The following is a 72,089-nucleotide window of genomic DNA, read 5'->3' on the forward strand; positions in this document are numbered from 1 at the left end:
ATGAGAGTAAAAGCACAAAGGGTGATGCCGTGCATTTGTTGATTTCTGATTCTTTGTTGATATCCGAGTTATGTTGTTTCTTTAATTACTTGTTATTTAATTTACTTCGAGGTTATAGATTCCCTTACCCTATTTGCCTTGTGATTGTTGTTTGGGTGAGGAAGAGAGTAAAGCACAAAGGGAGATGCCATGCAAATTGTTGACTTTGATTCTTGTTAATATTCTGGCTTTGTTGCTTCTTTCTGTTATTGAGGATTTCTAATTGAAACTGTTATCTCCCTACAACATGTTTCCCCCTCCCACATTGTCTGGTTATGTCTGTATCTCTTTTTCGTTGTACATATATGTATATGAACTGCATAGGTTTATTTGGGGTCTGGTCCTAGCCTCATCACTACTTCGCCGAGGTTAGGCTGGACACTTACCAGCACATGAGGTCGGTTGTGCTGATACTACACTCTATGCTCTTTTGCACAGATCCAGGTCTTGGACAGTAGCAGTAGCGCGAGAGCTAGCCTTCAGTCCAGTGAGACACCGAGGTAGCCTTACAGGCATTCGCAGGCCCGGTGTCTCCTCTATCTTTTATTTTAGTCTGTTATCTCATGTATTCGAGACAAACGGTTTCTATTTTTCTTTCAAACGGTTGTATTTAGTACTCTTAGAAGTTCGTGAGTAATGTGACATCAGTCCTTGTGTAAAAGCATATCTTGATTCTCGCATTATTGTTCAGTTTCTTTAAATTTAAGTCTTCCGCATATTTATTTAATTCTGTTGCTTTCATGCTATCACTGAAATTGTTAAAAGAAGTAATTGTTAATGAAGTAAGCAGTTAAGGATTGGCTTGCCTAGATCTCATTAGTAGGCGTCATCACGACTCCCGAGGGTGGAAAATACGGGTCGTGACAAGTTGGTATCAGAGCTCTAGGTTACATAGGTCTCACAACTCACGGATGAGCTCAGTAGAGTCTGAGGGATTGGTACGGAGACGTCTGTATTTATCCCCAGAGGCTACCGAGTTAGGAAAACTTCACATTTGTTCTTTCTTGTCGTGCGGTTCTGTTTCCCCAATACTGATTGAATTTCTACTTCGTTCTTTCGCAGATGGCGAGAACACGTGCTTCCTTATCTACCACTCAGCAGCCCGAGCCCGCAGCAGCAGCTTCCACTAGGGGCAGAGGGCGAGGCCGAGGTTGTGCTAGAGGCCGAGGTAGGGGCAGAGCTCAGCCCCGAGCAGTAGCACCAGTGGCGGAGCCTCAGGTTGATTTTGAGGAGGAGGTTCCGGCCCCAGCAGCTCCGGTGGGCCCAGCTCAGGTCCTAGAGGGGTTCATTGCCACCCCAGTTCTTTAGGACGCTCTGGTCCGATTGGTGGGCCTCATGGAGAGTGTCACCCGAGCAGGTTTGCTTCCTGTAGCACCAACCACTTCTCAGGCTGGAGAAGAGGCTCAAACTCCTGCTACATGCACTCCAGAGCAGGTAGCTCCCCATATTTAGACTCCAGCAGTTCAGCCAGTTGGAGTAGTTCAGCCGGGTGCCATAGCTCAGACTGGCGATGGAGCGGCTATGTCCACCGATGCTTTGTGGAGACTGAATAGGTTCACCAAGCTCTTCACATCTACTTTTAGCGGTGCATCTACTGAGGATCCCCAGGATTATCTAGACAGCTGCCATGAGGTTCTCAGGAACATGGGTATTGTTGAGACCAATGGGGTTGATTTTGCTACATTTCGCTTGTCTGGATCTGCCAAGACTTGGTGGAGGGATTATTACTTAGCGAGACCTGCCGGATCGCCATCTTTGACTTGGGAGTAGTTTACAGTGTTGTTTCTGGAGAAGTTTCTCCCTGTTACTCAGAGAGAGGCCTATCGGAGGCAGTTTGAGCGCCTCCAGCAGGGTTTTATAACTGTTACCCAGTATGAGACCAGGTTCTTCGATTTGGCTCACCATGCTCTCATCATACTTCCCACCGAGAGAGAGGGGGTGCAAAGGTTTATTAATGGTCTTACTCAGCCGATTCGTCTTCAAATGACCAAGGAGCCCGAGAGCGAGATCACATTTTAGGAGGCGGCCAATGTGGCCCGTAGAGTTGAGATGGTTCTGTCACAAGGAGGTGGTCATGGGTCGGATAAGAGGCCCCGTCATTCAGGCAGATTCAGTGGTACCTCGTATGGAGGTAGAGATTCACATGGTAGAGGCCATCCTCCAAGGCCCTTTCAGTCAGTTCTCCATGTATCACATGGTACTTTAGGTGGTCATGGTTCTCAAACGCATTATTCGGATCAGCAACCTTACAGTGCACCACCAGCTCCCATCAGTGCACCACCGCTTCAGAGTTTCCGAGGTGGTCATTCAGGTCGACAGGGCCAGCAGTCAAGGGCTTGTTACACATATGGGTCACATTGCCAGGTTTTGCCTTCGAGCACCGGGTAGCTCTCAGCATCATGGTTCTCGTGCTATGGCACAGGCACCAGGTGTTCCACAGCCCTCCCAACCAGTTAGTGATGGGGGTAGAGGTGCTAGAGGTGGAGGTAGAGGTCCTAGAGGTGGAGCTCAGGCCGCCAGAGGTTCGTGAGTTTCCTAAGGTTCGTGATCCCAGTGTTGAAATATGGTAAGGAAATATAGTAAAAGCACGAAGGGTGATGTCGTGCATATTTTTATTATATGATTGTTTTAGTGAGGACGAGAGTAAAAGCACGAAGGGTAATGCTGTGCATTTGTTGATTTCTGATTCTTTGTTGATATCCGAGTTATGTTGTTTCTTTCATTACTTGTTGTTATTTGATTTACTTCGAGGTTATAGATTCCCTTACCCTATTTGCCTTTTGATTGTTGTTTGGGTGAGGAAGAGCGTAAAGCACGAAGGGTGATGCCGTGTATTGTTTTGGTGACGAGAATAAAAGCACAAAGGGTGATGTCGTGTAAATTGTTGACTTTTGATTCTTGTTGATATTCTGGCTTTGTTGCTTCTTTCTGTTATTGAGGATTTATAATTGAAACTGTTATCTCCCTACATCATGTTTCCCCATCCCACATTGTCTGGTTATGTCTGTATCTCTTTCCCGTTGTACATATATGTATATGAACTGTACAAGTTTATTTGGGGTCTGGTCCTAGCCTCGTCACTACTTCGCCGAGGTTAGGCTAGACACTTACCAGCACATGGGGTCGGTTATGCTGATACTACACTCTGTGCTTTTTTGCACAGAACCAGGTCTTAGACATCAGCAGTAGCGCGAGATCCAGCCTTCAGTTCAGTGAGACACCGAGGTAGCCTTGCAGGCGTTCGCAGGCCCGTCGTCTCCTCTATCTTTTATTTTAGTCTGTTATCTCATGTATTCGAGACAAACAGTTTCTATTTTTCTTTCAAACGATTGTATTTAGTACTCTTAGAAGTTCGTGAGTAATGTGACACCAATTCTTGGGTAGAGCCATATGTTGATTCTCGCATTATTGTTCAGTTTCTTTAAATTTAAGTCTTCCGCATATTTATTTAATTCCGTTTCTTTCATGCTATCACTAAAATTGTTAAAAGAAGTAATTGTTAATGAAGTAAGCAGTTAAGGATTGGCTTGCCTAACTCTCATTAGTAGGCGCCATCATGACTCCCGAGGGTAGGAAATCCGGGGCGTGACAGTCGAGGTTCCAGCTATGCTTCAGTCATTGAGATCACAATTGGCAGGGTTGGTAGAGAACATGGGAAAACACCGTGAATACCTTACTAGAGTCAGCCTTCTAGATGCAGACGCGCATTACAGGATTCTCATTCCAAGTTCGAGGTGTCCTTGCAAGGTATAGTACAGAGTTTAGATTCGACAGGATTGACGGGTCCATCTGGAGCTTCATCAGACCCGTCCCATCTAGGACCGTCGCATTTAGGAGCCGCTTAAGGAGCCATTTTATTTATGTGCTTTGAGATTGTTTTATGTTGTCTTTTACTTTCGTGTTCTGTCTAGGAATACTAAGTCCTTTAGGTAGTGTCAGAGTCTGTCGTAGTGTAATTGAGTATGTCGAGTCTTTCATTATCGTACTTCCCCTTGTGTATTTGGAATTCGAAAAGTTTTTAAATGAAAAATCCAAAAGATTTTTATTTTACTTTTCACCGCTTTTCCAGAACTATGCTTGGTCTTATTCATGAGGGACATGATACGTAGGCAACCTATATCGGGTTTGATCAAATTATTTTTAAAAGAAAAAAGAGAGTGACAAGCCAAAAAAAGAGTGGGAAGAAAATAATAAGAGGTGCTAGAAAAGAAAGAGAAGAAGGGATTGAAATGAGCAAATTGGGATGATGCCATATGAATCTGCGACCCTCAAAGCCATTTTAGAACCGCTAATTGTTGCTAGGTGCATTGCACGTAACGTGATATTATTATCCGATAAATGACCTAACGCTAACATGGTGGTTTTGTGTTGTTTTCCTTTATTATCTTTATTCCAATTTCAGGAAGGTGGTTAGTTTGTTGGCATCCTTGCAAGCCATCCATACAAGACTAGGTCAAAGCGCCAAACAGTCATGGCTAGCAAAGAAACAGACACAAGAGTTGTAGACCCACCAAGGGAGATTGTTGAGTCAGAATCAGAACTGAAAGAGGAGGTCCGAAGGTTGAAGCATCATATGGCGGAAATGTATCAGGCCTGGATTAAGGGACACCCTCCACCCTCATTCCCTACCAACTACACTGAAAACCCTGCTTCCATTCCACCACTCTCCCAATCCCAGATGCCCAATACCATTGATCTTTCCCCCATAACACGCACCGGGCGTTACCCCTTACCACAACTACCCCGGCACTTCGGCCCAAAATTTTCATGCTCCACCAGCCAAAACAACCTCGTACCCTACTTCGACATCTGCTCCTATTTTTGTACTCCCTCCACAAGCTACCCTCCACCAATCCTCTAGTGAGCCTACATTACTAGCTTCAGATAACCAATACTATGCCCCAGAACCTACCTTCAAAGTTCCAGATCCTTACTCTTACACTCCCCACTTTGAGCCTCATGTTGAAACTGAGAAACCACTCAAGAATGCGGAGCAAGAGGAGATATTTAGGAAGGTAACGAGTCTGGAGCAATCATTGAGAAATATTCAAGGGTTAGGAAGCTAGGTAAGTGTAGCTTATAAGGATTTATGTTTGTTCCCTGATGTCCAACTATCTTCCGGGTTCAAGATTCCCAGGTTTGACTTGTATGACGGACATGGGGATCCTGTAGCTCATTTGAGGGTCTATTGCAGTAACATGAGAGGCGTCGGGGGAAAAGATGAATTATTGATGACGTATTTTAGCCAAAGTCTGAGTGGGGCAGCTTTAGAATGGTACACCCGCCAGGACACCAGTAGGTGGTACACATGGGATGATATGCCTCAGGCCTTTGCCCGACAGTTTCAATACAATATAGACATTATCCCAAATCGCCTATCTCTAACAAAGTGGAAAAGAGGCCCAGTGAAAGCTTTAGAGATATGGGTTCCGACTGAGGGAGCAAGCTGCACAAGTCAATCCTCCGATGGAAAAAGATGAGATGGTTGAATACTTTCTTCAAGCCCTGGAGCCTACTTACTTTGGCCATTTGATCTCTGCCATTGGTAAACCTTTCAATGACGTGGTAAAGATGGGAGAAATGGCGGAAGAGGTGCTTAAGTCGAGCAAGATCATGAGCTACCCTTCTATAAAAACAACCACACAAGCAATCCAGAGTGGTACCGACAATTTGTTAGGCAAGAAGAAGAAGGAAGATGTTGCTATGGTTGTCTCCGGACCATGGCATGGCTAAAGAGGTTCACCTCATCAGTACAACCAACCTCGATCCTAACCTCTAGCCTACATCCAAGCTCCATATAATTCACCCCAGCATTATTTCCCACCATCAGACCCCCAATACTCAGCTAGACCACCCAAATACCATGTCCAACATGCATTGTCATATGCTTAACCCCCTCCTTATCTGCAATGGCGTGCTCCAGCTCCAAAAAATACTTATCCACCCCCACAACCCTACCGAAACCCTACTGGTCCAAATTTCCAACCTAGGCCGGAGTATAAGACGGAAAAGCACCAGCGAAAACAAACTTTCACCCCGCTTGGGGAGTCCTATGCTAGTCTGTTTCAAAGGTTAAGGCAGTTGGACGTCTTGAGGCCAATTGAGTCGAAGATACAAAATCCCCCTTCAAAGAACCTTGATTATTCCCTCAGATGCGCATATTGTTCTGATGCTCCAGGGCATGACATAGAGAAGTGCTGGCAATTGAAAAGGGCGATCCAGGAGCTCATTGATAAAAACCAAATTGTAGTCCAAAGCCCAGACACGCCGAACATCAACTAAAACCCTTTGCCAGCCCATGCAGAGACGCATATGATTGAAATAGTTCATAAGGATGGGGAGCCCGGGAAGTCTTCAATGTCCATCATGATGATTCAGGCCAATGAAAGCAATTTGGTCAAGGTTCCAGACTCTACCAAAGCAACGTCCTTGGCAGTAGAGAGGGTGATAGAGAAACTGAGCTCGTTCAACTTGAAGCCACCGGTGTTGGTCGTGAAAGGGCTTTCAGAGGATATTGGGGCAAGCCAGGAAAGTCCAAAAATGGTAGTGCCAGGGATCCCGAGTAAGCCTGTCATAGTTGTGAAAGGGGCTCCTATTACCCCTATTGTCATAAACCAGTAATCCAGCTACCAGTGGTGGATACCAAAGTTGTTCCGTTGAACTGCAAGCAGGTGATAGTGACATACAAAGGAAAAGAGGTAGAGTAAGAAGTTAATGAAACCGGAGGGTTGACTCGTTCCGGGAGATGCTTTACCCCAGAAGAATTGAGGAAAGCCAAGTCGTTCAAAGATATCCAAATTCCAGTGAAGAAGCCAGTCACCGGAGAAGAGGCGGAAGAGTTCCTGAGAAAAATGATGGTGTAGGACTATTCCATTGTGGAGTAGTTAAGGAAATCACCGGCTTAGATTTCCATTTTATCTTTGCTGATACATTCAGATGAACACCGCAGGGCCCTCATGAAGATTTTGAATGAGGCTCATGTTCCTGATAAGATCACGGTGAACCATTTGGAGAAGATTGCTAACAAAATCTTTGAGGCAAACAAGATCACTTTCTCGGATGACGTACTTCCTCTAGAGGGTATAGAACACAACCGAGCTCTTTATCTCACAGTGAAGTGCGAGGATTCAGTGGTCTCGAGGGTATTGGTTGATAACGGTTCCAGCGTAAATATTTTCCCACTCTCCACTCTACAAAAGTTGAAAATCGGTACAGAAAGGATCCACAGGAACAATATATGTGTTCGAGGTTTTAACGGAGGGGGAAAGGATTATGTTGGCGATATAATGCTTGAACTGACAATAGGTCCAGTTGAATTCACTATGGAGTTCCAAGTGCTAGATGTAGCTGTTTCCTACAATCTGTTGTTGGGCAAGCCCTGGATATATGCTGCTAAAGCAGTCCCATCTTCTCTGCACTAAATGGTGAAGTTCAAATGGGACATGCATGAAATAGTTGTGCACGGTGATGAGGACTTATCAGCTTGTAATGACACAATTATTCCGTTTATTGAGGCTGAAGATGATAAGGGACCTTGGGTCTATCAAGCTTTTGAAACAATGTTTGTTGAGAAGATTCCTAAAGGAAAATGCATTCCAGGTCCTAAGTTACCCTCCGCGTCTGTCATAGTAGCAAATTATATGTTGAAGAATGGTTTTGTGCCGGGCAAGGGTCTAGGCTCATCTCTATAGGGTAGTGTGCATCTAGTGCGCCCCAGTGGAAATCTTGGTACATTTGGTTTAGGATTCATGCCCACAGAAAAGGACGTGAAAAGGGTTAAAAATCTGAAACAAAAGGTGTGGTCACCCCCCAATCCTGTCCCACACATCTCCAAGTCTTTTGTCCTCATCAGTGCCAAAACCTGTGGTCAGATGTTGATGAAGAGCTGATCAAGAGGTTCTAGGGTCTATTCGATGAGGTCAATATGGTAGAAGTTGGTGAAGGTTCTAGTAAAGTAGATGTGCAGCTCGTTGGGCCAAATGTGAAGCTTAACAATTGGGAAGCTACTCCTCTCCCCATCATGAATGAGTTTTGGTAGTTTTCTTTGTTTTCCTTTCTGTTATCTGGGTTATTCTAGGGTTGTAATCCAAATTTTTAGTTTTTGCTTGTTTTTATGTTCAAACCTTTCTATCCTTTTATTTTCAGTGAAATGCAATTTCCCATTTTCCATTATTCCTAATAGTGTTTCATTTTGTTTTTCTTTTGTACAGTTCTTTTTATGTTGGTTGCAATGACATGACATGCATGAGGAATTTTCAGCCAAGTCTTAAAATCCAATCTAATTCTAAAATAATAATCCAAGAAGTAGAATATAATGATGAAACAAAATATGATGAAGAAGAAGCATTTGAGGAAATCAGTAAAGAGATAAAACAATTTGAAGAAAAACCAAAGGCTTTGCAGGTATAACCTCAAGCTCAATCCACCAAAATGTGCATTTGGTGTCCCATCTGGGAAACTGCTGGGATTCATGGTCAGTCGATGCGGTATTGAGTTGGAACCGTTGAAAATCAAAGCCATTCAAGAGCTACCACCACCCAAGAACAAAATAGAGGTGATGAGCCTGCTTGGAAGGTTAAATTACATCATCAGGTTTATTGCGCAGCTCACGACAACCTGTGAGCCCATCTTTAAGCTGTTGAAGAAGAATGTTGCAGCCAAGTGGACTGGTGAGTGTCAAGAAGCATTTGATAAGATTAAGAGTTACCTGTCGAACCCACCTATGCTGGTCCCACCAGAGCCTGAGAGACCTTTAATTCTCTATTTGACAATCCTAGATAATTCTTTTGGCTGTGTATTGGGTCAACATGACATCACGGGAAAGAAGGAGCAAGCAATCTATTATCTCAGTAAGAAGTTCACCCCATATGAGGTTAAGTACACTCTTCTTGAGAGGACATGTTGCACCCTGACTTGGGTGGCACAAAAGTTGAAACATTATCTTTCGTCCTACACTACTTACCTCATTTCTCGTATGGATCATCTAAAGTATATTTTTCAGAAGCCTATGCCCACAGGAAGACTTGCAAAGTGGTAGATTTTACTCACAGAGTTTGACATCATCTATGTGACTCGGACCACGATGAAAGCCCAAGCCTTGGCCGATTATTTGGCCAAGAACCCGGTGGATGAAGAATATGAGCCACTGAAGACTTATTTTCTTGATGAAGAAGTGATGCATGTTGACGAAGTGGACCATGATGAAAATCCAGGTTGGAAACTATTCTTTGATGGAGCTGCTAACATGAAGATATCGGAATAGGAGCTATACTCATCTCTGAAACAGGGCAACACTACCCTGTAACAGCCCAACTTCAATTTTATTGCACCAACAACATGGTTGAGTATGAAGCATGCATTCTGGGTTTGAGGTTAGTTGTAGACATGGGAGTCCAGGAAATACTGGTTCTAGGATATTCAGATTTGCTGGTTTACCAGATTCAAAGAGAATGAGAGACTCGGGATTTGAAGCTCATACCATATCGACAGTGTCTACATGATCTTTCTCAATGGTTCAAGTCGGTAGAATTTAGACATATTCCCAGGATTTATAATGAGATTGTCGACGCCTTGGCTACTTTGGCGTCAATGTTACATCATCTAGACAAGTCTTATGTCGAACCCGTGCATATCCAAGTTCGTGATCAACATGCTTATTATCATATGGTTGAAGAGGAAATCGATGGTGAACCTTGGTTCCATGATATCAAGCAATACATCAAGTCGGGGGTATATCTAGTACTTGCCACGGGTGATCACAAGAGAACCATTCGACGTCTGGCTAATGGATTTTTCTTAAGTGTGGGAATCTTGTACAAGAGGACTCCAGATTTAGGATTGCTGAGTTGCATAGACGCTAAAGAAGCTTCAACTATCATGGCTGAAGTGCATTCTAGAGTTTGCGGGTCGCATATGAATGGGTATGTCTTGGCAAAGAAGATACTTCGAGCAGGTTATTATTGGCTCACCACGGAATGAGATTGCATCAGCTTTGTTCGCAAAGGTCATCAATGCCAGGTGCACGGTGATTTGATTCATTCCCCGCCATCGGAGTTGCATACAATGTCTACACCTTGGCCATTTGTTGTTTGGGGCATGGATGTCATTGGACAAATTGAGCCAGCAGCATCAAACAGGCACAGGTTTATTCTGGTGGACATTGATTACTTTACCGAATGGGTCAAAACTGTAACTTTCAAGTCTGTGACCAAGAAAGGAGTGGTGGATTTGTTCATTCAAATATCATTTGTCGGTTTGGAGTTCCCAAGGTAATCATCACAAACAATGTTGCCAACCTCAACAGTCATTTGATGAAAAAGGTATGCCAATAGTTCAAGATTATGCATCAAAACTCCACTCCGTACCTCCCCAAGGCGAACAGAGCTATTGAGGCTGCTAACAAGAACATAAAGAAGATACTCTGTAAGATGGTGCAAGGTTCTAGGCAATGGCATGAAAAGTTGCCTTTTGCCTAACTGGGTTATCGCACTACTGTTCGCACTTTAGTAGGTGCAACTCCTTATTTACTGGTATATGGAACTGAGTCAATTATACCTACGGAAGATTCCATCCCTTCAGATCGTTGCAGAAGCTGAAATCGATGATGATGAGTGAGTCAAAACCCGGCTAGAGTAGTTGAGTTTGATTGATGAGAAAAGATTGGCTTCAGTATGTCATGTTCAATTGTATCAGAAGAGAATGGCAAGCATACAACAAAAAGGTGTGTCCTCGAAAATTCAAAGTAGGCTAGATGGTATTGAAATGCATCCTTCCTCATCAGGTGGAAGCTAAAGGCAAGTTCTCCCCAAACTGGCAGGAGCCATTCATTGTGACAAGAGTGTTGCCCAGTGGTGCTTTGTATTTAACAGACATAGAAGACAAATGTGTAGATATGGCTATCAATTATGATGCAGTTAAGAGGTACTATGTATGATTTCTTTGCTTACCTTCAATTGTATTTTGTACTTGACATGTTCAAAGTTGAAATGACGAAGACATTTTGTTCCGCTACCTAAACACTTTCATCCTTTGTTACCCATTTTGAGCCTTATTTATTTTCTTTCATACCCCTCTATTGAAATCACAAATAGAGTTAGAAGGCAGAAAAATAGAAAAAAAAGAAAGAAAGAAAAAAAAGAAAAAAGAAAGAAAGAAAAAAAGAGAAAAAGAAAGAAAAGGAAAAAAAAAGAAAAAAGAAGGAAAAGAGAATACAAGAAAGAAAGACAAAGAAACAAAAACAAAACAACTTTCACTTTGAATTACGTTGGACCTGATTCCTTTTAAGGATACGTAGGCAGCCTTACACGGTTCTGTCCCATCAAAATAAAAATCCAAAGTTCCCCAGACCCAAAGAAACTGGGGCACAGGTTTTAGTTTTGCAAAAGATCTGATTCCAAAAATTGTAAATTTGAACCCTTTTCATCTTAATTATTTTGAGCCTTCATGTCACCCCTTCATTCTAGCCTTGTCCAAAAGCCTGCATTACGGTCCAAAGAAAGATCTTCCGATCAATCTTTGAGGATGCTAAGTCAAGCGATATAGAGGTATGATTTACGTCATGGGTAACACTTTGTTCATGGGCACAAAGGAAAAATGAATAAAATGAGAGAGTCTTATTGATGAAAACCCTCACGGGCACCGTAAGGCGATGATGAGTTGAGAGAAAATTTGAAATGAGAGAGTCTTATTAGTGAAAACCTCGCAGGCACCGTAAGGCGATGGTGAGCTGAGAGATGAAAAAATGAGAGAGTCTTGTTGGTGAAAACCCTTTGGGGCACTACAAGTCGAATGAGGCTCGTGACTTTACAGAGAAATTGGATCAGTGAAAGCCTGGTTTTTGAAGTATGAAGACACGACATGAACTGAAAATATGATTGGTAGGATGGATTAGGCTGATCAATCCAAAATACATGTCATGATCATTGGAGCTAGCCGCCTCACTCAGATAAGTCTTTTTCTCCCATTCTTCTTCACATAGTCATCTTTGTTCAAAATTTTCCTTCGTTCCTATTGCTAAAAATCACTTCACTGTGCCCTTTGAGTTTGTCTTTATGAGTGTCTTTCGATTCAGCCCTTGTTGAACAAGTAGGAAAGGATCCCAAAGCCTACTACCAGCTTTCAAATTGCACAAAGCAGAGTTCAGCTAAGCACATCACAAGTGACATGATTTAGAATGAGCAGCATGGTGATAACTGAAGTTCAGGTGGTAAGGTAATTTTGGAATTTTGAGAAAAATATAAAGGTTTAGTAACTTTCAGAATAAAAACACAATTCAACAAGTGAGTGTAAGGGATTCAGGTCATTCAAAGGTTTTGTGGTCCAGTTACAATCAAAAGGTCAAACAACTCCTTGCTGGCCCGAAGTAGCTAATCAGAATGAAGCATGACAGTGGCAGAAGCAAACACTCAGCAATGATACCACAAACTAACCACCACGTCTTCAAACTAACAAGATTTTATTTGTCTAAAATAGGGGCAAGAAAATTTGTTAATCTGCAGGGACCCTCCATGAGAAAAGCATGGTTCAGGGGCAAGGAATTTTGTCCTTTCTGCAGAGATCCGCCAGAAGAGAGCATGACTCAGGTAAGTTCATTTTCAATTTTTCAGGACCCTCCTGGATAATGGGATTTAGTTTTAAGTTTTCAGGACCCTCTTGGATAATGGGATTTGGGTTTTAGGTTTTCAGGACCCTCCTGGATAATGGGATTTGATTTAAGTTTTCAGGACCCTCCTGGAAAATGGGTTTAACTAACAGTCACTAATGTTCATAGTACAAGCCGGGGCAGAAAATTTCTTTGTTTTGTCTGTTTTGTTTTAATTACAGGCACCCACCTGGAGAACGAGGGAATTCATTTCGAGTTTCAAGCAAGTTGCAGGCGCCCACCTGGAGAACGAGAGAATTCATTTCAAGTTTAAAGCAAGTCGCAGATGCCCTCCTGGAGAATGAGGAAATTCATTTCAAGTTTCAAGCAAGTTGCAAGCGCCTATCTGGAGAATGAGGGAATTCATTGCAAGTTTAAAGCAAGTTGCAGGCGCCCACTTGGAGAACGAGGGAATTCATTTTAAGTTTCAAGCAAGTTGCAGGTGCCCACTTGGAGAACGAGGGAATTCATTTCAAGTTCTAAGTTAGTGGCAGGTGCCTATCTGGAGAACGAGGGAATTCATTTTAGAGTTATTTCAATTTTTAAGTAAATCGCAGGCGTCCACCTGGAGAATGAGGGAATTCATTTCAAGTTTCAAGCAAGTCGCAGGCGCCCACCTGGAGAACGAGGGAATCCATTTCAAGTTTCAAGTCGGTCGTAGGGGCCCACATGAAGAACGAGGGAATCCATTTCAAGTTTTAAGATAGTGGCAAGCTCCCACATGGAGAACAAGGGAATTCTTTTCAGAATTATCGTGATTTTCAAGTCAGCAATAGGCGCCCACCTAGATAACGAGGGAAGTCATTTCAAGTTTCAAGTTAGTGGCAGGCGCCCACTTGGAAAACGAGGGAATTCATTTCAGAGTTCCTTTCAATTCTCAAATTCAAGAGGCATCAGGATCCCGCCTGAAGAACAGGGTCAACCTTTAATTTCCAAGTTCAAATTAGAGAAACATCAGGAGCTCGCCTGAAGAACAGAGTCCATTTTTCAGTTTCATGTTGAAGGATCAAGTAGATATTCAAGGAAGATTCAAGACAAGAAGTAGATAGGATCTTGTATTTTTCTTTTACTTTTGATGTAATGGAAGGAACCGCGGACCAGAACTTCGATGGCACTTCACTCAACTCTCCACCTCGGTACTCCATCGTCTTTCTCACTTATGAACTACACGTGGCCTGATTCCTTTATAACCAAGGATATGTAGGCAGCTCAGATACCAGGGCTCGGTCACATTCTCTTTTCTTTTAGTTCTAGTCTCTATAAATAAGAGTCGGGTCAAAAACCTGTCTCGTCATTCTTCGTCTAAAACCTCTTTGTGTTTCCAGTCAAAGAAGGACAGCTGTAGACATGTAATTTTTGACCCTCCCTGAGATTTTACATGTTTTAGCGTTTAAATATTTAGTTTAGGTCAAATATCACTATTTTAACTAGTTTTGACTATTTTATTTTATTTTATTTTATCACAAAAATAAAAATTTCAAAAAATATTTTCTTTTATTTAGGTAATTAATATTTTATCTTATTACTTTTAGTTTATCAACTTTTCATAAAATTAAATTTGAAAACACAAAAAATAGTTGCACTTTGTTTTTTACTTCGTTACATATCTTTTTCAAGAATATTAGTATTTTTGGTAGTAATATCATTTTAATTTTTTGATAATTCTAATCTAATCCTATTTTTATTTTAGTATGATATTTGAAAAATACCAAAAATAGTTTCATGTTTTATTTTATTTCTATCTAGTTTAGGTTATTAGTATATTTATAAGAACATTATTTTAATTCTTACCATGATTTTAACCTATTTTGTTTACTTTTATTGTGATGTTAAAAATGCCAAAATGTTTCCACCTTAATCTAATTTGAGGTCATTTGATATTTGATATTTTGAATATTTAATTAGTGTTGATTAATTCCAAAAAAAAAATTAAAATTAAGAAGGTCTTGTTTTATTTTCCTTGTCCCATTGAGACTAGAAGAGGCCCAATTATGGGCAAGAGGAAGCCCAAATCGGCAGCGCAAACCCAGTACCCGCCGGATCTACCTTAACCCGCCCCACTCTCGTATCAAATCCTAACTATTCATTCCATCTAATCCAATAGCCCTTATTTTTTCCACACTCCATATATAAACCTAACATTAACCAAAACCTAACCCTAATCTAAACACCAAAACGGCGCACCCATATCTCCATCATTCTGCCGCCCGACAACGCCCTCAACTCGCCGGAAAACTCAACGATTTTGGCGAGTTAACTCATGGTCCCCTCTTTCTCCTCTCTCCTTCTTCTACTTGGCCTGACAAATAACCGATTTTGGTAGTCGAATATTCCCTTCCTCTTTCTCATCCGCATTTTTTTTGCTCTCTCACACGTGAATCTCTTTTAATGGTAGATGATGGACGAAGGGTAGGATATAATTAATGAAAATTAATCATACCCCTCCATTTTCCCAGATTTTTACCGAAAATAAGGAGATTGTCACGATTTGGTCGTGACTTGGATGAGTAATTAGGAAAAGCAATGCTAATTCGAAAAGTAGGTGTTTGTGTCGTTTATATTACTTAGTAGGAGCTATTTAAAAGTCCTTTTAAGTTTAGTCATTTTTCCCTCCTTAATCCTATGAATAGCTAATTAAGGACATGTGTTCAGGTAGTACAGTTTGTTAGCATTTGCTGAGCATTTGACAGTTGTTTCCTAGTATTTTCTATATGTACCTAGTCAGTCTTAAAGAAAGATATGCAAAATTGAAATCCAAATTTTATCTTTTCCTTCTTAGCATTTTTATCCTTTCTTTCCTTCTCTTGATATTTTTCAGAGTTGCATTTAATCCAACCAGTAGTAGAACGCTACATTTGGTATCTAGAGCCACGGTTCTCGAGCCATGATGGTCGATAAACAAAAAGCCGGCGACGACGAAGGAGGTTCTAGGAATTTGGAACTTCAAATTCAAGCATTTATTGATACCTCTAATAGGCGTATGGAGACAATGGAGGATATACAGAGAAATATAGACGCACATCTTCAAGAGTGCTCAAACTCGGTTATGGACATGAATAGGCGAGAGGAAGGTCGGAATATGAGCAGATCTTACATGGAAGTAGCGCAGGGGAGCTCTTACGTTGAAAGCGGTCAATCTTCTGTTGGAGGAGCTTTAAGGTAAAGTTCGACGCCGATTACTCCGGTACATGCTACCACCACCAACTTGCCTTTCTCTGCATATTCAGTGTCTTCGACTCCAGTAACCCCAATAAACTCTAGTGTCAGTCAAAATTTGATTTTTCCCTCTACCACCCAAAATATTCACCGTATTGGTATGACCTCACCTGGGAATGAATCATTTTCTTTTGCCCCGATGAACCCTTACTTTTCACACAATATTCAAGTACCCCAGCCAACACCTTCTTTTGGGCTTTCTCGGCAGTTACTTGGGCCTTTATCCCCTATGGGGTCTTTGTATAAGGTTCACACTATCCTTACACCGCTTACGATAGAAATACCTATAACCTATGGGCTTTTCACTCCTGGCTCCACTTCATCACACATGTACCCATCTACTCATGCACCCTCGTTTGCTCAGACACCATATACCACCCATTTGCCATCACATTACACAAACCCAACATTTTTTCCCTATATTATACCACTTCAGGCCATTTATCTTATCAGTTTCCCCCCACAAATCATTTTTTTCGCAAAACCTTTCTTACCTTGTTGATACCCAGCCTCCCCTTCGCATGCCTATAGCCAAATTCGCTTTCCCGGAATTTGATGGTAATAATCCACGTGGTTGTATTAGACATTGCAATAACTTTTTAAATTTATACAAGGTGTCGGAGGCAAAGAAGATGACTTATATTGCAATCAATATTAGGGATAAAATTGGCTATTGGTATGATCCTTACATGATTGATAATGGGGTCAGGTATCTTGGGCTCAATTTTGTTTTGATATATGTCAACGTTATGGCCAGGCCGAGCCTTTAGACGTGGTGATTGAATTCAATAGTCTCCAGCAAGTGATAGATATGGAGACTTATCAAAAAATATTTGAGGCACTAAGGGGCCCTGTCCTGTTAGCTAGGCCTCATTTCGATGAAGCTTATTTTATTACTTGTTTTATAGGTGGGCTAAATCCAGATTTGGGCCCAATGGTGAAAGTAGCCAATCCCCCAACCCTTTTGAAAGCTTATGCCATGGCTAAGCTTTATGAACAGTCCTTAAGTGCCCAATTCAAAAACAATATTTCCAAAGTACCCAACAGACCCAATCACTTCAGCTATAGCTCTAAACCTTCACTACCTTCCTCCAGTAAAATTACCACAGCAATAAATCCTAAAGTTCCAGGACCAAAGAACCCTAGTATTGAGACTTTAAAGGAGCACAATCTATGCTACAAATGTCATGATCGCTATTTTCCTGGCCATCAATGCAAAATCAAAGCACAGAATACAATGGAAAGGGAAGAACAACATGAGGAAAAGGTAGAAGAGGATGAAGTCTTCGAAGAAGCAATTTGGGAGGAGCAAGTACATGGGGAGGTGACATTGGCAATGATGTTAGGAGGAAGCCAATAATCAACCACAATCAGAATTCAAGGGCTGGTCAAGAAGTTCCTTGTGACGATACTCATTGATAGCGGATCAACCCACAACTTTGTGGATCCCCATATCGTCAAACAACTGCACATTCTAACGGAACCTATTGGTAGGCCCATGAAGGTTAGAGTGGCAAATGATCAGTTGATGCCTTGCAATTACAAATGCCCAAGGTTCTCTTGGACCATGGGTGATGAAGCTTTCTTATTTGATTTCTCCTTGTTGAAAGCTGGGGCCAGTGACATAATTCTTGGCATGGATTGGATTGATAGTTTAATTCCTATTGCATTGCACCCACGCCCTCACAGTATATCATTTTTAGAGGTGATAAATTGGTTACTATAATGAGGATTGAGGTCATGGGAGAATTAAAGGAAGGAGATGTCAAATCCATTGAAAAATTACTAAGCATGGGCCACTGCTGCTTGTCAGCCCAATTAGTAGCAGTAACAACAGAAGAAGAGCCTTAGAAGAGCCCGACCCAAATTTGTAAGTTGTTTGGACAATTTGTGAATATCTTCCAAGAACCTAAAGACCTTCCTCCTTCGAGGACTTGTGACCACACCATTGAACTTATACCGGGTTATAAACCAGTTAACCAAAGGCCATATAGATACTCTTATGAGCAGAAGAACATCATTGAGAAGATGGTGAGGGATATGTTGGAGGCCCAGACTGTGACAACAAGCACATCACCGTTTGCTTCACCTGTAATTTTGGTGAAAAAGAAGGATTCAACTTGGCGATTCTATGTTGACTATCGCAAGTTGACTGAGATAATAGTGAAGAACAAATACCCAATTCCGGTGGTGGAGGACTTGCTTGACGAATTACATGAAGCCCGATTCTTTTCCAAAATCGATCTTCGATCTGGGTACCATCAAATATGGATGAAAAAAGGGGACGAGTTCAAAACAACTTTCAAAACCCCCTACGGACTGTGGGAGTTTAGAGTAATGCCCTTCAGTCTGACTAATGCCCTGGCAACTCTTCAGGCGTTAATGCATAAATTTTTCAGTCCTTACCTCCGAAAGTTTGTCTTGGTGTTTTTCGATGATATACTAATTTACAATGTGTCACTCGAAAACCATGTTGTGCATTTAAGGGTGGTGTTTGAAGTGTTGCAAAATAATCAGTTGTTTGCCAAACAATCGAAGTGTAGCTTTGCAAAAAATCAAGTTGAATACTTGGGTCACATTGTTTCAGGCTCGGGTGTAAGTGCTGATTTGTCCAAAGTCGAGGCAATGGTGAACTGGCCCTGCCCTGTTAACATTAAAGGCTTGAGAGGATTCCTGGGACTCACTGGTTACTACTGGCGCTTCATTAAAAATTTTGCCTTGATAAGTAAATCGTTGACTGAGTTGCTTAAAAAGGGGGCTTTTTCGTGGAATGACAAGGCTACAGCAGCATTCGATGAATTGAAGAATGCAATGGTGCACGCCCCAGTGTTAGCTTTTCCCGATTTTTCCATTCCATTTATGGTGGAAGTTGATGCTAGTGGCGTGGGAGTAGGGGCAGTTCTTATGCAGAATCATAGGGCTATTGCTTTCATCAGTCAAGCCTTGAGTTCTAAACATCTGGGTAGGTCAACTTATGAGAAAGAGCTTATAGCTTTATTAATAGCAGTTGATAAATGGATACATTATTTGCAGCCCAACCATTTTATAATTAGAACTGACCACTTCAGCCTAAAGTTCTTAAAGGATCAACGAGTTACTTCAGCACTACAACACAAGGGGATCTCCAAACTTATGGGCCTAAGTTATGAGATACATTACAAGAAAGGGGCTGATAATGTCATTGCAGATGCTTTGTCCAGAAGATTTGAGAGCCAGGAAGAATGCAATGCGCATACTGTTGTCCAGCCCAAATGAGTTCAATAAGTGGTTGAAAGTTATGATGGGGATGCAGAAGCTCAAAACATTATTGAACAATTAAGCATGGATGCTGGGGCTATTCCAAATATAACACTACAACATGGAGTGATCAGATTCAATGAGCAAGTTTGGATTGGTAAAAATGGGGAACTAAGAAAGAAAGTAATGGAACAAATGCATTCAACCCCATGGGGTGGACATTCAGGAATCATTGTAACTCAAAAAAGAGCAAGATCCATTTTTTACTGGCCTACATTATTGAAAGATGTCAAAAGGATGGTGTAGGCTTGTATTATTTGTCAAATAAACAAGGTAGAATATGTCCCGGGGTTGTTGCAGTCATTGCCCATTCCGTCCCGGGCGTGGGAACACTTGACAATGGATTTCATCGAAGGATTACCTAGATCACATGGAAATGACACCATTCTGGTTGTCATCGATAGGTTCACGAAATATGCTCATTTGTTCACATTATTCCATCCTTATGATGCACCACGGGTAGCTCGAATATTTCTAGACAACATACGTAAATTACACGGGGTTCCCAGTTATATCCTTCCGGATAGGAATCCAATTTTTACTAGTTTGTTTTGGAAGGAGCTATTCAAAGGACTACAGGTGGAACAGAGGTGTAACCTATCATCCTCAAACCGATGGACAGTCCGAAAGGTTGAACCAATGTGTTGAGACATACCTTAGGTGTATGACCGGACATAAACCACGAGATTGGAGCAGGTGGATACGTATGGCAGAATTTTGGTACAACACAAATTATCAGTCTGCCATCGGAATGACTCCCTTTAAGGCACTTTACGGCTACGATCCACCTCTACCTTCATTTGAGCTTGTGTCAGAAACAAAGCACAGAATACAATGGAAGGGGAAGAACAATATGAGGAAAGGGTAGAGGAGGATGAAGTCTTCGAAGAAGAAATTGGGGAGGAACAAGTATAGGGGGAGGTGACATTGGCAATGATGTTAGGAGGAAGCCAATCATCAACCATAATCAGAATCCAAGGGCTGGTCAAGAAGTTCCATGTGACAATACTCATTGATAGTGGAGCAACCCACATCTTTGTGGATCCCCATATCGTCAAACAACTACACCTTCTAACGGAACCTATTGGTAGGCCCATGAAGGTTAGAGTGGCAAATGATCAGTTGATGCCTTGCAATACAAATGCCCAAGGTTCTCTTGGACCATGGGTGATGAAGCTTTCTTGTTTGATTTATCCTTGTTGAAAGCTAGGGGCAGTGACATAATTCTTGGCATGGATTGGATTGATACTTTAACTCTTATTGCATTGCACACACGCCCTCGCAGTATATCATTTTTTAGAGGTGATAAATTGGTTACTATAATGGGGATTGAGGGCATGGGAGAATTAAAGGAAGGAGATGTCAAATCCATTGAAAAATTACTGGGCATGGGCCACTACTGCTTGTCAGCCCAATTAGTAGCAGTAACAACAGAAGAAGAGCCTCAGAAGAGCCCGACCCAAATTCGCAAGTTGCTTGGACAATTTGTGAATATCTTCAAAGAACCTAAAGACCTTCCTTCTTCGAGGACTTGTGACCACACCATTGAACTTACACCGGGTTCTAAACCAGTTAACTAAAGAACCCCAGTATTGAGACTTTAAGGGAGCGTAATCTATGCTACAAATGTCATGATCGCTATCTTCCAGGCCATAAATGCAAAATTGAAATCCAAATTTTATCTTTTCCTTCTTAGCATTTTTATCTTTTCTTTCCTTCTCATGATATTTTTTAGAGTTGCCTTTAATACAACCAGTAACAGAATTCTACATTTGGTATCTAGAGTCACGGTTCTCGAGCCATGATGGTCGATAAACAAAAAGCCGGCGACGGTAAAAGAGGTTCTAGGAATTTGGAACTTCAAATTCAAGCATTTATCGATACCTCTAATAGGCGTATGGAGACAATGGAGGATATACAGAGAAATATAAATGCACGTCCTCAAGAGTGCTCAAACTCGGTTATGGACATGAATAGGCGAGAGGAAGGTCGGAACATGAGCATATCTTACATGGCAGTAGCGCAGGGGAGCTCTTACGTTGAAAGCGGTCAATCTTCTGTTGGAGGAGCTTTAAGGTCAAGTTCGACGCCGATTACTCTGGTACATGCTACCACCACCAACTTGCCTTTGTCTGCATATTCAGTGGCTTCGACTCCAGTAACCCCAATAAACTCTAGTGTCAGTCAAAATTTGATTTTTCCCTCTACCACCCAAAATATTCACCGTATTGACATGACCTCACCTGGGAATGAATCATTTTCTTTTACCCCGATGAACCCTTACTTTTCACACAATATTCAAATACCCCAGCCATCACCTGTTTTTGGGCTTTCTCGGCAGTTACTTGGGCCTTCAGCCCCTATGGGGCCTTTGTATAATGTTCACACTACCCTTACACCGCCCGCTATAGAAATACCTACGACCTATGGGCTTTTCACTCTTGGCTCCACTTCATCACATATGTACCCATCTACTCATGCACCATCATATACTCAGACTCCATATAACACCCACTTGCCATCATATTACATAAACCCAATATTGTTTCCCCTACATTATACCACTTCAGGCCATTTATCCCATCAGTTTTCCCCACAAATCATTTTTTCCCCAAAACCTTTCCTACCCTGTTGATACCCAACCTCCCCTTCGCATGCCTAAAGCCAAACTCGCTTTTCCGGAATTTGATGGTAATAATCCACGTGGTTGGATTAGACGTTGCAATAACTTTTTTAATTTATACAAAGTGCCGAAGGCAGAGAAGATGACTTATATTGCAATCAATATTAGGGATCAAATTGACTATTGGTATGATCCTTACATGATTGATAATAGGGGTAAGGTATCTTGGGCTCAGTTTTGTTTTGATATCTGTCAACGTTATGGCCAGACCGAGCCTTTAGATGTGGTGATTGAATTTAATAGGCTCTAGCAAGTGACAGATGTGGAGACTTATCAAAAACAAATTGAGGCACTAAGGGGCCCTGTCCTGTTAGCTATGCCTCATTTCGATGAAGCTTATTTTATTACTTGTTTTATAGGTGGTCTAAAGCCAGATTTGGGCCCAATAGTGAAAGTAGCCAATCCCCCAACCCTTTTGAAAACTTATGCCATGGCTAAACTTTATGAACAGTCCTTAAGTGCCCAGTCCAAAAATAATATTTCCAAAGTACCCAACATACCCAATCACTTCAGCTATAGCTCTAAACCTTCACTACCTTCCTCCAGTAAAATTACCTCAGCAATAAATCCTAAAGTTCTAGGACCAAAGAATCCCGGTATTGAGACTTTAAGGGAGCGCAATCTATGCTACAAATGTCATGATCGCTATTTTCCTAGCCATCAATGCAAAATTGAAATCCAAATTTTATCTTTTCCTTCTTAGCATTTTTATCCTTTCTTTCCTTCTCTTGATATTTTTTAGAGCTACCTTTAATCCAACCAGTAGTAGAACGCTACATTTGGTATCAGAGCCACGGTTCTCGAGCCACGATGGTCGATAAACAAAAAACCAACGACGGCGAAGGAGGTCAACTTATGAGAAAGAGCTTATAGCTTTATTAATAGCAGTTGATAAATGGAGACATTATTTGCATCCTAACCATTTTATAATTAGAACTGACCACTTCAGCCTAAAGTTCTTAAAGGATCAACGAGTTACTTCAGCACTACAACACAAGGGGATCTCCAAACTTATGAGCCTAAGTTATGAGATACATTACAAGAAAGAGGCTGATCATGTCGTTGTAGATGCTTTGTCCAGAAGATTTGAGGGCCAGGAAGAATGCAATGCGCTTACTGTTGTCCAGCCCAAATGGGTCCAAGAAGTGGTTGAAAGTTATGATGGGGATGTAGAAGCTCAAAACATTATTGAACAATTAAGCATGGATGCTGGGGCTATTCCAAATACAACACTACAACATGGAGTGATCAGATTCAATGGGCAAGTTTGGATTGGTAAAAATGGGGAACTAAGAAAGAAGGTAATGGAACAAATGCATTCAACCCCATGGGGTGGACATTCAGGAATGACTGTAACTCAAAAAAGAGCAAGATCCATTTTTTACTGGCCTACATTACTGAAAGATGTCAAAAAGATGGTGTAGACTTGTGTTATTTGTCAAAGAAACAAGGGAGAACATGTCCGTTATCCAAGGTTGTTCCATTCATTACCCATTCCGTCCCAGGCGTGGGAACACCTGACAATGGATTTCATCAAAGGATTACCTAGATCACATGGAAATGAAACCATTCTGGTTGTCATCGACAAGTTCACGAAATATGCTCATTTGTTCATATTATCCCATCTTTATGATGCACCACGGGTAGCTCGGATTTTTCTGGACAACATATGTAAATTATACGGGTTCCCAGTTATGTCCTTTCGGATAGGGATCCAAGTTTTACTAGTTTGTTTTGAAAGGAGCTATTCAAAGGACTACAGGTGAACATAGGTTGAGTACAACCTATCATCCTCAAACCGATGGACAGTCCGAAAGATTGAACCAATGTGTTGAGACATACCTTAGGTATATGACCGGGTATAAACCACGAGATTGGAGCAGGTGGATACCTATGGCAGAATTGTGGTACAACACAAATTATCAGTGCGCCATCAGAATGACTCCCTTTAAGGTACTTTACGACTACGATCCACCTCTACCTTCATTTGAGCTTGTGTCACAAACAAAGCTAGAGTTAGTTGATCAACTCTTAAGGTAAAGGTAGTTAATTAACAAGATTTTGAAGGATAACCTGACAATTGCTCAAAATCATATGAAGCAATATGCTGACAGAAGAAGGAGTGAAAGAATATTTGAAGTAGGGGACAAAGTTTTCTTAAAGCTGCAACTTTACCGACAAATGTCAGTAGCAATTCGAAGAAACTTGAAGTTAGTAGCCAAATTTTATAGGCCATTCGAGATAATTCGCAGAATAGGACAAGTGGCTTATGAGCTTCAGCTACCATCAGGTTCAAAAATACACCCAATTTTTCATGTGTCTCAGTTGAAGAAAGTGGTGTGTGGTCAAGTAGCAGTGTTGAAGGAGCCACCGCATTGCACTGATGAAGGGCAGATCTTAACAGAGCCGTTTGTAATTTTGGAACGACGCATGGTAAAGAAGGGGAACAAGGTTGTTGTTCAAGTTCTAGTTCAATGGGCAAATTTGTCTAAGGAAGAGGCAACCTGGGAAGATTACTCCTTTCTGAAGTCCCAATTTCCTGATTTTGATCCCTAAAGTAGCAGCTTCGCTAGAAAAGGGATGGAATGTCACGATTTGGTCGTGACTTGGATGAGTAATTAGGAAAAGCAATGTTAATTAGAAAAGTAGGTGTTTGTGTCGTTTATGTTACTTAGTAGGGTCTATTTAAAAGTCCTTTTAAGTTTAGTCATTTTTCCCTCCTTAATCCTATGAACAGCTAATTAAGGACATGTGTTCAGGTAGTACAGTTTGTTAGCATTTGTTGAGTATTTGACAGTTGTTTCCTAGTATTTTCTATATGTACCTAGTCAGTCTTAAAGAAAGATATGCAAAATTTAAATCCAAATTTTATCTTTCTCTTCTTAGCATTTTTATCCTTTCTTTCCTTCTCTTGATATTTTTCAGAGCTACCTTTAATCCAACCAATAGCAGAACACTACAGAGATTTTCGGGATTTTGGTTGGATTTTCGAATTTTGAAGGGTTTTTGAGATTTCTCGGGGAAGAAGGGAGAAGGTTCGAGACCCCTATATATTGGGGTTATTTCTCAGAATTTTGGGGGAGGAAAAAGAGAAGGGGTTCTAGGGTTCTCGAGAATTCTTCTTATTTTTTAATTTTTGTTAGAAATACAAAAAGGGTAATACAATCGAAAATAGTTGGAGTATTTTGGTTCAACTTATGTTTCTCCATTTCAAAAATCAGAAAACAAAAAAAAAGAAAAAAATATTTAGTTCAGCTGTTCTTTGATTTTTGACTTTCTTCCTCCAATTTTGGATTCCCCATTTTTTATTTTGTTGTTCAAATATGGAGATCGATTGAGCCAAAATCGAGTTCGCCGTTCGAGGTTCAAGCTCGTGATTCCTTGTCCAGTTCTAATTGTTGCACTCATTCAATTCCAATACATTGTTGGATTTCGTCGCTTCTACATTCAAAGCTGAATTTATCGAAAAGTTTCAGTTCAGGTTCATCTCTTTCCTTTTACTACTATCTTGGCGTGCATCCAAATATGATGAGAGTTTAGGACAAAAGTGATTGAATTGGAGTGCTAGTAGGGGCTGATTCCTGTGGTTTTTATGCCATTGATTCCGAACCTGTTCTGTTTTACCTTGGGTGTTTGAAGTACTTCTTAATCTCGAATCTGCTTGTTTCCTTATAATATTAAAGGATTGATTACCTGGTGTTAAGAAATTGAAATAATCGATTTAATTCCTTGTAGTTCCATGGTTGACTAGCCTGTTTCTGGTGACCGCGCTTATAAGCTCGTCGATTATTTTGTAACTCTCATCTTAATTTTGTCTCGACTGGTTGTGGTCGTGTTGAACAGTTGTTTGTAGTTTCACTATTGCTGTTGAAATCCAATAATTGGTGCATTCATGGGTAATTATCAATAGTCCATGTTCATATATGTTGCATTTAAATAGGATCATTCAGGGCATTTGTTTGATAACTTACAGGGAATTTTGGTTTGTTTACTTGGAGTTCAAATATGAGCTTAATGTTTTAGTTTGCCGAAAATCTATTGGATTCATGGTTTTTGTCTAAAGTATCATGCTTGAATTAGTGTCTTCTTGAGGAAATACCCTTTTGTGTGTAGTCAGGATAACATGAAATTCTGAAATTCTATTTGTTTGAAATCCTACCATCCTCGCCATTGAAAGATCATCGTCGTGTCTAATAAGTTCGTGGATTTTTCTTTTAACTCTCGAACTTGCTTCAAGGAGTTGATTCATCTTGAACTAGAGTTTACTTGTTTTTTTTCTTCTAAAAGTTGTTTGGCGTGAGCTTCCTATTTCATTTTATGGAATAAGGCTCTTAGTTTGACAAATCAAAATTGATTGTTTGTTAGTAGGTTTTGTTCTAGCGGTAAAAAAGTAAGAATGGAATGGGTTAGTTAAAATTTAGAAGGCTCTCATCATATTCGGATCCGCTATTTTATTTCATTAAGTCTATTATGTTATTGCATTTTTTTCTTTCCTTTTCCTATATGTGCTCTAGTCGTTTGCTATTATCTTTGTGTATGAATGTTTTACTTGAATTATTTTGAATGACTGTGGGGTGAAGATTGGGAGAAATTCAAAAATAGCCAGATTTACAACTGATCGTTCAAAAATAGCCCAGTTTTAGAAGTAAGCAAAATTTAGTTACTTTTCATGTAAAGATAAATCTGAGTGAAAACACTGTTCAAAACCCGAAAAATACGTCAGTATATTATATTGGAGTTCCAGCATAAGTATGCTTGAATTCCAACATATTATACTGGAGTTCCAGGATAAGTATGCTGGAACTCCAACATAATATGATGGAGTTCCAGCATAAATACACTAGAACTCCAGCATAATATACTAGAGTTCCAACAAGAATAATTGTCCAGTATAATATACTGGAGTTTGGAGCACCGGTGCTCCAATTTTCAGTATATTATACTGGAGTCAGCAAAGTATACCGGTCCAGCATAATATGCTGGAGTTCATACATAGGTGCACCGAACTCCAGTATATTATGCTGGACCGGTCTCTGTTGCAGCAAAATAGTGGCTATTTTTTATTGACTTCATAAACGCTGGCTATTTTTGAATGACCAGTCTGAAAACTGGCTATACCGTGCTATTTTTACGTGGGGAGTGGCAAAGGCCAAAGCCCATTAGTGATTAAACTATCTGCATGCTTTAGGATTGGACTTGGTCTAAATACATCAAAATGACAAGTCAGAAGAACATGACTCCGAGTTGAATTCCCTTTTAGTTTTCTCTTATTTTCTTATTCTTATTTTCTTATTGTTACCCGCTCGGAGCATGATTAGGCCGAAACACTTGGGTAAGCAAGACTTAGGATTTTTGTTAGTTTCGAGGCGAGAGGTCGTTCCCTTAGTTAAATTTATCTGGAAAATGCCCCGAAAGATTTATATATATTTTTATTCGGGGTATGCCCCGAAGTATTTGTATTTGAAGGCCGAAAGTAGAACTCGTAGTATGTTATTTTTATTTTTATTTTTGTTCTCATTTTTTTATTAGGTGGGGATGACTTTGAGCCTCTTGTGTGTTGTTTTTCTTTTCTATGTTTGTTTTTATCTCAGTTTGAATATTTTAAAAGCTGACTAGATCAAGTATGCAACCGTACTAGTTACGGGACTTGGGGAGTGCCTAACACCTTCTCCCCAAGTCAAATAAACTCCCTTATCCGAATCTATGGTGCGGACTCAATTTGGAGTCCAAAGTGTTTTAAAAGGAAAATTATTTTTAAAACAATGGCCTGGCACACCGAAAACAATGTCAGGTGGCGACTTTTAGTTATTTCCTTTTGAACACAATTGTCACTTTTTAATTAAAAACCCTTTTGAGCTTCAAAAACTACTTTTAGTATTTTTAAGAGGGTTAAGGAGTTTTAAGAAATAGGGGTGTAACACCTACGGGAGGACATCTGAAAGTGAAAATTAGTGGCAGAGGTTGGTGTGGTGGGCTGCGACCGTGGAAGCACCGTTTCTCTTCGACCACATAGTTGTTCGTATCTAAGAGTTGCTTCGTCTAATTTCCAACACAGTATGTAGAGCGAGAAACACGTCGCGAACACAAACCAAGAGTTGCTCCCAAGACAAATTTCATAAGCTTCTCCCTCTCATAAATCCACACTATTAAAGCTGGCAATGTGCCCATATCTAGTCGCTCCTTCAATACTATATAAGCAATCAAAAGGCTTGAAGGGACGAGTAGATATATAATATGTATCAGGGTATCAGAATAATACGTCTGAGGAGGAACCGCTAGATCACTAAAAATCACACTATAAAACCCCCATAAAAAGTAATGATCGAAATACATCCGAATGGAAGGTGAAGTTGGAGCTCTGTAAGCCAATACGTAGTAAAGGACAACATATTTAAAGGAATGATCGAAATACATAGTGTCTAGTATAAAGGGGAAGAGATCCTATCAATCCCACCACAACTCATGTTGGTGGGCAAATCAGTTAGGTAAGTTCGTAACGGTAAAGTCCAGGTTTATTAGTCTTTGAATATTGTCACGTAAGCAAGTCAAACATCTCTCTTTGTTGCTTACGTTGAAAATACGAACAAAAATTAATTGAAAAATAAATTTGGGGCTCAAACCTTGGTAGATCCGATGGCGTCTCCAATCGAGCTCTTCCTGCCTAGTTGTGTTCTGAATTTCTTTTTTTTTTCTTTTTTTTCTTTCATAATTTGCTGTTTTTATTATGGAACTTGTGATTCATTTATGCGCGCGGTTTGTCTCTTGTTTTCCTGCTTAACAATTTCGCTTCATCTTATGATTTTCATTCTTACTTGTACTTTGGTTTTGAATTCTGTTATTGTTGGCTTGGTGATTCATTAAAATTAAGTTTTGTTCCTCACTATTATTTGTCAAATTAGAACATTCAATTTAGGGCTTTAAAAGAGATTAGGGCTTCATAGTTTCTCATACCAATGCCATGATTCCATATTGGTTAAAGACGCGAAAGAATTTTCGCCAATTTTACTAAACTAAAACTAATTCAGTCATTTGTGAAACTAGATTAAAGTTTTAGAGAACTGGCATTCCATATGGATAGGAGTGGAAAATGGGTGGGTCGGGTCGGATATAATTCGGGTCAAAACAGGTAATTAGAAAACGGATAAATTATCCGACCCGACCCATATTTAATACGGAAAAAAACGAATTAATCGGCTGTTATGAACAAAAATAGTCAATGGGCCATGATGAAGAACGGGTTTAAGAAACTAGCAAACTTTGTGTGGGATCGGGGTTGATGGGCCCAAGCGCTGAAATCAATTAAGCGAAATGGTTAAATAAAGTAGGGTAACAAGAGTATAGGGAGGCTGAATATTGTTAGAAACTTCCCCTCTCTAGTCTCTCCCTCGTCTATTTCTCTTTGTGGCTTTGTCTTCTCATCCTTTTCTTTCTGTTACTATACTATTGTTACTTTTCAGTGTAATTCCTTTGTTATAATATCAATATATCAATGTGTTATTTCTGTATTGTGGATATTGAATCCATAACATTGGTGCTTTCATTGTCTCCATCTACCATGGTGGACCTATCTCAAGTAATGGGTCGTTTCAGCGGTGAGAATCCTCTGAATTGGGTTCTTCAGGCAGAGAGGTATTTCACCTTTTACAATATTTCATCGGAGCATAAATTGTCCTGGGCTTCATTCTATTTGGATGGCGACGCTTTGGAATGGTATCATTGGTTATTTTGAAACAAACAACTTGCAGGCTGGGACCATTTCGTGGACAAATTTTTTATTCGTTTTCGACGTCGCAATAGGGAAGCACCTGGCAGGCGTTTAGATTTTCTCCGGCAATTTACCACAGTGGATTATTATTCGACACAAGCGGCGGCTCTTCCAGCTTGGAGCAACATGGACAACTTGCCCTTGTATCAATACTGTCATGTTCGCTCTGACTACAACAACCTGAACATTGCCCACAAGGTGTTTGGAGAAAAGCCCAATAGGGAAATTGATAACGTGATAGTTACTGAAACAACATTACCAGCGCCAGATGCTATGAAGCTAAAGAGTAGTGATAAGAATCCATCTGTACTAATTAAAATTGTGACGCTGCAGTTTTGGTAACTCACGCGGAAGAAGAGATCTACAATTCAGTTTTGGATGACAACAAAGAGGACACAGACTTTCCTTTGCCACAATACTTTGTTGAGTCATTTGACTACAACAACAACAACAACAACGAGGTGCACAAGGAGTTTGATGAATTGTCGGATTGGTCTAAAGATGCTATTCAGGAACCAGATGCTGTTCAGGAACCACACAAAGAGTTTACGATGAAAACAGAGACTACTGAGGCACATTTCGCTAACAATTCGATGTATTATATCGCTCCAACTGCTGTGGCAAATGATCGTGCTAAGGTTGTCATAAAGGAAGACAAGCATGATGAAGAGGAAATTGTTACCACTAAAGAAGAACCTCTGGGTTTCGTTACTACAATCAAAGAGAAGGTTCCATTATGGATTGGTTTTGCATTCTCTATTTCCAGTGACCTCGTCATGTTTGATGATCAACATGAACTTGAGCTAGCCCAATGTTTGGTGGAGATGTCTTGTATGGATTCAGCTTGCGGTTCCAACCAACTTCTAAATAGAGGTAGATTTAGTCACCTAAGTGACCTTGCTCATGCTGAACTTTTCTTGCCTTCGCTTCAATTTCCACCTGATCAATTTGGTTTAGAGTTTCCATTTGATCCTGGCTCTAGTTTGTTTACCACCTTCCTTAGAGTTACAAGAAACTGTGTGTTTTGTTTTGCTTCAAGCAACTTGGTGCATGATAATTTCATAACGTCAACCTTGTGGAATTCATGCATTACACCTTTGAAACTTCAGCTGCGAAATACTGCTGATGCATACGAATCCATAACAACAAACTATTTGGGTAAAAGTGTTCTCGTAAGAATTTTTATGTGTTGTCTTTCTGCTAGTAGTGTTGGAATTGTTAAAAAACTTATACAGATACGTGAATGGAGTGGAGCAAGTGAACTTAATCTTGTTTTAGATAAACTGATTGGAATTAGTTGCAAAATCATTGAAGTCATGAGTGGAGTTCCAATAGTGGGACGGTGGAAATTGTTTGTCGATATGATTGGCTCTAAGAATATAGATCAAGTTGGTCAATCAGGGCAGAAAACAAAGTTGAAGGCTGCAGAAATTTATCAAGGACACATTACACGACAAAGTATGGTCTTATCCATTCCTAATGATGACTTCCGTATACCATCCAAAGGCAACAAGTTAATAATGTTCTTACTGGATTCTTTTGGAGATGCCAAGCCCAGAGTTCTTTTGATACTGTGTACCAGCCTAGATAATGAGGGAGATAAAGAAAAATTTTATGTTACTACAGTTAAGGATGCTAGAAGATTTTATTCCTTGCTTGGCTTTGAAGCAAATGTTGCTCTTAATTTCTCTAGTCGTATTAGGGAGTACTTCTCTACTATGAGATCAATTTGGGATCCTGGAGTTGATGGTTTGGCACTCTATTTGTTTGATCCTTGCAAAGAATTACCCTACATTCCTTTGGGTGAGGACACCAAGATTAAAGGGATTGCAGTAACTGAAGTTTTCTGCAATCCAATGAAAGAGCACAGAGGAGCTTTTGATCCCTATTTGAATCTTCATAAGTTCACCTCCATGCTATCGATGTTGCTTTACTCGAACCTTGAGGACAAGGTTCTTTTTAAGGACGGGAGTATTGTTATGAATAAAAATAGTCAATGGGCCATGATGAAGAACGGGTTTAAGAAACTAGCAAACTTTGTGTGGGATCCGGGTTGATGGGCCCAAGCGCCGAAGTCAATTAAGCAAATTGGTTAAATAAGGTAGGGTAACAATAGTATAGGCAGGCTGAATATTGTTAGAAACTTCCCCTCTCTTGTCTCTCTCTCCCTCGTCTATTTCTCTCTGTGGCTCTGTCCTCTCGTCCTTTTCTTTCTATTACTATACTCAGTTATTGTTACTTTTCAGTGTAATTACTTTGTTATCATATCAATATATCAATGTGTTATTTCTGTATTTGATTGTGGATATTGGATCCATAACATCGGCGGATAAAAGCGAGGGGTGGCGGCCGTTATCACATGGTCATCCGGCAAAACGCGGTGGATCTAGACTTGGGATAGCATTGATAGAGAGTAGTATATATTTGTAATGTTATAGCTTTGCCCAGAGTTAGAAATATATTACACTCCCTAATGCTGTAATTTTGATTATGATTGTATTTAGGTTTGTCAATTGAGTTGATGACCACCGAGATAGCTAGTGAGCTAAATTAGTTACTGATTTGTAATGTTCTATTTGGTGATTAACAGAAAAATTAGTTACCACAAGAAAAAAGGTGATATATTTCAATGATTTGGCAGTTAAACTCAAAATTATTTGATATTATTTAAACATATGACGATAAACAATTATAAACAACTATATTATTATGTAAGAATAATAGATCCTATTCTTTTTTTGTTAATCCTTTCTATGGGCATGTTGGTGCATCCTCCAATTCGATATCTCCACTTCAAGATCTAGACTTTAATGCTCGGGGTGAATGAATGTGTCGGACATCATTTGCAAGAAATTAAGAGATGAAGCATGAAATGAGATCAGAGAAGAGATTAGAAAGAAATGAGAAAGAAAATGCGAGAAGCACTGCATGAAAAAATGAGACATGAAATGCAGCAAGAGGTGCGTGAGCAAGTTGATCAACTATTCCAAAACCATCTGTCGGTCCTCATAGGTGGCTTACTTACACCGCCTTCTCGTATATATGACTCGTCGTCAAATGACACGAGTCATAATTAGATTTATTTTAGCTTCTTTTATGCTAGACACGTCTTGGATTCTGCTTTCAACTTCATGATAGATGTTATTATTATTATTATTATTTATAAAGTTCCAGTAGTATGTTTTTGTTTTGTTTAAGTGTTTTTTTAGATCTTTTAAAGCTTTAAATTAATATTACTACAATTATTAAAAATTAAAATTTTAATATACCCATTTAATTTGTAATAGTTGGTAACACATTTACAATTTGTTAGTAAATTTTATGATGAATTACTAACGTAATTTTTAAAAATAAATATCCATATTTGCTAAGGAATTTGAAATTTGTTTGTAAATTATCATTTACTAAACTGAACTTTTCCATAGCTATATTACCAACCGATTGCCAATGTATTTTTAAAAATATACTATCCGATTTACCAACCAAGTTGGTATCCATTGGTATAGTTGCTAACAGAATTCTAACAGAATTTTTCTTGTTACTATATTTACTAACTAGTTAAAAACACAATTTAAATAATGAAAAACCAAATTTACTAATTCATTTTCTATCTGTTAGTAAAGTTACTAACGGACTTCCAACCGAATTTTGGTTAGTAAATTTACCAACGAAAATCTTGGACTCAAGATTAAAAAATTATCAACAAATTTATTTGGTGATTACTAACTGATTTTTAGTTGGTAAATTTTAACAACAAATTCAAACTGGCTGGTAAAATTTACCGTCGAGCCTTTTAGCAACGGATCAATATCTGTTGGTAGTCTGTTAGTAACTCAAATTGGCAACCAATTTGATCAATTTACCAACATTTTTTTTTGTTGGTAATTGGGGTTAGCAGTTGCTTCTTCAAGCGGCGGCGGAGCAAGAGGTGGTGGTGGTGGAGCAAGAGGTGGCGGTGGTAATAGTCGTGGTGGTGACAGAGCAAAGGGTGGTGGCGGAGCAAGGGGTGGTGGTGGCAGGTCTAGAGGAGGCCGTCGTGGCGGTGGCGGTGGCGGCGGAAGCGAGGGGTGGCGGCCGTTATCACATGGTCATCCGGCAAAACGCAGTGGATCTAGACTTGGGATAGCATTGATAGAGAGTAGTATATATTTGTAATGTTATAGCTTTGCCCAGAGTTAGAAATATATTACACTCCCTAATGCTGTAATTTTGATTATGATTTTATTTGGGTTTGTCAATTGAGTTGATGACCACCGAGATAGCTAGTGAGATCAACTAGCTACTGATTTGTAATGTTCTATGGTGATTAATAGAAAAATTAGTTACCAAAAGAACAAAGGTGATATATTTCAATGATTTGGCAGTTAAACTCAAAATTGTTTGATATTGTTTAAACATATGACGATAAACAATTATAAACAACTATATTATTATGTAAGAATAGTAGATCCTATTCTTTTTTTGTTAATCCTTATTGCGTAACTATTGAAGTTGACCATTAATAGTACTACTTTTTCAGAAAAGGTAGCATTTTTTCATAAAAAAGATTTCTTCTATTTTACTACTATGGAAATTTTGAAACATAGAGTTTTAAAAGAAAAATACAAAATGTTGTATTGGTGTTGGATACACTAGTATACCACTGGATGAATTTTATGAAGTTATTCTTTTGAAAATTTTAAGTTAAGAACCTTATATTGTACTGACGTAGTAACATGTAATTGCCGAAAATCTTCAAAGCCATACCTTTTATGTGTTCTTTTCTGGATAATAAGGTTGCCAACTTAAAATTGCTGGAAAATGATACTGTATAGCCGCTTTCAAAATAATAGCCGAAAAAAAATATTTTTTCTATATATATATATACCTTATGTATGTTATATACAAAAACTATAAAAAATTTATAACTTTTTTTGATTACTGAATGCAAATAATTTATAGCGCGGGCTAAAAGTGATGATAATATCCCTAAAATTGCTTCTTCACCTCAGAAAATTAATCTTGCATTTTCTAGCTAGATTAGCATGACATATATGAGAGTTTAACTTATATATAATTAAAATAATAGTGTCACCTAAAAGAAAGATACATGATTTTTATAAAAAGTAAAATTAGTAACCATATGACATGTTACTTGCTACACACATGTTTAAAAACACCAATAATCTACGTACAGTCCTTTATTTAAGCATTTTAATTGGAAGACCAATGCTTACAAGTTACAACTATAAACAATGTTGTGCTACTAACTAATTAAAGCTGTGCTAAATTTAAGATGGTTAAGCGATCCTATATTATATAAAAAGATAAGAGTCAAAAATACTTCTATTATGCAACTCCTCTCTTGCTTGTCCTTTATTCTAATGAAGTTCCAAATTGAAGTTATAATTAAGGATAATTTAAAATTATTGTCAAAAGTAAAAGGGTACATTTAATATTTTTCTCGAAGTATTTTAAGGATTGGAATCCATCAGGTCTTAAAGTCAAAGGCGATACGAGATGATTTGATAGTGTCAAGGATATAAATGAAACCCAAAGAAATATGATTGTTGATAAATTAAGATATTTTGTATATTAATTAGTAAAGTATATTTAAACTATTTCCCTTGATAAAATGAGTAAATTAACAAAATATAGGCTGAGAAATTAGCTTAAACTGACAATAATCACTCACGTATAAATGAAGATGTTCAACATTACTACTTAGAAGCTAACTCTCCTACTCCTAAGACATAATAGTGGGGGAAATGGGCTTTGATAAAAAGTTGCACTAGCTTGAACATCAAAGGGGAAAGTGCACAAATAGCCATTCTCAGAGATGTTATTTAAAGATTAGCCCGTATTTATTTTGTCCTGAAATTTTAAATTAAAAATCTTAATTTGAGGACAACTCAGGACATTTTATATTAGCTAATTCTTATATAATAACCCTATAGAGTGGCTATCTGACATCATTTCTACGACATCAAAAGACTCATATTACATTCATGAGACTATTTGAAGCATGGCCATAGTAAGATGAAGCACTTGAATACCCACCTCCCGTCCCTTTCATAGTTTGTCGTCCACCTTCTCCTCCGCCTCCTCCTTTTCCGGCCACGGAAGGTATAAGTAGGGCTAACACTAGTGTAACAACAACAACAACAACGACCCAGTATAATCCCACAAGTGGGGTCTGGGGAGGGTAATATGTACGCAGACCTTACCCCTACCCTGAAGGGTAGAGAGGCTATTTCCAGGAGACCCTCGGCTCAAAAAAAGCAACAGGAGCCAATATATTAGTACCATAAAAATGCATAATAAAATAACAGCATAATAAGAGATATGAAATACAGAATACGAAATACGAAATTGATGACTAGTATAGTAAAACTAGCAGGTAAAGCCCTGCATCAATAGACGACCAATGACATTCTCAGTCTAACTCCTAACTGGCTAGTCTCACTCTATTGTGCTGTAGAAATATTTATAACTCTCCCCTAACCCACAACCTTAATGCTCGACATCCATAATTCCCTGTCAAGGATCATCTCCTCAGTAATCCTAAGTCGCGCCATGAAAACTACTAGTATAACATTGGTTCTCCTAAACAAGCTTTCTCTATTCTTATTCATCTCTATATGACTTCTTTTTTAATCTCTATGTGAAGAAAGAAAAAAGTGAAATCGAAGGGGAGGATTAGAAATGTGCTTTAGAACTTGCGCACTGAGTTTGTTTTATATAACCAAAATATTTTATTAAGATTCCTAGTCCTATTCTTGAGGAATTTGTTAGTCAGTTTAAATTTTTTAGGATTAGGATAGGGGTGAAATTTGGTTTATTTTTTTTATTTAATTCTACCTTGTATATACATGTCACTTTATTTAATACGTTGGAAAGAAACCCTATATAGCTAAAATTAAAACCGAGGTTGTAACTTTTTATAGACCTTTATTTTGTGTCTAAATCCATGTTCATTGTCCAGGTGTACTTTCTTTGAAAAAAGGTTTTTAATTCGATAAGGAATTATATAGGGTATTCGCAATCGGACCCGATTCATCTGAATTCATGCCAAGGAATCGTGGGATAAAATGCTTCCTAACAAAGATGACTCCCAGAGGCGTATCTAGTTTTGTGATATCGGGTTCAACTAACTGAAGTTATAACTTTTAACACGGAATATAAATTTTTGCGTAAAAATCCACTAAAATTACAATAAATAATAGATATAAATCTATAATTTTAAAGATATAATATACAATGGGTTCAATGATTAAAACCTCACAGGCCGAAGCCAGAGAGTTTAAATCATGGATGTGCTTCTGATGACTCCATACTCAGGACTCGAATCCGAGACCTTTAAATTATACATGTCGTATACTATATATATAATTTGATAAACAATTATATTAGACCAAAATCAAGGCTACAAGGAATTGAATAATGATCATCAAATTGTTTGAAGCATGCCTAGAGCAAGATGAAGCACTTGAATGCCGACTTGAATGCCAACCTCTCCTTCCTCCGAAGAATATTCCTCGACCATGTCTTCCAAACTCATGTATATATACTCTTCTTTCTGGAAATGAGAAAACAGGTCAGATCCATCTAAAAGTTGTGCAAACTCTTCTGTAATACCTTTCCCATTTGTGTATTCTCTTTTTCTTGAGAGATAATTTTGAGATAATATCTATTAGACTATGTAATAAAATTAAATTTGAATCTATAGATGAAGATTTTGAATTGAATTGGAACCCGTTTGGATTGGCTTAATTTAAGCTCGTTTAAGCCAAAATAGCTTTTAAATCATTTTGTACCATTTGGACAAAGTAAAAAAAATACTTTTAATCACTTATTTTTAAGCTAAAATGATAAAAATAAGCCAAAAGCCAAAAGCTAGAATTCCTAACTTATAGCTCTTGAAATATAAAAATATAAAAACAAAAGATATTATTTAAGCCCATCCAAACCAGCTCTTGAAATATAAAAATAATTATGTCGAATTAAAAGATAAACATCTTTTTAAAAAACAATGAGATAATGGTGAAGATATTATTTAAACAAAAAATTTCAATTAGTAAACTTAACACTTTCTATATATAAAGTTTTCGAATTTGTACGGGAATATAAAAAGAATTATTTTAAATTGAAAGATAAACAATTTTATGAAAGCATGAATAACAATTGCAAAGGACATTATTTTAAACAAAAATTTCAATTAATAAACGTAATGTTCTAAAATTATGAATGTAGTATTACACTTATAAGTAAAAAAAATTAAGAATATCTTATATAGCAGTTAACTAAAATTTATTTGATTTCTCTAAAAATAACGTAATATCATTTTTTGACAATTGTTTTTGCAGGAGTATCATTTTCTTTGATGCCCGAATAGTGTAACTACAAGTCGTTGTAATTGATGGTAAAGTACATTATTTTAAACTGCTTCTGCTTCTCCTCAAAACTATTTTCTTTCCAAAAGCTTGGCCAAACACCTTAGAAAAAAAATATTGTTGCCTCAAAAGAAGCTTGGCTAAACAACCTAATAATGTTCGCGCATCATGCGGGTACTAATACTACTTAAAATTAAAGGAAGAAATTCAGAAGTGGTTTGATTTACAACAGCTAATTAAAAAGTTAGTCACGGTTTCAAAATTAATTAAAAGTTAGTCACTTTTTTATGCGAAAATAAAATTTGGACAAAAATACATTAGTCAAATCCAAAAAATATTCCAACACAATACGCCGGAAAGCCTGCACGTTCTACTTGGCTATATTTGTATTTGTATTCCACCAATAAAAAAAGTTTACCCCATCAAAGAAATTTTGCTGACAACTATATTTAATAGCATTAATTTGTAATCTACAATACAAGGTAAATAATTTTGTTATAATATATTAAATTATATTGATGGTGTATCTCTAACTTAAATGCACTAATATATAGATATCTTAGGATATAGGACGCACTGTACCCTTTTTTCCCTGTAGCTTAAATTAATTGCGGAAGATATATGTATGCATGGGGAAAATAGAAGGATCCTTATTTATGGAAATATGAAAACCTTTTTCCTGTATGAAAAAGAAAAGACAATAGTATATATCTGTATATGGTAACTTAATAATACGCGATCGAAATAAAAGTTAATTTTGGTAAGTAAATAAAAAGTTCCCTTAGTTAATACTACAATTTAGAACTTTAATATATATGGTAACGAAAATTTTGGCATCAAACTGATAGTTTATAGTCTATATATATAGCTGCCGAGAATTTTACTCTTTTTATCACATCTTTCTTTCTTCACAATTATTGATTTTCTTGTTTGCAATATTGTGAGAATGAAGAAGAATAGGCATAATAATGTTGTAGCAATGGTTAAGGTTATGGTCGCTGTTGTACTAGTGGTATCCTTGCTTGTACCTTCAGTGGCCGGAAAAGGACGACGAGGCCATGTAGGAGGAGAAGGAGGAGGGGAAGGAGGAGAAGGAGGAGGGGGAGAAGGAGGAGGAAGATGGGAAGGAGCTGGAGGAGCACGAGTAGTATACGGGCATTCAAGTGCAAATTCATCTTACTCTGGCTATGGTATTCTTGTGATGATCATTACATGGCTTTTGGTGTAATTTATATATATATATATATATATATATATATATATATATATATATATATATGCATGCATGCAATGAATCTTTTGATATTCAAGCTTTTTATCATATAGTATAGTTTATTTCCCCATTGATCTTATGTTTTAGGATTAGATGTAGTCTTAATTCTTGTTGTCCCAGTCCAAGAGTTGGTAGTAATTTTGAGCATCTTTATTCATATGTTATCGGCGAAAAAAATAAACAGTTTAGATCATTTTTTAAGTTGCTAAGGGACTGTAAAACTTAAAAGAACAAAACTGTTTTGGTTTGGGCTAGAACCAAACTGGAGAGTTGGAGCCTTAACCAACGGACCAAGCAACACAGATTTATCAAGTAGCGTCATCCTTTATTAGTTATAAGAATTTGTTAATATTTGCATATCATACTATGTGTATTTAGTGAAATTTTCTCTGTCCGAGTTAAAGATAGTTGCGTTGCCTTTTTCTCTTTTGTTATTTACTCATTGGATTTAAATTTTATCAACGACAGGAGCCAAATTACAAGCAGAACTTAACCGTGAGCCAAGGGTGTACATAAGTTGGGTTTGTTCGAATTTTTCAATTACCAAATCAAACTAATGGTATTGGATTTTTAAATTTATAAACCAAACCGAACCAATAAAGTCGAATTTTTCAATCTCGGATTTTTCGATTTTTTTTGGGTTTTCAGGTTTTTTCCCGATAAAGTTTTAATAGCACAAAATATGTAACTTGTACTCCAAATATTTATTTTAGTCCTATTAGGATACCACTGTATAATGTATTTTCAAGAAAATAAAATAATAATATGACATGAATCATAATATTGTACTAAAATATTCAATAACATAGCTAATAAAATCGCACAAAGAAAATATTACTAATTAATACACCATAATAAAAATCAACATGATCTAAAAATACTATATAGGTCGTGCTAAAATAAGTACAACTAATAAGTACTATTAATTATACAACTAAGCATAAAATAAAGATAAACTTTGTTATACATTTTCATTATAAATCAATGCAAAACTAAAAAATAGATATCTAACATTATTGTCATTCCTAGTGTTAGAATTGAATTTCCTTTATTAGTATTAGTATTGATTTGAACTTTATTTGACTTACTACCTTTATGAGCTATAAAATTTATTGGACCATTCAAGAATGTTAAGTCCAAACTTTAAATAATATTTTTAAAGATAAAACTGTGAAGAAGTTTAGGAAATATTTGTAAATTATATTACAATAAATATTTATATGCATAAATATTTTTTAAAATTGTATAAATGTAATGTTTGGTTTCGGTTTGACTTTTTTTAGTTAAAACCAAACCAAACCAATTATAGTTGGGTTTTTATTTTCAACACCAAACCAAATCAAATCAAACCACAATCGTATATTTTTTTCTTTGACTCGGATTATCGGATTGGTGCGATTTATCTGTTTTCTTTGTACACCCCTACCGTGAGCCATTTATAAAATTCCACGGCCTCTTTCTGTGCATGCTACAACTTTAAACATTGCTGTGTTACTAATTTGCATTAATTACATTACTATAGAGTATAGTCCTTAAATACGTGAAATTAAAGAGGAGCTCTGCTAAATTTGAGATGATAATAAAAGTTTAATTTTTTTCGCACTTAAAGTGCACAGTAAATCTGATCGACAACAGGTTACTCACTCTTTAATCGACTGATGTAATAACTTAATAATCTGCTAATAAGTTATTAAATGTAAAAAAAAAAAAATACTTGTTTGACCCAAAAATAATTTCGAGATAATACAATAATTTATATTTAATAAGCTATCTAGTAGTAATCAGTTCAATTCAAAACTTCATCGTATATCAGATTAGACTTGCTAAGTAAAGAACAATTATAATAGAGCAATTAGAGCAACAGACCAAAAGATAGGATAATCCACAATATTGCTAAGTAAGATCAACTGCCTAGCCTTGCTTAAGTTAAGGATTGGCAATTGGGCGTGAGCAGGGCGGAGTGGGCCGAGGCGAGTTATAACAATTATTTTTTAAATGTAAGTGGGGCGGATTGTTAACTAAAATGGAGTTTTCACTTTTCTGAGTGTTTCCAGCTCTGTATTTTCACGAATATATATATATATAAGTTTCTAGTCTAATTGTTCACAGATAAATTATTATGAAAGTGTAGTTTCACTTTAGTCCAAAACATCAAAGTTTAATTTTGAATAGTTAGCCAACGAAGCCTTGTTTAGTTAAATGAACTTTGATATTTCCGAATTTATGAAGAAATTAAAATAATAACTATTTTTTATGGCTGTATACGGTTAAAACCGCTCCTACCCGATTCTACTATTTGATCGAGATCACGGAGTTGCATCGAAGGTCGGACTCATAGTGGATTAGACCAAAGCACGAAGACAAGGTACTTAGTTCGAGGATCGAGGTGCCTGTCGAGATCGAGGCCAGTAGCGATCGAGACCGAATAAGATAGACTTCGAGCAAAGCGCAATAACAGAAAAGCGAGATATCCGTGACCGGTCAAAGATCGTGGCAGAAATCCCGGAACAGATCAAATCAAGGGCGGTTGTTTAGGCTAATCATGGGATTTACTTACGTAATTAGAATTGTACCATAGATAGGATTCCTCTACTATATAAAGAGGGTTCTTATCATTTTGTAGACATCTAACACTCTCAGATATCAAAGAAATATAACGCTTTTTCTTTAGTTCATATTCTTGTTCATCAGCTTGTTATATTTTAATTGTTCTTGCGCAAATCAGTTTGAGGGTATTCAAGCTCGAGGGCTGAATTTCGTTCAAACGCTGGTTTGTTTTATCCTATTGTTAATTGCTATAACTAATCTTTACATTTATCAATTGATATTAGGTGAAATCACGTGTCCTTAAAATCACATTATAAGTTTAATTGTTATCCAATTTTAAGGGTAAACAGTTTGGCGCCCACCGTGGGGCCAAGGATAATAGTGATTGCCTAGTATTAATTCTCGTAACAGACACACTACTTTACGCTTGTTCTTATGAGTGTTTTTAATTTTAGGATCAACATGTCTAACTCACAAGCAGTACCTACTCACGCCGATAACGACATCAGTTACCATGGAGAAAACGATAATGTAGTCGCCCCCGGAATCGAAGTGCCTCAAGCTGGCCACTAGGGAGTATCGATCGCAGAACCCATTGATGTCAGTTCGCATGTCGCCCTAAATGCAAATCTGGGCGTCGACCCTGGAAATAGCATCCGCAGAGATGCCTGAGCAGCCGATCAGAACGCGCAGAGCGGTGAAGAAGGCAGATTTAGCCTTCGAATGATTCGAAATATTGCAGACGCAACAAGATGCGATAGAGCAACTCCAAAATCAGAATCGAGCACCAAGCAGAATTGAGCTCGAAACATCGCAAGAGGTTGTTCATAGAGTCGAGCCTGTACCGAAGAAATCGAACGCGAATGAATTGGGGACTGACCACGCCATTATGAAGATGCTTGAGGAGCTCACTAAACAAATCGAATTAGTTGAAAAGAAAATCGAGGCTAATGACAAAATAGTAGAAACATACAACTCACGGGTTGATCAAATACTGGGGGAACCCCCGATCTTAAAGGGTTTGAATTCGAAGAAGTTCGTGCAGAAGCCTTTCCCTCCAAGTGCGACTCTGAAGCCCATCCCGATGAAATTCCGTATGCCAGAAATTCCCAAATACAATGGGATCACCGACCCTAATGAGCATGTTGCTTCTTATACATGCGCAATAAAGGAAAATGACTTACAAGACAATGAGATTGAATATGTTATATTGAAAATATTTGGAGAGACTTTATCAAAGGGGGTGATGATATGGTATAGCAATTTGCCGTCCAATTCCATCAATTCCTTCGCCATTCTTGCATATTCATTCGTAAAGGCACACACCGGAGCAATAAAGGTTGCGACTAGGAAGTCGAACCTCTTCAAAGTAAGACAAAACGACAACGAAATATTAAGGGAATTCGTATCTCGATTCCAGATGGAACGCATGGACCTACCCCCGGTCATATATGATTGGGTTGTTCATGCTTTTATTCAAGGTTTGAATGAACGAAGTTCGATAGCATTACGACAACTAAAGCAGAATTTAATTGAATATCCATATGTAACCTGGGCTGATGTACATAATCGATACCAATCGAAAATCAGGGTCGAGGATGATAAATTGGGAAATCCCTCCCATTTTGTTTACCCAAATAGGCCGGTCGGTATAATTCAAAGGGACATCGATATATAACCCCGATCAAACAGAGATCGGTATCAACAATACAACACAGATTGTAGAAACAACGGCCCAGTACACAGTCCCATTTGAAATGATCGAAGGAGTGATCTAGGATAGAGCTCTCGAGGGCTCATGGATAAAAGTGGCTTCGGTAAACATTTCAAGCCCACAGAAGTACCACGACTGTCAGAATACAACTTCAGCATCGATGTATCGGGTATTGTATCAGGCATCTGACAGATCAAGGATACTAGATGGCCCAGACCCCTATAGACCGATCTTGCTCAAAGGAACCCTAATCAAATATGCAAATACCATGGTACCCATGGTCACAAAACCGAAGACTGCAGACAACTGAGGGAGGAAGTAGCTTGCTTGTTCAACGAGGGTCATCTTCGAGAATTCTTGAGCGACCGAGCTGAAAATCACTTCAGATATAGGGATACAAATAGGAAAAATGAACAGGAAGAACCACGACACGTAATTTTTTATGATCGTTGGTTGGGTCTATATTCCTCAAGGACCAGTATTTAAACGTACTAAGGTAACAATCACGAGGGAGAAGCAAACTCGAGACTACTTACCAGAAGAAACCTTGTCTTTCAACGACGAGGATGCAGAAGGGATCGAACACCCTCACAACGGCGCACTGGTAATATCTATCCTTATGAATAAAATTCAAGTTAAACGTGTGTTGATTGATCCAGGTAGCTTGGCAAATATTATTCGATCAAGAGTCATAGAGCAAATCGGCCTCCAAGATCAGATCGTGCCTGCAACTCGGGTACTTAACGGCTTCAACATGGCAAGTGAAACCACCAAGGGGGAAATCATTTTTCCAGTAAACATGGTCGGGACTATCCAGGAAACTAAGTTCCATGTGATTGAAGGTGACATGAGGTACAACGCGCTGCTCGGAAGGCCTTGGATTCATAAGATGAGTGTAGTGCCCTTGATACTTCACCAAGTCTTGAAATTCCAACATCAGAAGGAATCAAAATGGTGTACGGTGAATAACCCTCCACCAAAGAAATATTTGAAATCGATGAGATAATACCAATATCGGTGTTGTCATCAACGAAAGGGATCAGAATCGAAGGGAAAACAAGAAGTCAAATAGCAACCACAGTCGTCGGCCTCGGCCCGATCGGAGGAGGAGGAAACTTTCAAGGATGATGATTATACGATACCTCGAACCTTCGTAATCCCCGATGATTCGGATACAACAAAGTCAACGATAGAGGAGCTGGTACAAATCATATTGATCGCGCATCTGCCCGATCGAAAGGTATAACTAGGCACGAGGTTAACTCCCGAGATCTAGAAAAAACTCGTTCATTTCCTTTTAAATAACATGTATTGTTTTGCTTGGTCCCACCTAGATATGACAGGGATCCCATCGGAGATCATTACGCATTGACTGAGCTTGGACCCAAAGATCCGCCCAGTGAAACAAAAGAGAAGACCTCAGCCTGAGGTAAAACATGCGTTCATTAAGGACGATGTACCAAAACTTCTCAATATAGGATCCATTCGGGAGGTAAAATATCCCGAATGGTTCGCAAACGTAGTTGTAGTCCCTAAAAGGGGAAATAAACTTAGAATGTGCTTAGACTATAATGATTTAAACAAGGCATGCCCTAAAAATTCTTTTCCTTTGCAGAATATCGATTGCATGATCGATGCCACGGCCGGCCACGAGATCCTTAGTTTTTTTTATGCCTACTCCGGGTACAATCAAATACAAATGAACCCGGAGGATCTGGCAAAGACTTCGTTAATCACTAAACACGACACCTATTGCTATAATGTAGTCATTCAGACTAAAAAATGCTGGTGCTACTTATCTACGCCTAGTAAATCGAATGTTCGAAGAACAAATAGGTAAATTAATGGAGGTTTATATTGATGATATGCTAGTTAAATCCCTGTGAGTAGAGGACCATTTGAACCATTTGCAGGAGACCTTTGACATACTGAGAAAATACAATATGAAGCTCAACCCGGAGAAATGTGCATTCGAGGTCGGTTCGGGCTAGTTTCTCGGCTTTATGGTATCAAATCAGGGGATCAAAATCAATCTCGATAAAATCAAAGCAATCGAAGACATCACAGTTATTGATAATGTCAAGTTTGTACAAAGGTTAGCATGGCGCATGGCCTCTTTGGGTCGATTTATTTCGAGATCCTCAAATAGGAGCCATCAATTCTTCTCACAACTTAAGAAAAAGATCAATTTTTCATGGACCCCCGAATGTTAATAGGCCTTGGAGGAACTCAAACGATACCTGTCAAGCCCGACATTGCTTCACACCCCAAAGACGGACGACCAACTTTACTTATACTTAGCCGTCTCGGAGATAGCGGTAAGTGGGGTCTTAGTTCGAGAAGAACAAGGTATGCAATTTCCTGTTTATTATGTTAGTCGGACCCTAGGTGAAGCTGAGACCCCATACCCGCACTTAGAAAAATTAGTGCTTGCTTTAATAAGCACTTCTAGGAAATAAAAATCATATTTTCAATGTCACCCAATTTGTGTTATAACCACCTACCCCCTTCGCAACATTTTGCACAAGCCCGAACTCTCGGGCCGATTGGCCAAATGGGCCATCGAGATCAACGGGTATGATATCGAGTATCAACTCTGAACGGCCATCAAGTCTCAAATCTTGGCAGACTCCGTGGCCGACGTCACGCCAACTCTCGTACCCGAGGTCTAAAATGAACTATTATAAAAATCGTGTACATCATCAGAGGTATGGACCTTCTTCACAGACGGTGTTTCGAATGTCAAGGGATCCAGGCTAGGCATTATTTTGAAGCCACCCACGGGTAATACAATTAGACAGTCTATTAAAACTTCAAAATTAACTAACAATGGGGCCGAGTATGAAGCCACGATTGTAGGTCTCAAACTAGTTAAGAGCTTGGGAGCGGAGGTCATCGAGGTCAAGTGCGACTCCCAACTTGTGGTAAATCAAGTCAACAGAAATTTCGAGGTTCGAGAAGATCGAATGTAAAGGTACTTGGACAAACTACAAGTATCTCTACATCGATTTAAAGAATGGACCCTGCAGCACATACCTCAAGAACAAAATAGTGAGGCAGATGCCCTTGCAAATTTGGGGTCGTCGATCGAAGATGATGAACTTAGCTCGGGGATTATCGTACAACTTTCGAGGTCAGTAATCGAAGAAGGCCACACGGAACTAAACTCCACAAGTCTAACCTAAGATTTGAGGAATAAGTAAATCGAATACCTAAAGAACGGGAAGCTGCCATCGGATCCTAAAGAATCAAGGACTCTATGCACGAAGGCCGCATGGTTCATATTGGTCGATGATGGAACACTATATAGGAAGACGTTTGATGGAACGTTTGCAAAATGTTTGGGACCAAGAGACATCGACTACATTCTACGGGAAATTCATGAGGGCATTTGTGGAAATCATTCTGGTGTTAAGTCATTGGTTCACAAAGTCATCAAAGCAAAATACTATTGTGCCAATATGGAAAAGGACACTAAAGAATTTATTCGAAAGTGCGACAAATATCAAAGGTATGCACCGATGATCCACCATCCCGGAGAGTAACTCCACTCAGTCCTATCCCCATGGCCGTTCATGAAATGAGGGATGGATATTGTTGGTCCTCTACCATCGGCCTCAGGTAAAGCTAAATTCATTTTGTTTATGACTGACTATTTCTCTAAGTGGGTTGAAGCACAGGCCTTCGAGAAAGTCAGAGAAAAAGAAGTCATAGACTTCATCTGGGACCACATTATATGCCGGTTGGGAATGCCTGCCGAGATTGTATGCGACAATGGATAGCAATTCGTCGACAGCAACACCATTCTCTTTAGTCTACAATGTCGAAGCTCTGAATATGGTTGACATCGGAGAACCTAGCTTCAGGTTTTAGTATGCAATAGAGGAGTCAAATCACAAGGCTATGAATACAAGACTAGAATTTTTAGATGAAATATGGAAAGCCTCCCTCGTTCAAATGGACGCACAAAAACAGCGGATGGAAAGGTATTACAACCAAAGAGTCAATCTTTGACATTTTAAAATTGGGGACTTAGTTTTGAGAAAGGTCACCCTCAATACTCGAGACCCAAACGAAGGGAAACTTGGTCCGAACTAGGAGGGACCATATCGGGTCCTCAATATCGTCGGAAAGGGATCCTACAAACTTGGCATGATGGACGGAGAGCAATTACCGACCAATTGGAATGTATCACTTCTCAAACGATATTACTTCTAAGGTACAACCTTCTCCATTTTCATTTATATTTTATACTAACCAATATCAGGTTTCCGATCGAAGTCATCGAGAAACTCTTCAATACAAAGTCCTTAGTTTTTAAAGCATGTGTTGTACTCTTTTCCTCTTGGACCGGTTTTTGTACCAAATGGATTTTTCCGGTGAGGTTTTTAACAAGGCAACCATTGTTTGTGCTACCTTGGGGAAATTCAACAGTATCCGAGACTTCTTTACAATCAACCTTGAATACTGGGGTCCATCACCCTCAAATGTCAACTTTGTTACAAGGAAGATACTTCGTGTCAATTGGATGTCAATAGGTAAAATTTTGTAAGGGCCAAACGGTCAAACGACCCGTGCCTATGTAGATTACTCGAGCCCTAAAAGCAAACATGTACGCATGTATAATCCATTTAAAGAAGTATATTTCCTTGCCAAATATTTCATGCCTTATAGAAATTTTCACTTTACAGTTTCATACTTTTGGTCTGTTGTGGAAATAGGCTTAAGGGCTGATCATAACTGAAGTTCGAACAACTTACCCCATACTGGGAGACTGCCATCCGAAAAAAAATGATATGATCGAATTACTAAGATCTCTACATCTTAAGACCATAAAAAGGCAACCCTCGATTTCATACCTACTCGGGGACTGACATTTCAAGCAAGCTCGGAATGTAACTGGGAAACGAGCCCAAGAGGAAATCCTAAGATAAAGGTTAAGACCAAACTGATACGGTTTAGAGACGTCCGAATTTTGAAATAAAATAGGCCTTCAGATATCTTCATGAAACCGAATTAAAAGGCTACCCTCGGCAAATTTACAAAGGGTTTCGATTACATCAATCCTCGAAAATCCTAAGGGGTACCGAATTGTTCGAACTCCCGAACAAACTTATTTCACGCTAAGGCGTAACGAAGCAAAGGGTTTTGGAAACACTAACCCTAGAAAACCCTAATGGATATAGATTTATCTCATACTAAGGCATAACAAATTTTTATATGATTAACCTTTTAAGCCGAAAAGGGAAAAAACCATTTTTAAGGCCATATTGGGTTAATTCAAGAGCCTAAGGGGTGTTTTATTTTTTTGAGTTCGAGAAGTCATCCTCACTCAATTAGAACCTAAGGGTCACCCTACTTTGAGTTAGAGCAAGTACTCACTCGATTACAAAGACTACATTAATCTGACTTCGATCAAATTGCCTAAGCCTTTACTCATGAATAAAATTTTCACAAGGCATGGACAAAGCAAAATTTTCACAAGGCAGAAATTGAAGTAAAGACAAGTCAGAAAGCAAAGAGACCTTTTATATATAAAAATATTTACAAAGGACCGATCAGGGTCCTATACAAAAAATCAAAAAAGAGAAATCCTAAGGTTCCTAATTATTTTCGGGGGCATCTCCCTCCCTATCAAGATCCTCCCTACTCTCGGAATCACTCTTGATTCCGGAATCATCGTCATTGTCATCGTCGGAGGAGGCCAAGGCCTTGGCATCGTCTTCAAGCTCTTTGGCTTTCCTTATATCATCAGTAAGATCTAAACCTCGAGCATGGATCTCCTCGAGAGTTTCCCTCAGAGATTGGCACTTGGCAAGCTTGACAATCCAAAAACTCGATTTTGAGCGGCCTCGGCAGATTCTCTTGCCTGGGCTTGAGCAGCTTCAGCATCAGATTAGTAAACAACCACGATCGTCTCCGCGTCAGCCATTTCTTTTTCTACCTCAAATTTAACCTTTGCAAGTTCGGTGGCCAATCGAGCCTCGAGCTCCTCTATTTTCTTGGCTTAAGCTAAGCTTTCCTTCTTCATGCCTCGAAGCTGACTTTCATCTGATGACAGTTGAGCTCGAGCAACATCTTTTTCTGAGGCAAGGCGGTCCATGTTTCATCTACACCCCAAGGTCTCCGCCCTCATTATGTTAACCTTCTCACGGAGCTGTTCGATCTTTTTGGCCTTCTGCTGAACCTCTGAGATTTAAATGCTAGCCATCGACCTCAAACTGATAACATGAGCTTCTAATATTTCCATTACCTACTCAATCAGGTCGGTCTGTTCTTTGTGAGCCGTGGCTAATTCAGCTAGGATGTCCTTGATCTCCTCTTTGTTTTTGCCCGCTGAGAAGTTTGAGGGCATTTATCTCCTCCGTGAGTCTTCAAAGATCGGCCTCGCATCGGCTTAGCTCTGCTCGGGATTTAGAAAATTCCTCCCTATGGAGTGCCAAGGCCTATGCAGAAAGAAGAAAGGAAATTAGACAAGAAGAAATAAATACAAGTCCTCCCCTACATCACTCGAGTTGATAGCATCTTCAACTCCTGTAAAGCAACCAAGAAAAAAGTCCTCCCCTTCATGGACTCTTTCCACATTGGGGGTCCTCATAGCTTGGGCATCCTGAATTGCCTCCTCCAAAAATGCAGGGAGAGTCAGCGAGTCTCCAATTATTATTGTCCCGAGTGAATCACTTGGGGCATTCTCTTCATTTCAAAGGGCCTTGGAGCTGGCCCCTTCAGGCATACCCACCGATTGCTCATTTCGGCGGGAAACATCTTCGGTCTCCGATGACTCGGGGACTTTGCTCGGGACCTCTTCCAATACCTCCTCAGTTCGAGGCTGAATCATTTCAACCCTCACCGACTCAGCGGCCTTTGAGGCCTCGGTTCTTTTCTTCACTCGGGCAACCAGTTCGGAGCCGTCGTCTTTCTATTTTTCTTCTTGCTCTCTTAGTCTCTAAGCTACCTCAGCAGGCAGAGGGACGATGTCTTCCTTCGGCTTACGAGCCTTACTTTTCTTGGGCTTTGGGTCCTTGGAGGTCGAGACCCTTTTTCTCTTTTTGTCCTTCGCCTGTTTCGGAGCCGGAACCTCCTCCTCCCCGGATGGGGCCTCATGACAGCATCTTGTCTGAGGCCTATATGAAAGGAAACCAAGTGAATATGAAAAGAAATATTTTAGTGAAAATCATTAAATACGTAAAAAGGGGCTTACTATAATTTTTGGCCTCTCATCGCCCCCTTGCCAAATTACGCCATGAGCGCTCAGCATAGGAAGAGGTCGAAGCCAGGTCCTGAACCCAGCTCTCGAGGTTAGGAATTGCACCAGGCATCCAATATACTGCTACATCGCAGAAAGGGATATCGATGAGAAAAAGCAAAGGAAACAAAACAATAAATGGAGGCTATAGGAGAGATTATACTTACGGTTCATATTCCATTTCTTGGGAAATGGCATCTTCTCTGACGGGATCAGGTCGGAAGTTTTCACTCGAATGAATCAGAACATCCATCCTCGATCCTTATCCTCATCTATGCTCGAGAATAGCACCTTGGTAGCCCGATGCTGAAGTCTTATTAACTTGCCTCGATAGCGACAGGGGCTGTACAATCTGATGAGGTGCTCGAGGGTGAAAAGCATCCCTTTAACTTTGCTCATGAAGAATCGGAGCAGAATAACAATTTGCCAAAAAGAGGGATGGATTTGACCTAGGGTTATTCATTATTGATGGCAGAATCGATGATGACGGGATCGACAGGGCTTAGAGTGAAAGGGTAAGTGTAAACATTTAGAAACCCTTCCACATGAGTAGTGATGTCTTCTTCGGGGGACGGAATTACCATCTCTTTATCTTCCCAATAGCAATCTTTCTTCACCTGCTCAAGGTCACCCTCAGTTATCGAGCACATATACCTCGACATTGGCTCTCATCGACCAGGGACCGGCGAAGTTTCTCGACTTTGAAGTCGGAAGTGAGGACACATCCCCTAGGAACACACTCTTCAGGGCGCGGCTCCACTGGTGTTTAATCGTCGGCCAGCCGCGATGAAGAAGCGTTTCCCTTTTGAGGAACAATTTTTGATGTTTTTGCCATTTTTGTATGGGTTTAAAGAAATAGGAAGATGACAGGACTTAGTGTTTGAAAGGGGATTAGCAACAAACCCTGGAGATTTTGAAGAAAGGAAGATATTAAGAGATGTAAAAGCTTAAGAGATTAGAAGAAAGTGAAAGTAAAGATTGAATAAATAAGAGAATGGGCCTATTTAAGGGATTCACGGCTACGATTCAAAGGCACTGGTAGCCGACCACCAACTAACGCTCATTAATGACTTTGAGAACTGTACCGACGGGACATTTTGGTTGCTTCTGTCACTTACGTCTCTTACGTCACGAGGATGACGCCATGACAGGTCGAGGTACAAAATCGGAGGCTCAATTCGTTTCTTCTAATTACACTCTAAGAAACGAGGGGACTATCTGTATACGGTTAAAATCAGTTCTACCTGATTCTACTGCTTGATCGAGACCAGGGAGCTATATCGAAGGTCAGTCTCATAGTGTATTAGACCAAAGTACAAAGACAAAGGTACCGAGTTTGAGGATCGAGGGTGCATGTCGAGATCAAGACCAGTAGCGATCGAGACCGAATAAGACAGACTTCGAGCAAAGCGCAATAACAGAAAAGCGAGATATCCATGACCGGTCGAAGATCGTGGCGGAAATTCCGAAACAGATCCAATCAGGGGCGATTGTTTAGGCTAATCATGAGATTTACTTCCGTAATTAGAATTGTACCATAGATAGGATTCCTCTACTATATAAAGAGGGTTCTTATCATTTTGTAGACATCTTACACTCTGAGATATCAAAGCAGTATAGCGCCTTTTCTTTAGTTTATATTCTTGTTCATCAGCCTGTTATATTTTAACTGTTCTTGCACAAATCAGTTCGAGAGTATTCAAGCTCGAGGGCTGAATTTTGTTCAAACGCTGATTTGCTTTATCCTATTGTTAATTTCTATTACTAATCTTACATTTATCAATTGGTATTAAGTAAAATTATGTTCCCTTAAAAACAACATTATAAGTTTGTTTATTATCCAATTTTAAGGGTAAACAATGGCATTCTCAAACATTTTACCATATATAAAAAGCAAAAGAGTAGCAAACGATTGGGAAGACAGAATATTAGTTTGAATTTCTTTAATCTAGCTTATTTATCTAAATCTCTCATCTGGGAATCATATTAAAAGCTAGATAGCAAGTTAATTAAGAGAAATTAAGAACTCACTGAAACTGAAAAATAACAAATGAAAAAAAAATAACTTATGTAGGGCAGGGCGGGGCGAGTTGATGCGGGACGAGGCGGGGCGGGTGGAAAACAAATAAAATCACTATATGGAGCGGGTTGGAACTTTTGCGGGTAAAGGCTCAACCCGCACCGCTCCACTTCCATCCCAAGCTTTAGTACAACCGCTTCGAGCAATGAGCAAGTTGAGAGAAAATTAAATGCGTTATAAATGGGATAAGTGGGGGTATTTATAACCTAAGTCTAATTCACATGCCCAATCTCACTAGTGTGTGTCGCTCGCAGCTGCCGAAATACTTGTCGGTTGTGGGCATAGTAACTGGAGCAGTGGATGTGAATAGATCATCAATATTCCGGAGGCGGTTAAAGACCAAATCATATCGAGTTAATGCTTTACCGAGGGATCCCCGAAAGCACTGTTAGACTGCCTCGCCGGGACATGGTTCTCATCTCCCTGGAAAGGAGTTACTGTTGAGTTTTTGTTTAAGATGAAAGTCTTAAAATTAGAGTGAATAGGAAATGGGATTTGGATTCGGATTTGGTCAAATGATCGATCGATTAATTAATTTTTTGGACCAAATTTATTTGTTAATAGTGAATATTAACGTGATATAATCTGTGTTTGTAACGGATGTTTTCCAATCCGTGTATTGTGCTGCAACACTAAGAAATAAGCAGCCTAGTTCACCTCCCACAATGGTTCAAGTGCTCTTCCCACCAAGCAAGTGTACATTCCACCATGTAAGTGCTTCCTCCATGATAGTCTAGTGCTTGTTGCACCATAGAGGGGGCGTATTTCTCTCAAATAACTGCTATAAATAGAGCATAAGTTGGAGAGAAAGAAAAACACATCGGAAAAAACACTCGAAACACTCTGTATACACTTAATATACACTCTGTATACACATAATATACACTCTGTATACACTGGATATACACTCTGTATACACTGCGTATACACTGGAAAAACGAATTGCAATCTGATATTCTCTTCAGTAAGAATTCAACATTGGCTATACTTTGCATTCCTTCCTCTCAGAATTTTCATTCGACTTCTGAGTTGTCCTCCTTATTCTGCATTGTTTTTAACTACAAACAAAGCATCCATAAGTGTGATTTGTTGCCGAACTTTGTGTTCGCTGAAACACTGGGGTTTGAAGTACCGCTACACCAGTGTGTAATTCGTTCTATCCTGGGAGAAAATAATCTATAACCTTGGGTACTAGGAGGGAATTAAATTCCTTAAGGAAACACTGTGAATTCAGTGGACTCGAATTAATTTCTGTATCATTTAAATTTACGTTTATAAACCAATGTTCTAATTTCCAGAATCATTATTTACAAGTACAGAAGGAACAACAAGCTTAAGGAATTTAAAAATTTAATAATTTTTGTATTTGTGTTACTTTTATTATTCTGGAAACTTAAAACCTTTGTGGTTTTGTGTACTCCCATTTGGATAGTAAAGCCTTCGTGGTGTTTTGTTGGAGATTAAAATCTACGTGATTTTTTACTCCAGTTTTAAACGTTTGTTTGTGTCATTTTTATAGTAAAAAATGGCGAATGACGGAAATCAAGTTGTTCCGATGATGACTGCCAACGCATCGACAAGTCGAACTCCGGCGTTGGCACCGGCAGAGAAACTCAGAAAATTTTCTGGGATGGAATTCAAGCACTGGCAGCAAAAGATGTTCTTCTACTTGACTACGTTATGTCTACAGAAGTTCATCAAGGAAGATGTTCTTGATCTTCCAGATGAAACTCCAGAGAATGATAGCTTTCTCATGATTGAGGCGTGGAAGCATTCTGACTTCTTGTGCAGGAATTATATTCTTAGCGGACTGGAGGATAATCTGTATAATGTATACAGTGGCGTGGAGACGTCAAAAGAATTGTGGAATGCGCTTGAAAAGAAATACAAAACTGAAGATGCCGGGATGAAGAAATTCGTCGTTTCAAAATTTTTGGACTACAAAATGGTAGATAGCAAGTCTGTTATTACCCAAGTCCAGGAATTGCAAGTGATTATTCATGATCTACTTGCTGAAGGTATATTTCAAATGAATACTGATGTAGAAAGTAAAATTTTTAGTAATTTTACTAATGGAATTTTCATTGAAGGTCTTGTCATCAATGAAGCATTCCAAGTAGCAACAATAATTGAGAAGTTGTCTCCACTGTGGAAGGACTTTAAAAATTATTTGAAACACAAACAAAAGGAGATGTCCCTTGAAGATCTCATTGTTCGATTGAGAATCGAAGAGGACAATAAAGCTGCTGAAAGGAGAGGCCGTGGAAATTCAACAATAATGGGAGCAAATATTGTTGAAGATAACAAAAAGAGAAAGAAGGCTTCTGGTCCGAAATACAACCCAAGCAAGAAGCGGTTCAGTGGAAACTGCTACAACTGTGGGAAAATCGGACACAAATCTACGGAGTGTCGTGCTCGGAAGAAAGACAAGCAAAGGGGTCAAGCAAACATGGTAGAAAAGCATGATGATGTTGATGACTTATGCGTCATGCTCTCTGAATGCAACCTGGTAGGAAACCCAAAGGAGTGGTGGATTGATTCTGGAGCCACTCGCCATATTTGCGCTGTGAGGGAAGCATTTTCTACATATGCTTCTACTGGACCCGAAGAGACGCTCTCTATGGGAAAACAGCAAAAATTGAAGGATACGGTAAGATATTTCTCAAGATGACTTCTGGCAAGGTCATGACTTTGAACAACGTCCTTCATGTTCCCGAGATTAGGAAGAACTTAGTCTCTACTGGACTTCTTGTAAAGCACGGTTTCAAGTGCGTTTTTGTATCTGACAAGGTAGTGATTAGTAAGAATGAAATGTTTGTAGGAAAAGGTTACCTTACTGAGGGCCTTTTCAAGCTGAATGTAATAGTTGTTGAAACTAATAATAAAACTTCAGCTTCTTCTTACTTACTTGAGTCAAATGATTTATGGCATGTACGTTTGGGTCATGTCAATTATAAAACCTTGCGAAAAATGATTAACTTGGAAGTATTGCCTAAGTTTGAATGCGAAAAATCAAAATGTCAAATATGTGTGGAATCTAAGTATGTTAAACATCCTTATAAGTCGGTTGAAAGGAATTCAAATCCTTTAGACTTAATTCACACAGATATTTGTGACATGAAGTCAATACCATCTCGCGGTGGAAAGAAGTATTTCATAACTTTTATTGACGATAGTACTCGATATTGCTATGTTTACTTACTTAATAGTAAAGATGAAGCAATAGACGCATTCAAGCAATACAAAAATGAAGTTGAAACGCAACTTAACAAGAAAATCAAAATGATAAGAAGTGATAGGGGTGGTGAATATGAATCTCCTTTTGAACAAATATGTTTAGAATATGGAATTATTCATCAAACAACAGCCCCTTACACGCCCCAATCCAATGGGATTGCGGAAAGAAAGAATCGTTCATTAAAGGAGATGATGAACGCATTGTTGATAAGTTCTGGTTTGCCACAGAACTTGTGGGGGAAGCCGTTCTTACGGCCAGCCGAATACTAAATCGAGTACCCCATAGCAAAACACAGTCCATTCCATATGAAAAATGGAAAGGATGGAAGCCCAACTTAAATTATTTTAAAGTGTGGGGGTGTTTGGCAAAGGTGCAAGTTCCTAAACCCAAAAGGGTAAAAATAGGACCGAAAACGGTTGATTGTGTTTTCATAGGATATGTGACTAATAGTAAAGCATATCGATTTCTGGTTCATAAATCAGAAAATCCCGACATTCATAATAATACGGTTATAGAATCAGATAATGCTGAGTTCTTTGAAAATATATATCCCTATAAAAAGGAATGTGAGTCGATTGGTGAAGGATCTAAACAACCTCGGGAAGAAACAAAAGAAAGTACATTTAATCAGGGGGGTCCAAGGCGTAGTAAACGTCAAAGAACGTCTACTTCGTTTGGACCAGATTTTGTGACTTTCTTATTGGAAAATGAGCCTCGAACATTTAAAGAAGCTATGTCTTCTTTGGAATCATTGTTCTGGAAAGAGGCAGTCAATAGTGAAATAGAATCCATATTGAACAACCATACATGGGAATTGGTTGATCTTCCTCCTGGAAATAAACCTTTGGGTTCTAAATGGATTTTTAAGAGAAAAATGAAAGATGATGGCACTATTGATAAATTCAAGGCAAGACTTGTTGTCAAAGGGTATAGACAACGAGAAGGTCTTGACTACTTTGATACATACTCCCCAGTTACAAGGATTACGTCCATACGGATGTTAGTAGCATTAGCTGCAGTGTATGGTCTTGAAATTCATCAAATGGATGTTAAAACGGCCTTCTTAAATGGAGAGTTGGAGGAAGAAATTTACATGGAACAACCTGAAGGGTTTGTGGTTCCAGGTAAAGAAAATAAGGTATGTAGACTTGTTAAGTCCCTTTACGGACTAAAACAAGCACCCAAACAATGGCATGCGAAATTTGACCAAACAATGTTGTCAAATGGTTTTAAGATAAATGAATGTGATAAATGTGTGTACATTAAAAATGTTCCAAATCACATAGTCATTGTTTGCCTATATGTGGATGATATGCTGATAATGAGTAATAACATTGCCAACATAAATGCTACTAAGCGTATGCTAACTAGCAAGTTTGATATGAAGGACTTGGGAATTGCAGATTTAATTCTGGGGATTAAGATCCAAAAGACTCCTCAAGGCCTGGCATTGTCACAATCTCATTATATTAAGACAGTACTTGAAAAATTCAAGCACTTGGGCTTTAAAGTTGCAAAGACTCCAATTGACGTGAATCTTGCACTAGCAAAGAACAAAGGCCAAAGCATATCACAATTGGATTATGCTCGTGTGTTGGGATGCTTAATGTACATCATGAATTGTACACGACCAGATATAGCTTGTGCTATAAGTAAACTAAGTCGATACACGAGCAATCCAGGTCAATCTCACTGGATGGCAATGAAACGAGTTTTGGGATACTTAGAACATACCCAAAACTTTGATTTGCACTACAGTAAATATCCTGCGGTGATTGAAGGATATTGTGATGCAAATTGGATCACCGGTTCAACTGATTCGAAGTCCACAAGTGGATATGTATTCACTATTGGTGGAGGAGCGGTATCTTGGAAGTCGTCCAAACAAACATGTATTGCCCGCTCTACAATGGAGGCTGAGTTCATAGCCTTAGATAAAGCCGGTGAAGAAGCTGAATGGCTCCGGAATTTCTTGGAAGATATTCCATTTTGGCCCAAACCGTTGGCACCAATATGCATACACTGTGATAGCCAAGCGGCAATTGGAAGGGCTGGGAGCGTTATGTATAACGGTAAATCTCGTCATATACGACGAAGACATAAAACCGTTAGGCAACTTCTCTCTAGAGGAATTATCACGATTGACTATGTAAAGTCAAGTGATAATGTGTCGGATCCACTTACAAAAGGCCTAACTAGAGAGGTAGTTGAGAAATCATCGAGGGGAATGGGACTATAGCCGAGAACAAGTCATTGTGGCGGTAACTCTACCTAGAAGACTGGAGATCCCAAGATCTAGGTTCAAGGAGATCAAACAAAGTCATTATTGACGGTTCAACATTATCAACTAAAATTTTAGTCCATTCTCGTGATGAGACAATGTTCAGTACCAAGGATAAAGCATTAAGGCTTTTTAATGATTTCTAATTTGATACGTGGTATATCAAATAATATATCTACATGATGACACGTTTAGAAATCACCTATGTAAGTGTGAAGTGTTAGCCGCTTCAAGGAGAATTCTGTAAGGCCAATTCTCTACGCATTTATGAGACCAGGCGGTGTTCATGGCTGAAACAAACACAACAATGAGAACCAAAGACGGTTAAGGGATTGATTGTGTGACTTATGGTTGTCTAGGTATACACTAAAGTTCGACGGTTCAAAGATATCAAATCTACCGATTGACCGAGTATATCCGACATAAGTTCACTACGGAAAGTTCAAAGGGAAACCTACTTATCCAGATGCAATTAATTCTTGTTTGCAAATCACACAAGTTTTTCATGCATACTTCCATGATATAGCCATTCCCCATTCATGTGGGGGATTGTTGAGTTTTTGTTTAAGATGAAATAGTCTTAAAATTAGAGTGAATGGGAAATGGGATTTGGATTCGGATTTGGTCAAATGATCGATCGATTGATTAATTTTTTGGACCAAATTTATTTGTTAATAGTGAATATTAACGTGATATAATCCGTGTTTGTAACGGATGTTTTCCAATCCGTGTATTGTGTTGCAACACTAAGCAATAAGCAGCCTAGTGCACCTCCCATAATGGTGCAAGTGCTCCTCCCACCAAGCAAGTGTACATTCCACCATGTAAGTGCTTCCTCCATGATAGTCTATTACTTGTTGCACCATGGAGGGGGCGGATTTCTCTCAAATAACTGCTATAAATAGAGCATAAGTTGGAGAGAAAGAAGAACACATTGGAAATAACACTCGAAACACTCTGTATATACTGTATATACTGTATATACACTGCGTATACACTGGAAAAACGAATTGCAATCTGATATTCTCTTCGGTAAGAATTCAACATTGGCTATACTTTGCATTCCTTCCTCTCAGAATTTCCATTCGACTTCTGAGTTGTCCTCCTTATTCTGCATTGTTTTTAACTACAAACAAAGTATCCATAAGTGTGATTTGCTGCCGAACTTTATGTTCGCTGAAACACTGGGTTTGAAGTACCGCTACACCAGTGTGTAATTCGTTCTATCCTGGGAGGAAATAATCTATAACCTTGGGTACTAGGAGGGGATTAAATTCCTTAAGGAAACACTGTGAATTTAGTGGGCTCGAATTAATTTCTGTATCATTTAAATTTATGTTTATAAGCTAACGTTCTAATTTCCAGAATCATTATTTACTAGTACAGAAGGAACAACAGTTACCGGATTAGAGACACTTCTGACGGAGATAAAGTCCCTATGCTATCCCCGTGATAAGATCTATGAAAACCATCCATGTATCAAAGCCAGATTTTATCAATAGAATACTGTCCATGTATGTATTAAACTCAGCCTAAATTCCTAAAATAAAAGTTTAACTAAGATACATCGATAAATATATAAATATTAATATTATTTATTGAGTATTACCTCAAGTAATGTTCAATGACCTTTTAGATTCATGCCATGTAGTCCATAGTCATTGCCTTCCAGACTTTTTAACTTTTAAACTGTAAATAAAGCAAATTGCACCAAATGGTCACACACACATCATCTATAAAACACGAATATTAGAAAGTTAAATGTTGAATGATTAAAATATTCTTAAAATATTAATCGACTTTTATGCTCTTCTAAAACTAAATTATCTCTTCACAATTTTATTATATCGATATACAAAAACGTACTTAAAAGTTGTCTTAGAATTCAAAATACTTTAGGAATCTTGTACGTCCAATAGACTCGGAAATTGAACTCAAAAAGATTGTCTTAGAATTCAAAATCCTTTAGGATTCAAATATGCATATATGTAGTTGAACTAATTACTATAGCTTAGGAATATACAAATTCCAAAACCCCGACTCTCCATAAGTTTGCGGATTTCACGTTTGTCATTTTATCATTGACATACTTTGAGTTATAGTTTCCTTCGTGATTTTGAGAAAAAATTGGAACTAAATTTAAATGGATGTTCTTGCTAATTAATTTGTTGTGTATTCATTATGATGATGATGGTTATAGTTAAGCCTCAAGGCAACAAGTTGGATTTCTGGTCACCACAATTCTGACGCTTCCTGCTATTGAATTTGAGATTTGAATAAATAATTTATAAGCGGAGTGCTGGCAACTAGATGTTACCGTATATTTTTCTGTTTTATTGTTATTGCAATTTTTATGAAACATGGGCATTATTAGTACATTCAACAACAAATATTTCGACAATGCTAAATTCAATATGCGTGTTACAGTATTATAACTAGATTGGATAACTTCACCAATTGATTATTATTTCAACGATTAACATCACTATTAAATATATTCATTCATAACGTATTTTTACAACAAATCAAAGTTAGAATATACTTTTTCAGAGATTATTGTATATGAAGCGAAACATGACACACATGCAATATTAATTGCAAGGCTAATATCGTTGACATATTCAAAAACTAAAGTAACTTCTTATGGTTCAATCTGTCAAATTTCTTTATATGCTCTAAAAGTCTTACTTATCCACTTTAATTTATTCATATAAGTAACTAAGAAGTAAAAGCTATAATGAAAAGTTCATGCTATAAATTAGCTAAAAGAGTGTGATATTATCATATCTGCGTGAAATTAACTCTTTTTTGGTAACAAGAATCCACATATAAGATATCTTTCGTTAATTATTAGTCGCGTTTATCATTGTACTAATATATATTTTCTTACATTGCTCTTTTATCTTTTTATCTAATTCTTCTCAGTTCTAAAGTATTACGTGCGAGACACGTACATAGAGACTAATATATATATATATATATATATATATATATATATATTATAAAAGAACGAATGTTTAAACACTAAATGTTGAACGAGAAAAATATCCTCGAAATATTAGCGGACTTTTATACTCTTCAAAAACTAGATTATTTGCTCAAAAAATAAATCAGCATTGGATAACTTCGTAATATGTAGACTTAGCGTAATAGCAAAGTTAGAATTGAACTCCAATTTCGACCAACTTAGAATTACAAATATTTCGGTAAATTCAAATATTGTCCTATTCATATTGAATATAGTTAAGACTTCTATCAGAAAAAGGCATCACTTTTAATTTTGTCCCTTACATTTACGTAGCTATACATGCATGACGGACAAGACAGTCCTAATCTTACCCACAAATTCACGGCCAACGCTCAACTACGCCATTGGGAAGTTATTACTCCTTACTACGCCTTACAATTACATGCATGTGACTGATATTCTACCTCTACATCTACTCCAAATATGCTTTCTTTTAATGAACTAATATGATGATTCGGCAAGTGTGCCGATAGTTTATTTGGTTGCTAAGGAGTAGTAATTATGTTTCTGATATTTTTGTAGAAATTAGTTTTAAGTTTAAAGAGAAAAAAATGGACTACACTCTACTTTTTGTGATTTGCATGCGATCTTCCTTCAATTAACAAGTGATGGTGCAGAGAGTTAAAAATATATAATGGATGGAATCATTGTACGTTGATGCACAAACGAGTATATGTATACAAAAAAGTGTGAAGACTTTTAGGTAAAGTTGATTTACTAAAATGTTCATGAAAAATTGAATACATATTTTATCCTCAATCAAATATATATTATATCTACAATATATTTATACAAAAAAGTAAATACACATTATAGCAAATTTATGAAGCTACCGATATCTGTTCATATACAATGTATATGAACATGAAAACTGCAAACAATTATAGAATAACCTGGGTTATTGATGATAAGTCATATAAAAAGTCATTTTAACCTCTATATAATGAGGAAATAAAAGGCTAACACTGCAATACACCTTAGAAAAATATGTTGGGAATAAACCCCTTACCAAAATAATATTCACGGTAATAAAGCGGAATAATAATGTAGCATCGAGATACGGTAATTAACAAGAATAAAAGAGTAACAATGACACCAAAATTTTTACGTGGAAAACCCTTCTGAATAAGGGAAAAAACCACGACCCCGAGAGGAGCAACTGATATCACTATAGTAAGGAATTTTACAACTTTGTAGGTCGGAGGTAAATACTCCAAAGACCACTACAACACTCAAAAGAAATAACCCTCTTTTGATATTCCCACCTCACTACAATATCGCTCACTCTCTATTTTCCTCACAGACTATTTTCTTATACCTTGTCTGTGAAACCTTACTCTTTCTTTCTCTCTTTGTTGGTGTGTAGAAATGAGAGTTGAAGCTCTCCTTTTATAGCCAAAGCTTCACCCTCTAAAGCCTACAATATTTGACAATTTACACACACTTTTCACAATTCAACAAAGTTGGCTACCAAACCAAAGAAATTCAACAAGGTTGGCTACCAAACCAAACTAATTCAACAAGGTTGGCTACCAACCAAACCAAGTCAACAAGGTTGGCTACCAAACCAAAGAAAACTCTTATTAGGCACATGCCTAATACTTCTTCAATGAGATGGACATCATCAATCTCCCCCTCCAGTCTCATTCATCTAGAGGAGGTAGCACTGTCTTCTAGTTTGAGTGCATGCCGACAAGTTCTTTGCATAGCTCGAACTTGTTCCTTGGTACCACCTTGGTCAGCATATCTGCGGGATTCTCACTTGTAGAAATCTTCAAGACTTTTAGAGATTCATCATCTACCATTTCTCGAATCCAATGATATCTCACATCAATGTGTTTGGTCCTTGCATGGTACATAGAGTTCTTGCTAAGGTCTATTGCACTTTGACTGTCACAATAGACGACATACTCCTTCTGATGCAATCCAAGCTCTTGAAGGAATCGCTTGAGCCATATCATCTCCTTGCCAGTTTCTGCCATATCAGCATCTGTATAGCCCTTCAAGATTGGATCAGATCCTCCAAAGCACAAACAATCTCCCGTGGTACCTCTCAGGTACCTGAGTATCCACTTGACTGCTTCCCAATGTTCCTTTCCAGGATTTTCAAGAAACCTGCTGACAACACCAACTGCGTGAGCAATATCAGGTCTAGTACATACCATTGCATACATCAAGCTTCCGACTGCTGAAGCATAAGGAACTTTAGCCATGTTCCCTTTCTCCTCCACTGTTGTAGGACACATCTTCTTACTCAACTTTAGATGACCAGCAAGAGGTGTGCTGACTGGCTTAGCATTCTTCATGTTGAAGCGTTCTAGTACACGTTCAATGTACTTCTCCTGAGATAGCCACAACTTTCTACTTGTTCTCTCTCGAACTATCTTCATCCCTAGAATTTGTTGTGCTGGGCCCAAGTCCTTCATATCAAATGACTTGGACAGATCTCCTTTCAACTTTGCTATCAACCCCTTGTCTTTTCCTACAATTAACATGTCATCCACATACAACAACAATATAATAAAGTTATTCTCAGAAAATCTTTTGAAGTATACACATGGATCAGAATAGGTCTTTAGGTATGTTTGACTTTTCATGAATGAATCAAACTTCATGTACCACTGCCTTGGTGCCTGCTTCAATCCATAAAGACTCTTATTCAATTTGCACACCATGTGTTTCTTTCCAGCTACTTCAAATCCTTCTGGTTGCTCCATATAAATCTCCTCTTCCAAATCTCCATGAAGAAATGCAGTTTTCACATCCAACTGCTCCACTTCAAGATCTAGGCTAGCTGCTAAGCTCAAAATTGTTCGAATAGAAGTCATTTTAACAACGGGGGAGAAAATTTCGTCAAAATCAATACCTTTCTTCTGTTCGAAGCCTTTAACCACCAATCGAGCTTTGTATCTGACCAGCTTGCCATCTCCATCTTTCTTGAGTTTAAAGACCCATTTGCATTTGAGTGGTCTTTTACCCTTTGGAAGTTCAACCAGCTTGTATGTGCCATTTTTCTGGAGAGATTCCATCTCTTCTTGCATAGCTTTCATCCACTGGTTCTTTTCTGGATGGGACAACACCTCCTTAAGACTTTCTGGCTCCCCCTCATCACTGATGAGGACATACTCTGTGGAAGGGTACCTGCGTGACTCTACCCTTGGCCTCTCTGATCTCCTCAGAGGTTGAGGTTGTTCTTCTCCCTGAGTGGGGTGCTCCACTTCCTCGACACCTTCATCAAGTTGCTCCCCCTGCTCAATAACCTCACCAGGTTGCTCCCCCTGCTCGGCAACCTCGTCGGTCGTACTTTCTGCACTTGTGGGATTGTTAGAAGTAGAAGGAATAGTAACAAAGTTAGGAATTATACCATTCTTCGCCTTTTCTGACATATCAGCAGCAGTTCCAACTTCACTTTCTCGGAAGACTACATCTCTACTTCTGATGACCTTCTTCTTTACAGGATCCCACAGTCTGTACCCGAACTCTTCATCTCCATATCCGATAAATATGCAGGGAATAGATTTATCATCCAGCTTTGTTCTCTGCTCTTTTGGTACATGTGCAAAAGCTCTGCAACCGAACACCTTCAGATGCGAGTAGGACACCTCCTTGTTGGTCCAGACTCTCTCTGGGATTTCAAACGCCAACGGAACTGATGGACTCCTATTGATCAGGTAACAGGCTGTCTGAACTGCTTCACCCCAGAATGACTTAGGCAGTTTAGCCATTCTGAGCATGCTTCTCACCTTCTCCACAATGGTGCGGTTCATCCTCTCGGCTACGCCATTGTGCTGTGGGGTTCCAGGAACTGTCTTTTCATGTCTGATCCCATGACTTGAACAATACTCTTCAAATTCCCTTGAAGTGTACTCACCTCCATTGTCACTTCGGAGACGCTTTAGCTTTCGACCCGTCTCCCTTTCTACTAGAGCATGAAACTTCTGGAAAACTTGAAACACCTGATCTTTGGTTTTCAAAATATAAACCCATAATTTTCGTGAAGCATCATCAATAAAAGTAACAAAATATTTGTTACCGCCCATTGATTCAATTTCCATTGGGCCGCAAACATCAGAATATACTAAATCAAGTATATTCAATTTTCTTTCAGACGATGTCTGAAATGAGACTCTATGCTGCTTACCAAATAAACAGTAGTCACAAGGTTTTACCGTTGTACCTTTGGCATAAGAAATGAGTGATTTCTTGGCAAGAATCTGCAATCCCTTCTCGCTCATATGACCCATTCTTTTGTGCCACAAATCTACAGAAATCTCATCTTGTGCCGCGTTCAATTCACCTTGGCATATTTCTGCATTTGTCCTGTACAACGTGCCACGAGCAACTCCCTTTGCAATCACCAATGATCCCTTAGTGAGTCTCCACTTTTGATTTGCAAAATAGCTCTCGTATCCATCTCGGTCTAAAGCAATTCCCGAGATCAAGTTCATCCGTAAATCAGGTACATGCCGCACATCCTTTAGAACCAATGTGCATCCGACATTTGTCTTGATACAAATGTCACCAATCCCCGCAATCTTTGAGTAACTTGTGTTACCCATTTTCACTGTGCCGAAATCACCTGCTACATATCTGCAAAAAAGATCTCTTACCGGTGTGGCATGGTGAGATGCCGCTGTGTCAACCACCCATTCCGACTCTGAACCTGACAGGTGCATGCATTCCTCTTCCTCATTTATAAAGAGGACAACATTATCATTATTTTGCACCATGGCGGCTGTGTTGTCGTCATTCTTCTGGCCACTGGTTTCACCTTTGCCCTTCCTTGGATTTGGGCAATCTCTTTTGAAGTGACCTGGTTGATTACAGTTGTAGCAATTTCTGACTCTTGATTTGGATCGGTTCTTTGACTTCCCACGAGCTCCGGATCTACCATAGTTGTTCGAACTCCTTTGATAACTCCTGCCTCTACCTTCTGTGATGAGAGCCTGTCCTTGATTTTCAGGCTTCTTTCTCATCTTCTCATTGAGTAGAAGAGCCGATGTGACATCTTTCAACTCAATAGTAGTCTTACCGTGCAGGATGGTTGTTGCCAAGTTATCGTACGAAGATGGCAACGAGTTCAATAGCAAGATGGCTTTATCTTCTTCCTCGATTTTCACTCCGAGGTTGGCAAGCTGTGTGATTAGTCCGTTAAACACATTTAAATGTGACAAAAAATTCGTACCTTCACTCATGTGTAGGGCGTATAACTGCTTCTTCAGGTACAATTTATTTGTCAGCGTTTTGGACATGTATAGGCTTTCCAACCTTGTCCAAATTCCACGTGCAGTGTCTTCATCAATGATGTTATTTACCACATCATCTGATAAGTGCAACCTGATTGCACTAGCAGCTCTTTCATCCAAGTCAGCCCAATCCTCAGCTTTCATGGTATCAGGCTTTTTGGAATCAACATCTAGAACCTTGTGTAATCCTTGTTGGATGAGCAGATCTCTCATCCTTCTTTGCCATGTTGAGAAACCGTTATCTCCATTGAATTTTGCTACCTCGTACTTTACTCCGGACATTTTTATTTTTCACCAAGTATAGTACTACCGACAGTGAATAGTATTTCAGTGAACGAGCAGAACCTGTGCTCTGATACCAGTTGTTGGGAATAAACCCCTTACCAAAATAATATTCACGGTAATAAAGCGGAATAATAATGTAGCACCGAGATACGGTAATTAACAAGAATAAAAGAGTAACAATGACACCAAAATTTTTACGTGGAAAACCCTTCTGAATAAGGGAAAAAACCACGACCCCGAGAGGAGCAACTGATATCACTATAGTAAGGAATTTTACAACTTTGTAGGTCGGAGGTAAATACTCCAAAGACCACTACAACACTCAAAAGAAATAACCCTCTTTTGATATTCCCACCTCACTACAATATCGCTCACTCTCTATTTTCCTCACAGACTATTTTCTTATACCTTGTCTGTGAAACCTTACTCTTTCTTTCTCTCTTTGTTGGTGTGTAGAAATGAGAGTTGAAGCTCTCCTTTTATAGCCAAAGCTTCACCCTCTAAAGCCTACAATATTTGACAATTTACACACACTTTTCACAATTCAACAAAGTTGGCTACCAAACCAAAGAAATTCAACAAGGTTGGCTACCAAACCAAACTAATTCAACAAGGTTGGCTACCAACCAAACTAAGTCAACAAGGTTGGCTACCAAACCAAAGAAAACTCTTATTAGGCACATGCCTAATACTTCTTCAATGAGATGGACATCATCAAAATAAATATATTACCTCATTCATATTAAAATAGTACATAACCAAAATTCTCTTTGCTGTTATAGAAAATTAAATTTGGAGAATTTGAGGAGTTGCCTTGAATAATTAATGTACAAAATTCATTTAACTAATTCAATAAATGGACCATATTCATCTACTAAATGTAGATATATAATAAAAAATCCGAGGACGTTTGGAGAGCTTATAACACAATGGTTTGGAGAATTTCTTTTCCACGTTACCTTTCGATCTCTCATTCAGTACCCTTTAAGTTATAGCATAAAGTTTAAGTTACAATTCTCCAACTTAATTATCTTTCATCTCCCTATTTAAGATCGTTCTTCCCAAAATTCTTTTACATAATTAAATCTTCAGTTACACAAAAGAAGTTACGTTGCTATAAAGAGAAGTTGAGATGGCATTGGCAACATAATTACTATCCATTGCATCACTATGAACTTCTTTTCTCAAACTCTCAGAAAGATTAATTGCATATGCAGCATTGATGCAGACCAAGCCTTGGATTAAGAAGCCGCATGAGCATATACACAAGACCTGGATAATGAGGTTTTGGTAACTATTAGATTCATTTTCTTATGTAAAATAATTACTCTTCAATTTTATGCTATGGTGGTTTGGTATCATACGTACTAGCTTTTTTGGAACTACACCTCCAATTTTGCTGCTAGCTATTTAGAACTACTCCGGTCCTACAATTTGTAAAACAAGTGTTAATTCTCTTTATACTTTAATGTCTTTATATGTACTATGCTTCTCGCGAATACTTAGTTTTTTGGATCTTGAGTGTTCAAAGCTATTTTGACAGTAACGTTAATTACTTTTGAAAACTTAGTACAACCTATATTTATGTTAATATCAGGCTTTAAATCAACTTCATTTGGCGCTATTGGAGAACATTATAAATCCTACTTCAGTCATGTGGATAGAATTTTCATGGAATATGAAATAGTATCGTGGTAATTTTAGCATATTTGCCCACAACGTGTCAAAATATCTGCATATTCATTTCCATTTTGGGAAAAGAAAATTCTTTTAGAAATATTTGTAAAATTACTTTCATTTTTAAATCGTCTTTACATAATATATATGTTGCATAGTTCAAAGTAAAGAGAAATTTTAATTGATCGTGTCATTGTTGAAAATTATAATAGAGATAGAGTTGGTCGGACGGTATGACCTTTAACCTCATCATAAGAGGTATTAAAGATGGAACAATACTGATTAGCTTTTTAAATATTAATATTTCAATCAAATATTTTTAAAATATGTATGCATTAATTTTAACAATTTCTAAGTATGCATTATATAAATTTAATATGGCATACACGTACAACGCACGTGTACAGGAACTAGTATATATATATATATATATATATAGCATTTTAACTAATAATAAAGCAGTTTTTACAGTTTACAAGTATCATTTTTTTTTCTTTTCCTAAGAATCCAAAGCTCCATTACTGCAATTGCCAACAACAGCTTAGAAATACTGGGGATATTGTCATATATATATATATATATATATATATATAATTTTTTAATAATAGTCATTGCTTAATCTTATTAAGCTTTGATTTTTTTATTCATTTTAAAGTTTGATTATTTTGATATTTGTTTGATCTAGTATTATATGTAAGGGCGGCAAGTGGGCCGGGTTGGATCTCAAACTGGCCAAACGGGCCGGTCTCGCGGGTTGTGGTCCCGGGCTGGTCTCGGTCCCTAAATAAATGGTTCAAGCGGTTCCGGGGTAAACATGCTTTTTCTAGCAACCTGCTGGGGATCGAGCCCACTAACTCATGATCTCGGGCTTAACGGGTTGGGCCTGCTGTCTAAACGGGCTAAATGGGCCTAACGGCTATGCAGTAATTTTTTTATTTTTTATTTTTTTAATTAAATACAATTTAGAGATTTAAAGATGTTAAAAAATATCTAAGGCAATGCCTTGTAATTTTATTATAGAATTGTAACTTAATTTTTTAACTCAAATTTAAACTCCTAATTTGCAAGTTTTCAAATTATGGTTGTTGGTCCAACGACTAATTTACAAAAATAGCCATTGGGACTATTTGACTTGCAAATTGCATACAAGTTAAATACTAATTTTTGAATTGAAATTTAGAGACAAAAATATTGTAGAAAAACATTCAAAGCAATGCCTTGTAATTTTATTATAACAATAAAAAATATGGCAATATCTTTCTAGTCCCCCCGCCCCCCCCAAAATGGAGTATCAGTTGGATCATCATTAGGATTAATAGCGTTATCACTAGTTGGGTCAACATTAAGAGCATGACTAGTGGGTGTATCATCGTCCAGTTGAGTTTCATCAAAATCAATTTTCTCATTCTTAGATTAATAGCGTTATCAGTCTTAGATTTTTCATTATTCTTACTTTTATCAGAAATATTTCTTAAGGAAGATATCTTAATTAATCAAGTAATAGCAACTAAATAAAACAAACAATAGTATAAAATATTGAGACTTAAGAGTTAGAACGAGTTTACCGAATAGACAAACAACTTGTTGAAAATTGATTATCGTTGAAGACTCCAATTCACCAACTTCACAATTTTTTCACAAATTCTAGCAACCTCAATATTATTTGACTAGTCTTTTTGAATAAAGTAAGCAATAGTAGCAACCTCATAATTTTTTTATTTTATAAAGTAAACAATTGTAGCAAGTATTGAAGAAAATTAGAGAGATTTTAATAGATTGATATTGATTTTGTAAGAAAAATGAAAGAATAAGGGGGTATTTATAGTAGAAAATAGAAAAAAAAATGGTATAATAATGAAAAATTTGGAGTTAAAAATTAATTGGGGGTTAAATGGCTATTTTTTGAAGAGCCAACGGGCTATTATTTTTAAAGCCAACGGCTCTTTGCTTAAAAAGCCAAGGGCGACTGGCCCCATGGCGGGCCCGGTGCTAAATGTTTATTATGGAAGAGAGGGAGTATATCTAAATACTACAGAAGGGATTATCACTACATAAAATACTCTGCAAAGTATAGATCTTTATTTGGAAATTCATAAAATTTCAATAAATATTAGTACATCTAAATAAACTATTGATGGATTTTATTAGTAAATAAAACGTGTAAACAATGAAGAGGCAGGACATCAAACCAAACGTACCTCACTAAAACATAATACACTGGAGAGAAGAAAATTAATCTAAACAAAATATTAATCATCATATCTTGAATTCTTCCCTTATCTATTCAACCACAACAACATTCACTGCTAAAAAATTTCGAGGTTCACATAAACCTAATAGCTTTTATCTCGACCTTGTATATATATTATAAAAATTATTAAATATCTATAAATATGTACTATAAAAGAAAATACATATTAAACCGATTACAAGGTTATCAAATGAACTAACGGCAGTCGTTTTTTTTTTTTAAATTTTAAACTGTAAATTAAGCAAATTGTACCAAATGATCATATATATCACTAAAGATATATATATCCAGCGTTTTAACCAATATACTTTTTATAGTCTACAAGTATCATATTTTTTCTTTTCCTAAGAATCCAAAGTTCCATTACTGCGATGTCAACAGCATAGAAATAGTGGGGATATTTTCAAAAATATATATATAAGGTTTTATTCTCTTCTTTTCTTTTAATAATAGTCATTGTTTATTCATTCTGTCTTTTTTATGAATTTTTATAATCTAGGGATAAAATAAATACGATAAAAACCAATATGAATATTATAAAGATAATAAAAAAAATGGTTACGTTTCCACCTCAAAGTGAACTAATGCATTGAACAAGTACTGATACATATGAACAACAGTGGGTCATGGAATGCATAAGTTCAGTTTGGATGGTCTACGGAGCCATTTGCGGCTAAAAGAGGATTGAGGCAAGGGGATCCTATATCCCCCTTCCTTTTTGTTCTTGCTATGGACTACTTTTCCAGAATGTTGAAAGGACTGAGTGAACAACCAAATTGCAATTATCATCCCAGATGCCAGAAAATGAATTTGATACAATTAGGCTTTGCTGATGACCTACTATTATTTTGTAGGGGTGATTTAATATCTGTTCAGATGCTTTATGACTGCTTCCAGGAGTTTCCTCAGGTATCTGGTTTGATAGCAAATAAAGAGAAAAGCTCTATCTACTTTGGAGGGGTGAGAGATGAGACACAGAGGGCTATAATGGAGATGATTGGGTTCAGTAAAGGGGAGATACCATTTAGATATTTGGGTGTACCACTCAGTACAAAAAGACTGCCAATCAACCAATGCCAACCTTTAATTGAAAAAATGCTAGGAAGGATTACAAGCTGGACAACAAAGTTCCTTTCCTATACAGGAAGGGTTTAGTTGATAAAAAAATGTTCTTCTCTCCATTCAAATTTACTGGTCGCAGATTTTTGTTC

General features: G+C 38.2%; 3 protein-coding genes across 3 annotated transcripts; all 3 read left to right on the forward strand.

The window, feature by feature from the left end:
• Nucleotides 1-9,375: 9,375 nt before the first annotated feature.
• On the forward strand, nucleotides 9,376-10,017 carry LOC138889200 (uncharacterized). Its single transcript, XM_070172467.1, has 2 exons — nucleotides 9,376-9,468; nucleotides 9,559-10,017. The coding sequence occupies exons 1-2, from the start codon at nucleotides 9,376-9,378 to the stop codon at nucleotides 10,015-10,017; spliced, it is 552 nt and encodes a 183-aa protein (XP_070028568.1).
• A 13,381-nt stretch (nucleotides 10,018-23,398) lies between these two features.
• LOC138889201 (uncharacterized) lies at nucleotides 23,399-24,431 on the forward strand. Its single transcript, XM_070172468.1, has 2 exons — nucleotides 23,399-23,518; nucleotides 23,976-24,431. The coding sequence occupies exons 1-2, from the start codon at nucleotides 23,399-23,401 to the stop codon at nucleotides 24,429-24,431; spliced, it is 576 nt and encodes a 191-aa protein (XP_070028569.1).
• Nucleotides 24,432-24,778: 347 nt separating this feature from the next.
• On the forward strand, nucleotides 24,779-31,878 carry LOC138889121 (uncharacterized). Its single transcript, XM_070171732.1, has 2 exons — nucleotides 24,779-29,504; nucleotides 29,621-31,878. Exon 2 carries the CDS (start codon nucleotides 30,192-30,194, stop codon nucleotides 31,695-31,697), a length of 1,506 nt encoding a protein of 501 aa, XP_070027833.1. The 5' UTR covers nucleotides 24,779-29,504; nucleotides 29,621-30,191; the 3' UTR covers nucleotides 31,698-31,878.
• The last annotated feature ends 40,211 nt before the right edge of the window (nucleotides 31,879-72,089 follow it).

The sequence above is a fragment of the Nicotiana sylvestris genome, chromosome 4 (assembly GCF_000393655.2).
Source record: "Nicotiana sylvestris chromosome 4, ASM39365v2, whole genome shotgun sequence".
In the NCBI taxonomy this organism is placed as follows: Eukaryota; Viridiplantae; Streptophyta; class Magnoliopsida; order Solanales; family Solanaceae; genus Nicotiana; species Nicotiana sylvestris.

Excerpts from the sequence above, each read along its gene's own strand:
- LOC138889200 (XM_070172467.1), top strand. The coding sequence starts at position 9,376 with ATGGTTGAGTATGAAGCATGCATTCTGGGTTTGAGGTTAGTTGTAGAC. Across the intron at positions 9,469-9,558 it reads TAGGATATTCAGATTTGCTG|TCGGTAGAATTTAGACATAT; the intron begins GTTTACCAGATT and ends CAATGGTTCAAG.
- LOC138889121 (XM_070171732.1), top strand. The coding sequence starts at position 30,192 with ATGAAAACAGAGACTACTGAGGCACATTTCGCTAACAATTCGATGTAT.
- LOC138889201 (XM_070172468.1), top strand. The coding sequence starts at position 23,399 with ATGGATTTCATCAAAGGATTACCTAGATCACATGGAAATGAAACCATT. Across the intron at positions 23,519-23,975 it reads ATCTTTATGATGCACCACGG|CAATATGCTGACAGAAGAAG; the intron begins GTAGCTCGGATT and ends AATCATATGAAG.